At 41.6% G+C, this 58,292-nt stretch overlaps 2 protein-coding genes across 3 annotated transcripts; both read right to left on the bottom strand.

Annotated features, from left to right (window-relative positions):
- Nucleotides 1-6,499: 6,499 nt before the first annotated feature.
- Nucleotides 6,500-15,459, bottom strand: LOC109972390 (sodium- and chloride-dependent taurine transporter-like). Its single transcript, XM_020621203.1, has 7 exons — nt 15,430-15,459; nt 14,110-14,160; nt 13,495-13,632; nt 11,614-11,716; nt 10,277-10,377; nt 9,820-9,990; nt 6,500-9,408 (listed from the first exon to the last, which is right to left on the bottom strand). The coding sequence occupies exons 1-7, from the start codon at nt 15,457-15,459 to the stop codon at nt 9,250-9,252; spliced, it is 753 nt and encodes a 250-aa protein (XP_020476859.1). The 3' UTR covers nt 6,500-9,249.
- On the bottom strand, nt 14,168-31,849 carry LOC109972394 (sodium- and chloride-dependent taurine transporter-like). Of its 2 annotated transcripts, XM_020621215.1 has the most exons (9): nt 31,750-31,846; nt 25,439-25,668; nt 25,097-25,231; nt 20,561-20,649; nt 19,936-20,081; nt 19,602-19,734; nt 18,217-18,351; nt 17,302-17,405; nt 14,168-17,195 (listed from the first exon to the last, which is right to left on the bottom strand). In XM_020621215.1, the coding sequence occupies exons 2-9, from the start codon at nt 25,665-25,667 to the stop codon at nt 17,054-17,056; spliced, it is 1,113 nt and encodes a 370-aa protein (XP_020476871.1). In that variant the 5' UTR covers nt 25,668; nt 31,750-31,846; the 3' UTR covers nt 14,168-17,053. The 2 variants fall into 2 exon arrangements, with proteins under 2 accessions (XP_020476871.1, XP_020476872.1); XM_020621216.1 differs by lacking the exons at nt 14,168-17,195; nt 17,302-17,405; nt 18,217-18,351; nt 19,602-19,734 and having other exon boundaries at nt 19,932-20,081; nt 31,750-31,849.
- Between the last annotated feature and the right edge of the window lie 26,443 nt (nt 31,850-58,292).

Below are 58,292 nucleotides of genomic sequence, written 5' to 3'. Positions count from 1 at the left end.
ATTAAATGTAATATAATATTTTTCTATGCTAATATTATTCTTCCAAAACAAGGGAAGAAAATAAAATTATGAAAGGGAAAATAAAATGTACAACTTTGTTGTTGTTGTCTTTTTTGTTTTTCTCCATTTTCTATGAAACGAGAGTGTACTGTTATACTTCTCTTTTGGAGAAGAACACAAGAGCACAAGAAAAATAAAAGGTCTAATTTTATGGTGGGTGACTGGTCTTTCATTATTCTGATGCATCTTTGTGAACTTTGGCACACACCTCATTCGTTTCTCTGATTTCATACGTTGTAGACTGAAGACCTCAGTATAACACAACAGTATGGAATTATATATCACGCAAAAGTTCAATCAAAATGTTTCACATGCCTCAAAGCAGTTGCCATTTAAGTCACAGGTACTCGGTGAATCTCCACCTCCACCAGCAGCAGCTGGGAACAGACAAGACGACTACTGTAGATCAAACCTACAAAGACCTGACAAACCACAACAACGACTGACTTCCGCCATCACGGGGAAACAGCAACAGCACATGCTACACAATTGAGTAAACCCAGACGACATACACTGGGTGACAGGCGAAGTATGACTACTACTAAGTGAGCCACTAAACACCAGGCTGAGACGAGCTGTGATGCATTTCTATATCAAATGAGAAAAAGATAGATGAAATACAGTATACCTTTCACTCCACGGCCTTTACCACTATAGTTACTGGATACCAGTACGGATAAAGACATACAAAACATCATTAGCTTATCAACAAGATGTGGGCACAGACCTACCAGAAAGGTTTCACTGAGTGCAGGAGCTGAAGCTGAAGCTGTAGTTTCCTCCTCAAGGTGAAGGGACGATGGTTCATAGAGAGAATCCAGATTCAAGGTCCAAGGTGTTCGGAGGATCTCAAACACCTGGCCAAGACGGGGCAAAAAGGGTCATTAAACACAGCACATCAGTCCCTGGAGCAGTCACAGTTCTTGTTTGTTGTCTGAAACAGCAATGACAACCGAGCGCACCGCTGTGCAAGATCAATAAAATGTTACAGTAAATAATTTGCAGTCTGACATTAACTGCATATTTATTATAGAGCCAGATTAGACAGTACAAACATAGACCCCAAAGTTCAACTGCAACGAAGTGTGCAGTGCTGCATTGTGGGATTGTTAGCAGAAGCTAATGTCCATGCCATGGAATGAATTGTGGGATTTCTGAGGGCACATATAGGAGACAGAGTCATACACCACTACAAAACAGCAAACACACACCACAATGCAGTGGGCAATGAGGCTTCCTCAGTTTTGACTTGTCTAATGCAACATGGCCCCACATGGAGAGGAAATGCCTGAAGAAGATAAAGGTCACTAAGGTTAGTGGGCAAAAAAAAAAGCCAAAAACATTTCCCACAAGGCGTGTGTGTGTGTGTGTGTGTGTGTAGAGAGGCCGATCCACAGTGCGGAGGAACATGGATATGAAGTATAAAAAGTAAACAGGAGACAATCTGCTAACTCAAAAATAAAAAGTGCATCAGTGGTGTCTCACAGCCTCCAACACAGTAACCACAATGTCCTGTGATCAACAGTGTCCACTTTTTTCACATCAGCTATTTCTGCCTTTCTATTTCTTGACTCTTTCTATTTTGGTCTCTAGAAAAAAAAAAATCCAGTCAAACCACAAAACCTAAATCTTAAAGCCACACGTTTGTTTTGCGTCTGCTTTGTGTCAGGGCCAAAAAACTGTCATGAGAACGAAATGGAACAAAAACCTCTGGGCACTGAAGTCTATTCTTGGAGCTGGCAGGCAGGGAATGGAAATGTCAGCGGTGTGTCGCTCTCTGGAGTGTCGGTTATTTAAAGCCCAGACTGCAGCAGCACAACAGCATCATTTACATTCATTTTATTCATCAGCAAGTTCAAACCACCAGCATCCTCTGTGCTCTTCCTGAACCAATTAGTGGCTTTTAATGGTCACATGGGAGCAGTCATCATAGTAAACAGGGCTGTATTTGTGTATTACTTAACGGGGCTAAATAATAAATCAAGCCAAATAAGGACCAAAAGTTTGTGCGTGGGCCTCAAAGAGCTGTGGAGGATAAACGGGACATTTTATGCTGCACTCCTGTAAATATTTTCATGGGAATTGTCAGTGGGTGTATGGGTGATGTAACCAGCATTAACTAAGGGAAAATTAAAGTCTGGGAACATTAGCTGAGCTCACTGCCCAGCTCCTATTAATCACCAGCATGTCTGAGCCTTGACTTCCCTGTTGTGAAACGGATGTTTGGGTCAAAATGTTCCATGACTGAAGCGTTTCCAGCTGCTTCACAGGACCTGCTTACTGCCATTAGAGCATGTAGTCTAATGTGAGAGGGTTTGTTTGTTCTGTTTGGCTCTTGTTATCAGTAGGAGGTAAGCATGGCCTGGGCTGCCAACACAAGCCCTTTACCGTGGAAAAATATATTCTTTACATGGTGAAAGTAGTTACTCACCTCATTAGCTCCCAATACGGCGAAGTCTGTTGGATATCACGGAAAAGACAGTGACTTCCTGAACACGGAGACGCCAGGAAAGAAGCGTTTACCAGACACCTGGGTAATCATTCAAACCAACCAATCACAGAAGCTCCTCGCCTGCGGGGCTGCAGCTCATCAGGGACACGCCCACCGCAGGTCGACTCAGAGAGCGAGCGAGCGCGCGCGCGAGGGTAGAGAAAGAGAGAGCGCTTCACAGTGCACAACACTACTACTACTACTACTACTTCTTCTATATTTATTATTCCTGTTCTTTTATTGTTTTTACTTATGTTCTCCTAGTATTGTTAACATATCTTGTTCTCTCACATTACTGCTTGTTACTGTTTCCTCTGAAAGCCTGTTACATCCGCCATATTGGCAAGGACAAGTGAGAGCCAACACAGACTCAGTCTGCTGTGAAGCAGAAAGCCTTACACAGGTGCCTCAGCTTTCACTGACAAGAGCATCTCATTCACAGTTCACACCTACTGAGAATGACTATAAATAGAGACGTTAGCAGAAAAGAAACTGTCACACAAGTTATATCAGATCAGTGCAATAACCTTTCATGAATCTTGTTAATACTGTCCACCACTGTGGAGACACAGTGGTGGTGTTGTACTGCAAATAAATATATTGAAAAGTGTTTCTCATATTTTATCCACTGCAGTGAGTTTGTGTAAAAAGATCCTTATACAACCACAACACGAGTTGATGTGTTACACATTGAGTATAAAATATCTTTTCATGGTCCAAAGGCTCCATAACTGCTCCTTCAGCAGAATCCAAATACTGTATGTGAACATAGAGCCAAAACTAGTTAGTGTTTAATTCTACTGAAACAAAAAATTTTATGTAACCTCTTCACCTCATCTCTAATCAGCGCAGCAGTACACTCAGTTGTAGTATAGACCAGAACAACCAACATGTGTATGTTCTAGGACATTTGTGTTGAGATAATACTCATATAAACAGGTGCCAGATGACAGTGATCTTACTTGGCCCTGTTGTAATTGTTGTTATGGAGCTGTTTTCAGCCTATTCAGTCACTGCCACAAATTTAAAACAACTGGCAGCAGCAAATGTTCTGGAATGCAGCCTCCTGCTTTGGCTCCAGCACCTTAAATCTTGTATGGGAGGCTTTGTAGGATTAGAGTTCATTAAGTTGTCCAGGGGACTTAGGTACACAAGTCTGGAAACTGAACTTGAATGAAATAATCAGTGTGTGTACGTGTGTAAACTACTGAACAATCAATCTGACAAAAAAAAACTCAGACTTAATTTTATTTCTAAGAAATAAAAACGTTTTGCACCTTTTAAAAATCTGTTCAGACACATTTTTACTAACTTCCAGGTCTGCCATAGAAATAAAAAATAAAACCTCTCAAATTCTTTTTAAAAATGTTTTAAAAAACATTTCCTCATGTACATTCTCAGGCAGGGCTGGTACAAGGTACAGTGCAGGACAGACAGTCACTGGAGACCATGGTCAGAATGGGACAGAGAAGATGGGGGGGATGAGTGGGACTCCATTTCCCAGAGGCCTTAACGCTGTGATCATCATTATTTATTTAACTGCAAGATGATTTTACAGCCACTTGCTTCTCTGTTAGAAACTTGTCTTTGCAAGTCAAAACTTGAATCAAATGTGGTAAACTGAATTAGGTTACTCCAGAAACAGAGCTCTCTAAGTGAGTCAACAGCTTTATCAAATTTCAAACTAACGAACAAAGATTATCTTTGCATTAAGGACATTGTTGGGAAATGAAGACCCAGTTTTCTACTTTCTCAGCCAGTGATGAAACAGATGTGTCAGCACTATGTAGCCCGAAGGTCACATCTGATGTTGCATCTGTGCCGCTGACAATCAGATTCTGAATCCTGCTCATGTTTTCACGTGATTGCAGCTGTTCTTGTGTAGATGCAGTTTGCTTTTTCAGTTTCCTTGACAAAGCTGAGAGGTTTGGTGGAGTGGACATGAACTTACATAGCAATGTTTGAATAAGCAGAATTTAGAAAACGCATGTGAGGTTTAAAAAAAAGCCCACATCTGAGATGGTGTGATCTAGTTTTTATTGGAGTTACTGCTTCTGTTGCTGAAGGCCAGGCTTCCCACAAGCACCCAAACTACTCCAAGAAAGTTACGTTCATAAACCTTTCTGACTGTGCAGAAATGCTTTGCTTGTGCAGAGCTGCTTGATTTTTAGCAACAGGGCTGTACCGAGATAAGAAAGTACAAACACGGTGGGCTTAGTGGCAGTGTTAGTGTTTCACACCCCTCACAAACACATAACTTATTACTCTGTCACAAAAAATGTTAAAAAAAAAAAGCATTTTGCTAAGAAATTCGGTTTGGACTGACAGAGTTTAGTCATCATTTCATTTTCAGTGCATTTCAAACCACTCGCTCTGATGGAATAGTGGTTCAGTTTGGTTTAGTGCAGAGCAGTTTGTGATGGGTTTTACTTCAAATGGACCCTGACTCATCAAATTTTCTTCTTCAAGATTTCACAGGCATCATCATCTCATTTCAGAGGTCAGTACCACCTTCTGGAAAAACAACATGAAACATAAAAGTCCTCTACAAAGTATTGCACGTAATAAATCATAGCTTTTTGGTTTGTTGTTTTTTTTTTGATTGATAGTTGTACATGTTGCTTGAATGACAGAGGTTCAGATACACTACAGTATATTTGGAATACAAAAGGCAAATGTGACAAATACACAATCAAAAATAAAATAAAATGAAGAACTACTGAATTCAAGAAATAAAACAAAATGGAGGAAACTAAAATATATCTTCAGAAACATTACATTCACCCGCACGTGAGCTTCGTGTTTCAACGGCTGGCGGCAAAAATCTGTGCGCTGCTAATTCCTCGATTCTTCTGTAAATTGATTATCTCTACAAAAATCTGGTTAACTTAGGTTACGACTACCGGACAGGGAGCGTCAGAAGGCAGAGGACTTACTGGGAATACTGGTCGTTATTATCTCAGTTATTATCTCTGGTCCACGTTTTCCCACCAAAAGAAGAATCTTAGTTAGAATAAGTTTTTATTATGTTGTGACAGTATGGAACAGGTTTAGCTTTATTTACATGGCTTAAGCTGATTTAAAGCTGACAGGTATTTAACATTTTAATTTTGAATTCGAATTCCTGCAATTTCAGAGATTTGTTTTCTTTTTACAAATGATCAGTAACATGAAATGCAGCAGCTGAATGCCTGTGAAAACAAAATTAATGCTAAGGTTTTCTGTGTAATTAAATATTTGTGTATAAATGAGCGATAAGTTCCTGGTGCTATTGTTCTTACTGGATTGAGCTGACAGATTTTTCCTGTTGGCATTCAACCATGTTTTTTTTAAACTTTAGTGCAAAGGTTCTTTGGGGAAATGAAGAACTAGATCTGTACAAAAAGGGTAAAATTAAAATGCTGTGTATCTTTTGAAATGGGAGGTGTGCAATGAGAGCGTAGCTACACAAAGATGACTTACATAGGAAAAGTTCGTTACTGTATGAAAATAGATGTCTGCTGTGGACTTGGTTTTACAAATCCTTATATGATATGAACAACTTTATTCTAAATAAAGATATGAAATGAACTGATGAAAATAATCAAGACTTAGATGACACACGAAACGAGGCTGTGGTCTCACAATCACTTTTGGTGGGATGCTGGTCAAATTCCTGCAGTGTGTGTGCGTGTGTGCGCGCTGTGTAACTGTATATTTGACGTGCACTGATTGTTGTTATATTTTTGGGCGGAGCTCAAAAGTTCAGGTGAAATCCAAATTATTATACAAATAAGGTGCAATGAAAACTATTTTTGTCTTTGGCTGTGGGTAAAATAAGCAGTTAAGGTGTGATTCAATCCGGAACTGATCCGGATAAAACCCCTGTTTCGATTGCTACCATCACATTTCAGTTCCTTATCACCCACAGGCACAAGTCAGATGTTTTTTTGGATGCTGGGTTAATAATGGATGCTGGGTTAATAATGTAGCTATACAGTAGATAAAAGCACTAGAGACGAGTTCCTGAGTGGATGACCGCTGGTGACGCATGGGAAACCCTTGTTACACAGACATTAAAATGAATCTAACAGTCATACTGCTCACATAGCCTGCTGCGAGTTGCTAACGATTCACATCGTAACATTATGGCCCCTTGTTATCATGAAGAATGTAATGTAGTCCGTCTGCCAAATCTGCCACAGACACAGTTAATGCATCGCAGAGTCACTGTACGCTAAGACAACCAGACACAAGGACAGTTTCTTTCTCTGTACCATCACTCTGATGAACACTTAACCCACGACTGTATGACTGGACAACAGCCCCCAGTGCAATACTGCAAATCGCACAATAAATATAACTATTGTACAAAACAATCTGAAAGCTCCTCTGCCACAGTGTGTGTATATATTTAGACATCCACTGTTTCTTCTTTTTGCCTCCTATTCTCTTTCTTATTTTAAATACATAGATTTTCCTATTTTCTTGCCGACTTACAGGCACATTAAGAGCCTCTGTACCAGGGTCAAAAGTCCTTGTGTGTTTAAACATACTTGGCCAATAAACGCAATTCTGATTCTGAAGTCATGTCACCCTCTCAGCATGATGGCATGGGCTTTTAGTAGCCTGCACCAACACATGAGAGCTTGGTCTAAAGGCTGCAAATGAAGTTTGACTTACTGCCGCTGTAAAACCAAACTCATCTGATCATTTAGTGAAGCGATGTGACATGGTGGCCGTTAAAACAACCTGGCTACCTCTGTCACTGGCTGGAATTTGTCTGCAGGCGCCTGCCACATGTCACGGTGTCTGGAAAGGAACGTGACACACAGGCAAGTCGACAGTCTGAGAGTATCAGCCCACCAATGGCTGCTTGGATCACTGAGTTGCTGAAATGTTGCTTAACCACCAGGTCGGTTTCCATCCAAATGTAGCACAAATTGTACGAAAATTTTGAGAAAACTGGCAAAAGACAATGCAAATATATGGATATATGGATTGTAGGAGTTGTTGCATCAAGATAAACAGCTGGAGGTGTGTTACCATTAAACCACTGTAGAAGAAGTGGGTGCAACAAGGTCACCAAGACAAACATGGCCTTGTCGTTTGTATTAGGTAATCATTTGAGAATCACTGCATTCTTCATCACTCCGCACAGATCTTCATCTCTTCTGTGGACATTTAACTATGTTTCAAGTAGGCTACGTCCTAATTAGTTTGCATTGCACTTTGTCACATCTTGATTTGATGGATACAGAAACTTTTCTACCCAAGCCTAATTTGTTTTTGTTTTTGTTTTGTTTTTTTGCAATATTTCAAATTTTGTTTGAATTTCAGGCGTCTCTACTCCACTACTCTACATTTTCTTTTTTAAGTAGAAATGGAAAATATCCAGAAACTCATATGGATGGAAACCCACCTACTGGCTATGTGCCCTGTCTGACCAAATGAAATACTGTCACCTGATATTTACAGAAAATGAAAAGCTAAAACCACCAAAACATAGCGACTTACTGATGGAACCATTGTAGACTTCCCAGTTTAGCTCACTGAATGTTTAACCCACAGCCCTACAAGAAAAAGTATCTGGGAAACTGCATGTAAGGATGGAATCATTGTTGGGACCAACACTGAAGAAATACAAGTTGAAGACTATATTACAATGGCTGCCACTGTAAATGTGTCATTTGTTAGCTTTGTATTTTCACCAGATGAAACAAGTGTTCCTTCCTCTATGTTAAACTACAGCAATCATCATCCATTGTGAATACCAATAACATTAGTCATAATAAAAAAAAAACTAAACATCAACAGAGGAAAAACTAATATTAATGTCCATTAAGTTACTCTGTAGAAAAGAAAATCAATCCAATCCATAAGTGTACATCTAGTGCACTCACTAATGCACTGTAAACTAGGACAGAGAGAGATGGAGATACAGACTGATTAACTACTACTGTACAGTACACCACTGACATCACACTTAACCAGGGTTCAACCTCCACACGTCATATCCTTTCAAATGCCTCTCCCTGTGACTGCCACATTAATCTTTATTAGTCTTGCCTTGTGCAGCTAAAACAACAAGATGCTTTTCAGAGTTTTTGATTACAGTTTTAATGATGAGTAAAAAGGTGTTTTTAGCTGCACCTGTAGTGCCTCAGTCCCCCACTTCACCTCAGCTGGGCCTCTACAGAACATTGTGGAGGAGCTGAACCCTATGGCACATACCTTCAGTAAAGTGCTCCCTCTTCATAGTATCACAGGCACAGAGCTGTTGTGTTTTACATAAACAGCCCAGGTACCTGCTTTTGGTGTTCTACAGTATGATTAATGTAGGAAACATTTTCATATTATGGTTACAAAAGGCTATTTGATTCCAAGACTCAATCACCACTTTCTATCTGGTGGAACAAACAGAAGCTGGTACTAATGTGCCACTCTGCCTTTAAATGAGACAACAGCGGGACATGTAGTTGGAAAACAACAGCTTGTGAGTAATTCAACAACAGATTTAAAATGTGACTACTAGTCTCTTCATCCACTAACAGTAAACTACATCCAAAGTATTTTTAAAAGATTTGAAACTGGACCATTTTGTTTCTTAAAACCCTTCTCAGTCCAACAGACAGACAGATAGAAAGTTAGCTAGCTTTAGAAGCAAAGACAAGAGAGGAGAGGAGAGCGGTCTCATAGAGAGCTTCCACCTCATTCCTTTACATCATGGTTTCTACAATGGTGTGGGTGGGGGCCTTCATCATTAGGTCCTTGTTCCCATTGGGGTTCAGCGGGTAGGAGAGCTCCTTCAGGCCTTGTGGGTCTGCAGGACGGGAGCTGGCCCCACCATGAACCGGGGCTGCCACTGCCTTAATCCTCTGCAGGAAGGAAGAAATGGTGGAGACAAGAAGGAAGGATTAGAGACATGTGAGAGAAGATAAAGGAGAGGTAGTAACAGCAGAGGGAAGGATGGAGGGGAGAGAGGTGGCAGAAGGAATGATCAATATAAGTTAAACAAAAGAAAGGAATGAATTGAACAACTAAACAGAAGGGAGACAACAAAAAAGAAAGGAGATGGGTTCAAGGAAATAGAAAACTGAGGGATGTGATCTTAAATACTGGACAAAAAATTATATAAGCAACGGCTACAAAATCAGCATCTGAAGAGGTGATTTAAAATTGTAAGTGATTCAGTGAGCATCCATTTCATCTCTGACTTGAACCAGCCTTAAAAACTACACTAAATAAGTTAACAGCTACACAGCCAGCCAAGACATTACACCACCTACCTCAATGAGCGGCCCATCAGATCGAATGATCTTGATGACAACCACCATGGGGATGCAGATCATGGAGGCCAGGGCCAGAGTCCAGCCGACGCCAATGGCCCAGTCAGGATACTCATAGGACTTGTTGTACGTCAGTGGCTTGTATTTGACCAGGGAGAAGATAAAGCAGCCCTGGAGACGAAGAGAAAGTTCCCATCAGCTTTTAAAGGGATAGTCTCACATTTTGATGTGGTCATTTGTCTCAGCAAATCTTTATTTGGTGTTTCATAAGTGCACGTAGGAAAGTGATCAGAATGATTTCATGGATGTCAGTATAGTACTGAATTTAACAGATTATCCAGTAGAGTGGGTTCAAGGCAAATACTGTCAATGATGTGTTTCATTAGTCCAGCTCTAGTAATCACTGACAGGGTGACAGATGATTACAATTAGCTGGGTAGTGAAAGAAAACCCTCACCATGCACAGTAAAGGAGTGACAACAGTCCAGCTCCATTTCATCCAAGCATTTGGTCTGTAGCCAATCATGTCCGCAACCGCGTCGTAGAAATTATCAACGCCTGCAAAAGCAGAACAAAATGTTTGGTTCATCTTCTGCTGGGGAAGACTCACTTAGTAACTCAGTGCATTTTATTTGCTACTAATACTACTGTGACTACTTATTTCAAAGCAATTATTAGGCAGGACAAGGCAGAACTAATTCAAAGTGCTTTACAAAGGACAAAGAAAACAACATTTAGACAGACAATGAAAAGAGAAATACAATAAAACAGTAAAAACAATTGACAGAAATATAAATATACAAGGATGCTTCAGTGTACTTTCATACCAAATTTAGCAAAATAAATCAAAACACAGTGCAGAAAATCAATTAGTCAGTGGTACATCAATAAACCATTCTTTCAGATTTAACAGTCTTGGATGCTCTGTGTACTTCCTGTAGCTACAACTTAATGTAATACTTCAAGTCTTACATGTAATTTGTCTTTAGCAGATTCTCTAAAATTCATAAATGGGTGCAGCCTCTGTTTACAGGATAATAAGGATAATCACCTTTATTGGCCAAGTATGTTACACACAAGGTACAGAACCGAGGCAGCCATCTGCGGCCATCTAACCATCGGGGGCAACAGGGGGGTTCAGTGTCTTGCCCAAGGACACTTCGACACGTTGACTACTGGCACCGAGATTTGAACCTTCAACCTTCTGGTTGGGAGACGACTGCTCTACCCACCACCATCATAAATGTCTGTCTCACTTTCACTGCGTATTTTTTGCAGGGCCACAGTGATAATAATCAATCACCATCAGCCATCAGCGGCACCAACTCACACCAATGGCTCCAACCATCAGGGGCAACTTGGGAGTTCAATGTCTTACCCAAGGACACTTCGACATGTGGACTGCAGGCACCGAGATTGAAGCCACCAACCCGCCGGTTGGGAGACGACTACTCTACCCACTGAACTACAGTCGCACCCAGCATCCCGTATTCTCTGAAAAGTGCTATAATGTACTAATGATTTCACAAGTACAACCAAAACCTTCATGTATCAAGGCTTTTCAGTCATGGACTGATAAGCTAACTCTGCTGTGTCTAAATGGCCTTTTCTGTGATGCAGTCATCTATCTCGGCCATTTATCACTAAGTACATGCTCTCTGAGAGAGTGCACATACAACTGGATGTTACGTTCAGTGTGCAGAGACTCATTCATCTCCTGCGCCCTAAATTCAGCCAGTAAATCACCAGCAAGTCCTTGATAATATTTTGTTATTTCTGAAGAATGCTACTCACCATATACCCAGGCAACAGCTACACATTCAAAGAATGCCACCCACAGAAGGCACATACCGCTGGCTGCATAGTAGTCAAACAGCTGGAAAACATACATGCCACCCTGCAGAGACAAACAGACAGAGAGGCTTAAAATGATCCAGTAGACTAAGGCGTGCTCCTTTCTTTGTTTTTCAAACTACACTTTACATATAAAACGTGCAGCTTTCAATGCAGTCAGATTTTCTACAGGAATGATCATTTAAACAACATAGCATGGAGACAGAGATATATTAAGACTGAACATTAGCAGCAGACTTGTCCACATGTGTGTCTGTGTGCGTACACGCCTCTGTGTGTTCATGTGTGCGTACGCCCAGTGTGAAAACTGTCTGGGAATTCTAAACTTGAACCAGGCCACTGCAGCCATAAAAAGACATAGTCATGGGAATGACAGAAGGAGAAAGAGAGAAGGAGCAAGGGAGGGATGCAGGGCAGAAAATAGAATGACAGAAAGTTGGACATTGTATGAGAACAGAAATTAAGGCTGTGAGGGTTTGAGAGGAAGAAGAGGATAAGGATGGATCAGATGAATGACAGTGTTAGGAAGGACATGTGAGAGAACACATGGACAGTGACAAATGTGTAACAGTCTCAGACACAGAGCTTGAGGCTTTTGTAACTTTTAAAGAGATGACTACAAAGGCTCAGAAAACAAAAAAGAATCATGTGGTACAAAGTGCCCAATAATGAAAGTAATAGCTGTGACAAACCACTGGTGGTCCCTGACTCTCTCACCAAAGACAGGATACAATAAAGAATGTGAAGCTGTCATCACGCTCTGTTGAATTTTGTATATTTTGGAGGGATCACGCTCATTATCAGTCAGAGATTTACACTACATATAAGTTAATTTAAAAAATAAATACTACCCCATACGGCTATATACAGCAGTGGATGCTTCAACTACATCCAATCATCCTCTTTAGTGTTCAGTTTGAGCACAGACAGGACAGAAATGAAGCCGTCTGCCATGTCTGTGTTATCTGCTAACAGCTGCTAGCTAGCGTTAGCTCCCGAATCGAGAGCTGAAATCAGGGTGCAGAGTCATTTATCAGTCTGCAATTGTCGACAGGATCTCTAGGTCCGCTACAAGTTAGCTACAGTCAGCTGAGGTTCCACCATTCAACACAGCATGACGAACCTTCTCTTTTCTATATATTGCGGCACACTCAAAGCACTTTCACACTATTTGGCCATTCACACACCGGTGATATCAACGGGAGCAACTGGGGGTTCAGTGTCTTGCTTAAGGACACTTCAACACGTGTCCCAAAGAAGCTGGGAATGAAACCACCAAGCTTCTGGTTAGGAGACGACCCGCTCTACCTCCTGAGCCACAACCGCCCACACAGGGAAAGAAAAAAACAGCAAAAGAAAGAAATGACAAGAGTCAGAAATAGAAGAGGAGGATAAGGAGAAGAAGTTTTGGAAAAGCTAAGTCATGTCTGTTGTATCTATTAATACCAGAGGAGGGAAGGGAAGTTCTCATGACTTGACAGTATAAATAGCCCCCCGCCGTTTCCCCAGAGACTTATACTAATAACTGTCTGAATGTTGTTGTTTCTGCTGTACTGAGCTGTTGGTTGGACCCTGAAACGAGGTCAGCACAGGACAGTAGTGTAGTGTAGCACAGTATACATACAATTACCAGTAGATACTGTGCACATGCTTACACTGGATAAAAATGGTTTGATAGACAGTCTTTGCAAATGCTGGCATTTCCTCAATAATGTAAAAGTAGCAGCTCTGCTTTTTCACTGGGCTTCATATGTCCATACTGTTCATGATGTCTGGTGCCGTCCTTTGTGTTTTTCTGTCCACTTTTCGTGGTGCTGTTACCTTGGTCACCATGGTGAGTCCGAGCAGGTAGCTGATGCAGCAGATGATAGCGATGAAGACCTCTCTGCGGTAACCCTTCCTTAGGAAGGATGGATACAGATCCACCAGTGATGTGATCTGCCCTTCCACCTCCACAAACTGTGGGGAAACACAGCGAGACAGTCGAGAACAACGTCACTTACATCAGCGTGTCATGGTTTGCTTCTCATACCTTCAAGTTTACTGAGGTTAAAAAAAGAAGAATGCCCAGGTGACTTTCAGGATTAAATTAGAGCTCATTCAGTCTATCCACCCCACAACAGTATTCCTCAGGTTACTTTTTAGTCAGGATGGTGTTTCCTCGGGCACAATTAGTTGAAAACCCCTGAGCTAATATTTAAATAAGGTCTTTGTTATCCTTGTTGAAAGAATCAGTAACAAAAAAAGTGTTTTAAATATGTTTCAAGTTTGTGGGCAGGCCTCTTCACACACACACACGCCTCTACTGTTGCCCGCTGGGCAGTTAAGTGTTTTGTTGATAGGCACGTCAGTAAGAGTTGTGGGTGTCTCAGGCGTGTTATCACCACTAACGTCTTGCCCCGTGCAGTTCTAACAGCGGTGACAGTGTCTGCTAACCTGACTGTCGAGGCCAAGCCTTGGGGTAGGCGATGAATGCCAGGCCTGGACCTGCAGAGGAGAGGGGAGTGGGGGTACAGAGCAAGCAGAGGGGTATGGGGGGGGATGGGGCAACATTAGTATCATGTGATGAGCTTATCTGATCTGAAAGGCCCCAGAACCAGATCTGAAAAAATATCAAAGCAAACCTGGGCTAGAATGTTGCAAATACAGTGGATGCTTGTGTGTGTTCTAGGTGTTGAAAGGGAATGTCAGCAGCACATCTGTACTTACCTGTTACTTCTGCTGTAACATCACTAACTGTATGCATACATGACACCATTTCATACCATTTACAACGACATATTCCAAGGAAAGCTTAGAACATCATAATAAGAGAAAACAAAACAATAACAATATAACATTGCTGTATTAAAGAACCTAATGCAATCTTTCCTAATTTCCTGTAACTGCAAATCTGTGGAAGTAAAATCATGAAGCATACTATAAATTATGTATTAACATATAGTGGATTGCAACTAGTACGTGTCATGGCATTGTTACCAAAAACAGCGTAGACCACTGTAAGCAATGCAGCAATTATATGAAATACTAACATGCTTGATTTGCTTTTCCAGGCAGTTGAAAGACTTTAACATGGAGACAATCAACTGCTAGAAAAGGTGAGAACATCTTGGTTTCTCAAATGATTCAAAGTATGTCAACACCTAATTCACTTGAGCCATTTTGCATCCCCGACTGAATAAATGTGATGCTTATGCAAAATGACTGTTGCAAAACAGCAGCATTTGCAAACTGAGTTGTCAAATAAAAAGCAAAGGCTTTTATCCCTTGTGCTCTAATTTGACACTGATGCTACTTTGTGAACTGCAAAACAGAAGTCAAGGAACAATGGAGCAGCCGTAACAGCGAAACAGCATTGCAGCTGATTGTATATACTGTATGTAAATATGTTCCGTTTTGTTGTGAATTATGACGAGGCATCCAACCAAACACCGCTTTGACTCCAAAACATAGTACCAGCTTCCACTCCCTAAGAGGGGAGATGCTAGCAGAACGTTAATCAAGCCTAGAGAATATTAACAGGATCCATGTCAAACAGCGTGATTAGTGACTGGAGTGAACAAAAACTATGATACTTGAAATTGTCTGTTTTCATATAGTATTGTTCTTCGTACATTGTTGAGCCAACAGAGGCCACAGCGTGGGAGCTTACACTGCACTGTGCATGATGCAGATAGCATTCATTCATCTGTCAGGTACATCTGAATCAAGCAGTCGCAGTTAAGGCAGACGTGTGCTGCTCCTGAGCTTCCTTACCTGGCAGGGCTTCAACCTTTCAAAGCTCATGTATTAGCTCTTGCTGTTTTCTGCTGTCTACTGGACCTGCTCTGCTCTTTGGTTGACAGTACACTGATACACTTTCTCAGGCTGGAATATTAACGTTTTATCAGTAACTGAGTTCCGTGTTGCTCACGTGCCACAGAGGCTCCAGCAACACCAGGCTAGATCCACCATTGACCTACGCTTCTATTCTTTGGTAACCCGTGAAGCAAAATCCCACTCGCCAAACACATCATTGGACAGCAAACCCCATCATTATTTTGGCCCTGGAGAACACAGAGCTGTTCAGTATTAGTATCAGCTGAGCTGGCAGCATGAGCAGTGGCTAAAGTTGGCACTAAGCTACATTTTCATCTGACTGGTTGATCTTGGAGCATTAGATGCTGCCTGGGTTCCACAAAAACACTTAGTGCTGATAGTCTCTTTATTCTGTCACAAGAAAAGATTAACTGTTTCAAATTTATGTCTTGTTTGATGTCAAAGGAAATGCCTTAAAGGAAATAAAGGAAGCAGTTAAGTTATAATATATCACAGAAAAAGAGAAGAATTGTACTGTACTTTCCAAACAAGCTTCAAGGGTAGTTCTAGAAAAATCCAGTTTTCTCTGTTGATGGATAACACTTTGTTTGAGTGTAACATGTATTTTTAAAGAATGAATCATCTTTTATCTGCCTCTGGGATTTCAAAAACAAGCATACGTCATTCTTTGTCTAATCATTCCTACAGGCAAACCAGGCATGACTACCACAGTAACCCGGCCAAACTTTGTTTCATCACAAATTCTATTCCCACCAAACAAGATGCACTGTCACATTGTGAGAGGTGTACTACACTCTACGGAGAAGATGCTGGTGCTCGTGGCTGCATTAAAGCTTTTCCAAAACACTTCAGCCTCATGTGGCCATAACGGCAAACACTGTTGCACTGAGGGATAGTCTTTTCTTTCTTTGCTAAAATGGTCCATGATCTAGTTATTATTCATCTAGTTATTGATCTAGTTATTATACTGAGTGGCTGAAGACCTTGACAAACATTAGAAAAATATAAAATTGCCAGTTCTAAGTGTTAGAATTAAAACAAAACTTTTGCAAACAACTATTAACCCCATATGCCAATACATCATTCACCTAGACAGGAAGCACAACAACGGTGACATCAGTTTGTCACGTACAGAAAAGGAACACCTCGAAGCCAAAACTCTGGCAGCACTGGCACAAGATGCTCTGTATGTCGTCACATCTATGGTACCTTCGAGTATTCATTCTAGCTCATTTTTAAACATCTCTAATGCTTGTCAGCGTCTCTTGCTGAGCCCTGACCCATCCACCTTGCTTTACTCGAATGATGCACTTACAAACCGACCAAATATGCTAACGTTTTCTCACATTCTGCTTTTGTCAAGGAGTGTTTGATTGCGGAAACTTCCATATTCTGATGCCGTCATTCGTAATTAATCAGGGAATGCATTTAATTCCAAATTACAACTCAATTCAAAATTGAACTTATTGGCTAATTCTCTTTAGAGTCTCATTGCTGCTTTTCTTTATATTTACTGTTTAATTTGTTAACCAGGAAGCAGCGCCCACCATCACTGCCGCCTTTACAGAACCCTCATACCTGACTCTGCAACATCAGCAATGTCCACCCCTTGCTCTTGTGCCATGAAGCCCAGGACGGAAAATATTGCGAAGCCAGACACAAAACTGGTACCACTGTTGAGGGCTCCCAGCAGCAAACAGTCCCTATGTCACACATATGTCATGAGGAGGATTTGTTAATGAACAACAAGGATCCCGTCCCCCCTCTCTCCCCTACCGCTAACCCTCTCACTGAAAACTAACATCTCACCTGTAGCAGTTGTATTTGTACTTGTTGTAGCTTCCCAAGGACGTCATGGCGCCCAAACATATGGCATAGGAGAAGAAGATCTGTGTGCCGGCGTCAATCCACACCTGCCAAACAGGGGGAGAGAGTGGGGACAGAAAGGCTGAGGCCTGCTGATGAGGGGAAGCACAGGACCATTCGTGGGTCATGGGTAAGACAAATATAAATGAGGAAAGTCAGGATTTGTCTGCTAGAATCTAGCAAAGACACTTTAGTAAAGGTTTGGGCTGCAAACCAGCACATGGACTGTTTACATGGGTGTTGCATTCTTCATTCTGTAGTCTGTTTTTATTTGTCCCGAACAATCAATATACCAACTGCACAGGTAGTATAGGTGTAGATTAATCAGTAGCCTAAACAACTAAGAAAATGTACCTGTGGTGCGTTTGTGTGACAGCTCAGACTCTGACTGATTTTAAAGCTTACCAAAAACACTATTTCTGTTCTCTTTTTGTTGCTGCAAGTTTATGAATTGGAATCATAAGCCTTGGGGCATTCTGATCCATGCATATTTCTTTTTTCCTCAATTCATGCCACCAAGGGCAAACATGTCTGTCTGACCAAACCTGGTTAAGCTATATTCCAAATCTTATCTTTCAATAATACCTTGGTTGCAGAACATGGGTGAATATAAGACTTTAAGGGGGAAGTATCTAATTTTGTTATTCAGCTGCAAAATATGTCAAATCTAGTGCAGTGATTCTATTGTGACTACACTAGAAGAAGTTACTGAGTACTGTATATTGTCTCTCAAAGTGGCATCGTTTGTTGTATTCCATCAACTTGTTACACATGGTGATGTCATTTTAGAGCTGTGGGACAACAGGGAGTAGCCTGCACAGATGATGGGCTAGGCTCAGGCAGCACGGGGGCACCTACCTCTGGGTCCTGCAGGCGAGCGAGGTCAGGGTACAGGTAGAACTTAATACCCTCAGTAGCACCCGGCAGTGTCACACCACGAATCAACAGCACAATGAGCATGGCAAATGGGAATGTGGCTGTGATGTAGACCACCTGAGAGAGGCAACAAAGGAAGCAGGATCACACGCTGAGGACACCGCTTCTCTAGTCTGTAATATTCTACTAAGGAAAACTAATGGTTATTTTGTGAAGACTGAGTTTCAGACTCATCTCTTGGCAATAAGGATGTTAATTTAGCCAACTATCTAATATCTCTGGTGTCATTACAGAAAACCTTGTTTGATAAATGTGTGAACACTTAGTTATTTTATGGATTATGACAAGATGAGACCACAGGCTGTCCCTGAATCCAATATCACTATCTGGTATTTGGAAAGTGGTGACCACATTTGACCTTTTAGGACTGACTTTATTACCAGAGTTACAGCATGAAGCAACCAGAAGAAAAAAACCAGGTCAGACTAATCATTAAAAAGTCTCAAGACTATTAAAAAAAGGCCCAAAATGAAGATGCTAATGGGTTGTTTTCATTTATTTATATCCGCATCAAAACACTGGCCAGGCTGAAATCTAATATTAACTTATTATCACACATAAAACACTACTTGTTTAATCTTTATGTATGTAATTATAAACTGAAAATAAGAGTTTTAGACCTGCAAGGATACTTTATTGTCATCACATCATAGTTACCAGGATACTAAAAAAAATACCTAGATCCATTTACGTTGCCAGAGATGCAGAGCAACAACTCGCAGAAAGATAATAAATAAATAAAACAAACATACTATAACCTCTATAAAATACCAATAAATACTGATGCAGTCCTTAAAAACCAGACCAAGTAGTGTGCAAGTGGACTCTGCACAGAGAGTGTAAAGGTGTCTTTATGTGTGTGTGCCTGCTCAGCAGCTGACTGCTGGAGTCCTGCCTGAGGCGGTTGTTAACAGGGATTATTAAGACCACGGGGGAGTTATTAAGGCAAGAAGTCTCTCTGTGAGTGACTGATGACTGTTGGGAGGTAGCAGGTGTTTAAGAACCTCACCACCCCTAAGAAACATTTGCATTTGTAGCTTCCTCCGTCTCCCAAGGCTTTAGAAAAATCACACTTTCCTGTTCAACCACAGTGCTTTACTGTTCTCTTGGTCAGAGCACAGAGATACAACTCATATGAGGATCACTGTCACAGTTTTTGGCATCACTGTGATACAGTAATGACATAAATGGGCAAATCTTTGCACTTTTTCTAAGTTCACCGAGTTCAAGAGGAACAAAATCCTGCTCTCGATTAACAGTGCAACACACAAAACACAGTATATAATAGTAAACATGAAATCATCTACCTTGCCCGTGGATTTGACTCCCTTCCAGATGCAGAAGAAGCAGATGACCCAGACGAGCAGCAAACACAGAGCCAGGTCCCATTTAATGGGACCCACCTCTTCTATACCACCGGTGATACCCAGCACATTGCGTCTGTAACACAGAGGGAAAGCATGTGTGTTTAGCTGTGCAGCCTAGTCAGAGCTGGAGACAAGTTGGAGACAATTTTCTTAATTTTAAATTGATTGCTATTCTGTGTGTGTGTGTGTGCTGGGGGGGACTGGAGAATGTTTATCAAAGTCTCAGCTTAACCCATCTTTTGACATGGCAACATAAAAATGACATGGAACTCACTCCCAGAACTCGGTGACGGGGGAGGTGAAGTTGGAGGCGTTGGCAGCCAGCCACAGGGTTTTGTTCTTGCGGTAGGTGTCCTCGATGCAGCGGTCGGTGTTCCAGGGCTGATTGCACTTGGCCCAGGGCAGCTCTGGCTGAAAACACTGAAAAGCAAAAAAGAAGGCAGAGGTTACATTAGACTACATTAGAGCACAGCAACAGTCAACAGCTTAATCAGTGTTGGAATTTGAACACAGAGTCTCATTTGGTCGGGTGGTCGTGGCATAAACCAACCAAGACACTTCAGTCTCTGGACCAGCAAAACACACATTTTATTCTTTTACCAGGCTTAGCAACCAAGGCTTCCATGGGGCTTTAACAACTTCTGCCCTTTTGTAACATGAATTTTAGCTTCCTTCATTGTTGTAGTGAAGGCACAACAGGAACATTCTACAGGGTAACCCTGAGTTTCTACTGTCAGTCCAACTAGTCAGTAATCATAAGAGCCAGAAGTCACGCCGCCCTGATAACTATCCTTCAGTGTTTCCACTATATAAGCTGTAAATGACAGAAGCGAGAGAAAAGGAAATGAAAAAGACAGGACATCTTCAGGACCATTAGAGGTTCTTTTTGCCAAACCTACCTGAAACAGGTAGTAAAGGCCCCAGGCCAGGATGATGATGTAGTAGATATTCAGCAGGGACACGATCACAATGGAGGCGTAGCCAATACCTGGACAGAGGACAGAGGTCATGTGATGATACACCAAGATGTCAGCAGCCCAGGTCAAAGTGTGATCCAGCTTTATGGTTCAGTTTAGAGATAGAAGACTGAGATGGGACAAAAGTAAACAACCTGTTTACAGTCATATCACCTAAACTGAATCCTTAAAAAAAAAGAAATACTTTTTTTTTTTATTAACATCAACTGGTGGCTTTAGGCCTAGTGCAAAATGCTGTCATTTCCCTTTACATGCATGTGACCAATGATTGACATTTCAGCTTCCTCAAAAGGCCCAGACAGCTAATAATAATACAAGTGTCACAGTCCGTGAACTGAGAACAAACACAGATGATGTTTGGGGGTGAAAATGATGTGTAGACTGTGTACTTTCACCAAACGTCAATTTTTTTTATGTACCAGTGCAGACAAAAAGTGGTTTAAGAAGCTGAATGAGAACATTTTAACAAAAGTCAAATAAAGTGCCTCATGGTAAATGGACTGTATTTTATACAGTCTTGCTCAGGGACACTTCGGCGGGGGAGACCGGGAGTTGAACCACCAACTTGCTGGTCAGGAGACAACTACCCTACCTCATGAGCCACAGCCACTCATGACAATGTGTGAATTGAACTTGGGTCATCAGAGGTAAAGATAAATGTTTTCTACTGCCTGACCTTCTCTGACTCTGCACAGACATAGTTTATAAGGTTTTACTTCCTGTCTTGAGTGAGTTCTCACAATCTGAGAACCCTAACCCTAACCCTAAGAAGAAGGTTGGGATTTGGGTTAAAACTGAACGATAGTGATAGTGAAGCAGTTCACACGTTCATATAGATGCCAACTCATCATGTCCTTTAATTAAAAAGACAATATAATTAGCAGCTGTTAAGCACCTACATCTGTAAACACACAAACATAAATTGACTTGTGTAGTTCACATGGAACAGTGCTGAACTAACAAACAGATGAATCCTCCTCCATGATCTCTGACCTCGCCTGACCTCGATCAGACTGTTTACATTTACTGTGGATATTTTTTGGCCACACATAACAACTGCAATAATTTTATTCTTTCACTTCACATGTGTATCTAAACTAGGAGGTATGGTCTGAAGAGTGCGAGCCTGCTGATAGGTCCGACACTTCTTTAATAATTGCTGTAACACAACACACAGGCACAAAAATAAGTCTACTGTTGTCAGAGCTTAGGAAAATATTAATGACTGATGAACAGTAACTTTAACTATGGTTAAAGTTACTATTCAGACAGGCCCCAGGTTGGCCGGGGCTCGAACCCAGAACATTCTTGCTGTGAGGTGACAGCACCAACCGCTGTGTCACTGTGATGCCTCTTATTGTTATATTTTGATCAAAGTTGTGGAGAGAGAACACATTTCAGTTATTTAGCCAGTGATAAATATGGTCTGGGCGCCATAAGAGATCACTGGGCTGATTTTGTTCCAGTTTGGGGCAGTGTGTGTTTGTTAGTGGTAAATCATATGGCCATACAGTGTGTGTGTTATTAAAGAATTCTGATTGCTTGTCCTCCCTCATTACAGTCACTGTGCTTGAAAATAAAACTATTTATCTCTAGAAATTATACCTGAAACAGTCACTGCTGTGTAATGTTCAGTGTCTTGGCTTTTTCACAACAGCAGATGATCTGAACGAGTACCGATCCCAATAATAAAAGCAAAAGCCACAATCATATGGTAAACTGTGACGTGCTTTGCATGAAAGATCAGCGGTTATTTTATAATTCACTTCATTGGGTTTTTCAATCCAGAGGCAAAGCTCTCAAGTCACTAGCAGAACAAACTGTTTTTTGATTATTTGCTCTTACTATAAAAAGACCTATAAGCGTGTGTTTGTTTGGATCTAGCAGTCTCGCTATCGCCCAGTGTGTTTTTTCTGCTTTGATTCTTTTGTGGATGCCAAAGCAAAACCAACAAATCTATGACTGTTCTTAGAAAATGTCGTCATGTGTGGGGCATGTAGGTTTACTCGTTCTTACAGTCTGTTCCCAGCTTCAGGAGATAAGGCTAATTACTTCAAGTCGCTTTTTCATCACAAACAGTAATGTTGATTTCTGAGTTATTTCTTTGCTGCACCTCCTTCTCCTTGTTTCTTCTCTTTCCTGTCACATTCTCTCCTCTTTTCCACTCCCTGTCTCTGTGCTTTCATTTCTCCTCTTTTCTCATCTTTATCAATCCATCTCTCCGCTCCTCAGATCTCCCTGCTCTGCTCTCCGTTTCCTCTCTTTCTCTCTCGCACGTTGCTGTGCTGTTTCTGTGGCAACGTGTGATTCAGGAAACTCTGTACATCGTGTGTGTGTGTGTGTGTGTGTGTGTGTGTGTGTGGTTAATGTGTCTGAAGGGAAGGAAGAGTGTATGTGTGTAAATGTCAGTGAGAATAGCAAAACTAAATAATTAAATCTTAACCACTGATGATAAAATTACTGAACTTAATTTACAAACTTAAGAGAAACGTTTATGTGTTTTTGCAAAAAATGACTTAGCAGTATTAACATTACAAAGAAAAGTACCTACTCAGAGGCAAATAGACAGTGATGAATACGTTAAACCTTATTCAGCTGGTAGCGAACAGAAGTAGAGGGGGAGGTGAGAAGAACTGGTGAGGGAAATGAAGAGAAGTGGAGAAGCTCAAGGGGGAAGAGAGGGAAGGAAAGAAATACAGTGGAAGAATGGCAAGAGAGGGGAGGTCAGACTGAAGACAAAGGAGCAGGAACAAAAGTCTGATAACATGACTAATATCAGTGAGAGAGGAGACGAGGTGAGAGCAGAACAGAGGCTACGGAGTGTTGGCGTACCAGTGCAGGTCTGGTTGCCAGGTAGCGGTTGCAGGGTAAAGTCTCAGCAGTCTAACTGGGGGAGGGTCAGGTGTGACTCAGTCTTATGCTGAACAGCCATTTCTCAGTGAAAAACAAGACCGGTATGGAAAATGTAAACCCTGTAGCTGCACAGGGAAAAGCTGGTGACACTGTTCAGATCAGTGACATATCGTGACAAAGAAGACGAACGTTTGTTTCACTGTACATATCATCATTTTTGAAAAATAAACTAAACCAAGTGTAAAATTAAACCTACCACAACTAATTATTTGGCCACTTGGAGGAAGCAGAAACAAGCTGTGAACACAGCGCTAACAGACAAACAGGTGACAGACGAAAGGAAAGGCCTGAATAACTGAGCGGTCCCCTCCACGATGCCAGAGGCCACGGGGTCACTGACTGGTTTGGTGAGTATGAAAATGATGTGAATCAGATGCTGTGGCCTTCACAGCCACCAGCTCTCCAACCAGTTGAACACCTATGGGAGACGCTCAAGCGACGTGTTAGGGCAGAAACACACCAAGCTGATTTGAAAGAACTAGCAGCGATGTAGGATGACTGTTGTGTTGAACACACCACACAGACTACAGCCAACGGCCGACTAGCACGTACGTTCTGCGCCTGTGTGACAGAAATAATTCCCCCTACCAGCAGGTGGCGGTATCTGTATTCGCCATTCAAAAGGACAAGAAGAACAACTAAACTGCGAACGTGTAAGATATAAACAAAGCACCTCTCATTCAAATCAGCTGCTTCTAATTGAGAATACAGTTGAAAATGACACTGCCGTTCTCTTCCCTTGGTCTTTTGGCTGTAGAAGAAAGGAGGTCGTAGAGGTGAGAACGAGAAACAGCACTAAATGAGTGAAATCTCAGATGCCACAGCTACAGGCTGTAGGGGCTTTCTGGAACTAATCTCTTCCCGTGCACTGATTCTCTAAGCTCAACAGCCAATCTGAGTGGTCTCTCTCTAAGTGACAAGGCCTGACCTGTGGACACCAATTCAACGTGTCGAATTTGCCGAAAAGCCGGAGACGGAGGCCGGCTAGTGCCAACAGTGCTCACCAAAGGCCCAAAAATCTTTAGCAAGCTAACGTGTCACTGTGGAGGCATCCTGATAAGATGCCCGAACCACCTCAACTGGCTCCTTTCTATGTGAAAGAGCAGCAGTTCTCAACTTGATGAACCCTGATGAAAATGGCCATTTCGAGTTGCACTACCTTGTTTGGATTAGGGAAACTGGGGTACCCTGCAGGAATCAGACCTGGGAGATTGCCAGCGTGTGCCCGGTAAAGGGCCACCACCTGCAGGGAAAGGAATCAGGATCGGGTGCAGTGCAAGTCAGGCGGCGGGCTAGGTCTGGTACCTGGGCGTGTGGATCTCTGGCTGCGTAAGCTAGCTCTAGGAGCGTGGAGTTTTTTTTTTAATTAAAAATTCAAGGGAGAAGTTAGTTAATGCAGCTTTACATAGACTTATACCCATACCATCTAAACCCTAAAGTGTGTGTTGTGTTGTGGTTGTGAATGTAAACCATAATTTAAAAAAAAAGGCCCAAATGGGATTGTAATCAATACGATCATCTATAGGTTTTGTGAGGGTTACATACCAGTGAAGATGGGACAGAGCTTCTCCCAGCATGTGATGCCGCCTTCAGAGGTGAACTGACCAAGGGCGACCTCCAGGAAGAAAACTGGCAGACCTCCGCCAAACAGGAAAATGAAGTAGGGGATGAGAAATGCGCCTGGGTGGAGGGACAAAAGGATGGAGTAACAGTGGGAAAGACAAACAGAAAGATTGAAGACATTCAGGAAAGATTGAAAACAACATGGAGTGAGGGAATGAAAGATAAAAGATGGGAATAAAAACATGATCAGGATGAAGTCAAAGCAGAACAATGTGATAAACAGATTGTCCATATGTAGATAAATGTTGTATTTTCAAGCCTTACCTCCACCATTCTTATAGCAGAGGTATGGGAAACGCCAGACGTTCCCTAAACCAACAAAGCCACCAGCCACAGACAGAACAAAGTCCAACTTGCTAGCCCACTTCTCCCGCTGTGGGGGTTTGCCCTCTGCCTCGTCTTCAGGCCGGGTGCCAGGGCTCTTACCCGGAGATGGCTTCAGAGTGTCCTTATGGAAATCCTTCAGGCACTGAAGTTTCTCTTTTTGAGCCATTCTGTTGGAACAGGGGATGAAATCATTTAAGAGCCGGTGTGATATTAATCCACCTACAGCACCTTTAAGGTGCCGACTGCTGCGGTATGTTAAAACGTCATTTCACATAAACCCAGAGGAAAGGCTCTGTTCAACACACTGAAAACTAAATACAGTATATTTTCACATTTTAACAGAATGTCTCGATGCCGTCTGGCCACCTGCCAGCGTGGCTGCTTGATCGACAGTAGCCACAAGCCAAGATTTTCAGCATTCAGTTGGTGGTGGTAGTTTCTCAGCCTGGGTTAAGAAACTGAACCCAGCTGGGATTGATATCTTGGGAAATGTGCTGAAATGTGTTTACAAAAATAAGTAAAATTTAAAAAAACTCAACTTTGGGAATGAAGCGCTGTGTGTATATGACTTCCAAGAACCTGAAGAGTTTGCGTTTTTTCTAAATTTGAAGTAATTGTGATGCTTACATTGATTATTAAAATGTCTGTTTCTCCTGAGCCTTCATCAGAAGCCTCTTTCAACAGTTAGAGGATAACTTTAGTCCTCAGAAAACCACTTACCTACCCATAAAAGCATGGATTCTCAGGGGATTAAAGACATTCTTGTTTCTTGTTCAACTACTATGCCGTCACATTTTATAAACTGTCTTTCACTGGAAACCTTTCATCACAATGTAGCATGGATGACTCTGGGTTCAAGCTTGGCTTGCTGGAGATGAATGAGGCTGTAAACCGTGACAATATTACCTACTCACAAAGCCACACTATTGGCTTCACTGGTGTATTAATTGTGCATTAAAATAGCCTGTAATTGTATCTATTAACAGATCATTATATCACTATCCTGACTGTAGCAACATCTTCGGGGATGGACAGTGAAACACTCCCTACAAAACCAGAGGTGGGCAACTATGCCTACTTTGGTTTTGGTTCATATTTAGACTCAATTATGTTTGCACTGCTCTGAAACGTCCATTCAGGGCTCTTCAGCTCTAAGTCTAACGAAGAGATGAAATAAAAACAGCCCCTCTTCTTCCTCCCTCCTTTGCTTTGTAAAACTATTAAATGTGACTGTGACTAGTTGAATGACTAAATGGTGCGATTAGGTCCATAATGACACAGTGAGAACTATAAACCTCCATCTGACAATGGCCATGAGAGAGAGTGTGTTAGAGAAAGAGACGCACACAGCAGTCAGCAGATATCTGTCACAGTGGAAGAGGCCATGTTTGCATCCCTTCCCATCTGCCAGATGGCTGTGGCTTCAACATCTCTCTGTCATTCATTCATTGTCTGACTTCCTGCAAGATATTTACACAGAGCAGGATCAAGGAGGTGAATTATTTATGGCCTTTTCTGTTGCTGCACAGAGATCGACACGTTTAGTTTTACACACAGGCCACCTTTTACTGGACTGTTATAACCAAAACCCTAAAACCACGTCTTAACCCTTAAAAAGCGGTTTGAAGTTGTGACATCCAGCTGGAATGTCCTCAGAACGGTGGCACAGAAAACAGTGAACAGTGCAATAAAGACATGTACACACATATTTGTCTTCATGACTGACTTCCTACACAGTCAATTAATAACACTAAGAGGAAACTCAAGCACTTGCTCTGTGTGAATGTTAGGTGTGTCAGTATTTCCTGCTTGGTGAGACAATGGACTCCTTTATGTCTGTGACTGCTAACATCAGTGGACAGTAATGGCTGATGTTGCCCCCACTGTCAAAATGGTTTGACATATTAACAGGAATAACAAAACTGGATAAAATATGTGAGGAATATTGATATGATGTGATGGTAAATGATAAGGTGGGAATCTGCTCTGACTTCAACTGATACTGCATCATGTTTTGTACTGCTGCTATATTCTGGTTCATTATGGTTCAACAAAATCCCACATTACCTCATGTGATAATGACAGTGATGCACAACCCTACTGAGGTGGGTGTCAACAGCAAATTAATGAGAGGCAGAGCAAACAAAAAATTTGTCAGTGCAGACGATGACCACCAGCAGTAACATGGAAATATTGTAAAGTGGAACACTCAGACCCAGAAGGGAACCTTGTAGTACAACTTAAGTTACAAACACAGTGAAGGTTAGAAAAGTTCTCAGACGACTGTAGTGATATACAGTATTAGAAGGAAAAGCTGCTGTTGCCTGGATGCCAACAAAACAAGGTCCAAAGAGCGAGACCGGCCATGGGAACCGCACTGAACTGTGGGACAATTTAAGGCTCAGGCCAAAAGCTTGGTGTAAAACACTGAGACTCATTGTCTGGTGCTGTGTGTGTGTGTGTGTGTGTGTGTGTGTGTGTGTGTGTGATCCCTGGGCCCAGATTAAGGCCTTGCATGCAGTGACTTCAGAACCCAGCGAGCACCACACACACAAACCTCACTCCCTAATCACTTATATAACACGCTGTCCTATTTTAAGACTATGTACATTTCCACTGGGCTGGCCGCCTATTAAATCCCCTCCTCTACCCCCTCTTCCTGTCCTCCTCTCCCTCACAATTTTTGTCTCAGTCCCATGTCAATAATGCATGTTTCATTGTTACAAGTGGGACATTTAGAACTTCTATCTTATTGTTTTGCAAACACCGACTGGAATCATTGGATTCTGGTCGCATCTCTCCATCTTGTCTTACCTGAGTCAACAGCCACTGGTGATTCTTTCTAAGTTTTTGCATTCTAAGTTCTCCAGGTTACAGCAGCTCCGGCTTCAGTCCTGATTGTAAACAGCATCCATCTCATAATTACACCCTCTGGGATATAATCTAAAATTTCTATCTAGATGGAGTCAGAATATGAATTGACCTGTCATGAGAGACTTAAAAACCAACTACTCTTATTTTACCAGCAGGTGGTGCTCAAACCGCAGTGCATACATTATGCACCTCACTAAAATATCGACAAAAAATCTTGTTAAAAGTTTATTTTGGCCACTTCCAGGCAGAAACAGGCTGTAAACAACGACATGTTTTAAGTTGCTATACTAAACTTATTATAAACAGCATGTGGCAAGTGTTGCAATGAGTGGTAGGAAACAGTCATGAGGAGATTCTCGTTGAACGCAGCTCTTCTAAAACTAGGCTGCATTCAGTGCTTTTATATCAGCTGCAATGCGTGTGTGTGTGTGTGTGTTTTAGTATATTTCATTTGTCAGTCTTGTGTACTTCTACTGGGCAATAGTACAGGCTGCAGGGCGACAGGTTGTACTGAAGTGGCAGTTGCCATGGGGTAATACTGCGTTATGTGAGACGCCGTACATATTTGTTTCAGTCCCTTCCCCCAGAACAAAGCAACAGAGTTTCCTTACCGCCTTACTGACTGACTGGCCAAAGACAGGCAGTGTCCTGGCAAAATTAACCAAACACTCATCACTTGTTCAGCAAAAACTACTATAAAAGAGAGTTAAATAAATAAAGGAAAAATGCCAAAGGTCCACCCACTCGCTTGATTCTTGATGAAGGGAAATTCCAGTGTATCCATTAGCCTTTGGTGTCATTCCCCCTGCATCCATGACTGGCTTCCATCATCCTGACAATGAAAGCCAATGTGCCCTTGGCATCAGAGCACAAGAATAAGTGACGATCCTTCTAATAAAGTAAAGTCTGACCCTCCCGTGGGTGCCAGCTGTAAATCAACATCTTTACTGCTTTCACCTCCAGATGCCGAGCTAAATGACATCTTTCCAAGCTGCCGACCACAATTAGCAGTTGTTCAAATTGCAGCTACGACACAGTTATACAAAATCATACAAGATTAATGAGGCGGCTCTAATGACATTGAACTGAGTTGTGCTGTAAGTGTATGTGTGTCAATGGTTCACGCCGGTTAATATGTATAGTAGGAGGTGAAGTTCCTGCCACAGCTGAAGTCAAAGACAAGCGATTGTAAAAGTTTGGCAGCAGCTCCTGCAGCTGGGTGATGTTTGCATTCACTGTGTCACTATAGACTTCTGCTCCAGTCGTTCAGTGAGGACGCTCCTATGGGACGGCTGAGATTTCACCAACGCACACACACGCACATCCCACCGACCTCAGGTTACTGACTTATTAAATTATTTAAGAGCAAACAGGCCTGCAGTTAATACAGCACAGCAGCCTTCGCTGCTGGTTTGACAGGAAAACAAACAACCGTTGCTCAAAAACTACAAACTCCTGGACATAACACATCCATACATTCACATCATAACCTTTATAAAATCTATCCAGTCCTCAGAAGCCGTTACATTTGCTACTCTAAACATGGAGCTGGAAAGTCTTCCTGTGAACCACCCTCTGGCAAACAGACGGTGTGTTCAAGTGGTGCTTTTATCCATCATGATGTGAAGACACGGGCACAAAACGTAAACAATGACTGGCTGAACGGCTGGACAGAGTGAGCCCCCACACAAGTTACTACACACTACTTAATATCCTGGATCATTTACTGTAAGCAGTGATGGAAGAAGCACTCAGCTTGTTTACTTAAGTAAAAGTACAAGGTTTTAGCATCAAAACATACTTGAAGTACTAAAAGTTTTCATTATACAGAATGGCACATTTCACATTCCTGGATATCATCACATCACACTTAATATTGCAGCTGGTAAAGGGGGAGCTGGTTTTAAGTAGCATATCCAGGATGTGTATAATTTGAAGTACTTTACATACCACTGGGAAGCTTGTGAATTTTCCACCAGTGATCAATAAATGTTATGATTATACAATACAATTTATGTATTAATCTGGTTCTGAAAAGTAAATGTAGTGGAGTAAAAAGCAAAGTGTTTGTCTGTAAAATGTAGTGAAGTCAAAGAATGAAGTAGCACAAAAGCACTGATACTTGGTTACTTTCCACCACTGACTATGAGTGCATCACTGTGGTTCCAGGTGTTTACACAACACAGGAGCTGATCAGTGATCAGTTCCCATCCACCTGCTCGGGCGTGTCAGAGCATAAACACACATGCAAGTTCACTTACTGAGGAACTTAACCAGGTCAGATGCTGACTCCACAAAAGACACACACACACACACACAGGACACAAAGAGAGTGTTAACACTGAGGTACGTCTCTGGATGTGCAGGCTCTGTCGCAGTGGTCACAGCGATTCAAAAGGTTCCCACACATCAGCTGAGAATCTACAGCCTCCAAGTTCAGATTCATCCCAGGACCAGGACCGCTGCCTCTCTCACGCGCACACACACAGCTTCAGGTACCAACTTATCAGCCAGTGTCATTCAAAAACAACAGAGCTTCAAGACTGAAGATTTGGGATTGCTTTTATTGTCACTCAGCACAAACATCAAGGATGCAGAGAAGAAGAAGCCATATATATATATATTTTCTCCTGGCATTGTACAGGTAAGGGGGGGGTAGTTATTGCACATTTATGTTGTACTGCCCAGTACATAAGCTTCCAACCAGCAAAGTGAAACAGCCCCCGGAATTCAATGTCACGGCTTGTTTCAGAACATTTACTGCCACCCGTTACATTTTTCTGACCTGAGCGTGGTTGGCATTTATTTATTAAGATCTGCTAACCAACCACAACAGAGTTTTGTTGTTTCACACTGTTCTCCATCCTGACAAAAAGTACAATTCTGAGCAAAAGACTGAAGCTAGAAATTCAATGCACCTGTAAAAAAAAGAAGAAAAAAAGCCAGAATAATAAATAAATAACCCACATCCCATACACATAGAGTGTATGGGTTTGATTCCAAATCCAGTTTAAAAAACATCTTGCCTTTCTGTAATCTAACATCTGAATGTTAGAAATGACTGCATGCCACAATGGGTGTCAACAACACACCTGGGTGATTTTCCAGTGTTGAACCTGATCCCAAGTGGAACCAGCTACCTGTGATCACCACCCAGCTCTACTCCAAGACCTCTCATTAAACCTGCTTTCAGTACGTACAGGCGTAAAAACTCAATCAGCCCTGACAACGGAAACCAAATCCAGCACCAAGTCGGACGGAAACTGTATTTAGAGATGTTTTAAAAACTGCTGCACTTCTGTTTGCACTTGTCACATGCAGTGTGCCAACAACACCGACCCTGTTGTATAGAAAACATTCCAAAATCAACTTACTTTGTCGAAAAGACCACTTTAAATCGAGGGAGAAGGAAGGAGGAAGCAAGACAGAGAAACACCGAGTGAGAGGAAGAGTGAGAGGCAGAGAGACATAGGGGAAGAACCAGACTGCCAGAGAGAGCGAGAGAGAGCGAGAGGAGGCTCGTGGTTGGAGAAGCAGCGCACGATGCACAACGCGCGACTGACGAGCATCTCCGCCTTCTTCTCATCGCTCTCTGCGTTTCTTCACTTCCCTTTCTGACACAGTTCAGTGTCGGGATTCTAGTAAATAAAGTCAGCGAATTAAAGCACAAATAAACTGCACGACTATTTAACGGAATAACATTTTTATTGGACAACATACTAATCTATGAGAGTCTCCGAGGACCTGGACGTGCGAAGCCAGGACCGCTCCGCATCCTAAACAAGCCTGTAAAACTAAGCATTAATACCAATGAACTAAAACGCAACATTGAGACACGCATGTGGAAAATCCTCTGCACCTACATTGAAAACAAACACAATGGAAAACGAATAAACGTGTTAATCAGGACAACCTTGAACAATGAAGGCTATTAATAAAGTGCAAATCCACCGCTTATCCTTCCTGAGCGCACAGACCTGATCCAAACCCACATCTCCCTCCAGCAGGTAACACGTCTCTGCACTGCCACCAGCAAACCCACCAGTTAAACCAGCAAACCCACCAGTTAATCCAACTAAACACTGCCGATTTTTTCCACCCACAAATGCACAAACTCTCCTTGATTGTTGTTACTGGTCTGGAACAAATGGTCTCATTCATCCACAATAAAGATACAAATAAACACATTCAAATGATCATTCTAATAAAAACCATTAAAGAGAAGCACTGTCATCCCTCTCACTGCTGCTCCATAGGTGTGAAACAGGGATGTCATTACCTGTTCTGGGGATGTGATTTTTGAAAATAGATTATTTTGTCCTTTTAACGTCCTTTGACCGTGATCCCTTGTCTGTGTCTTCTTGTCCGTGTCGTCCCGTGTCTGTGAGAGCGACTGAGAGCTCGACGCGTCAGTGGCCGATATTTTACCTGATTTAAAAGCCTCTCTTTCTGACCTTTGTCTCTTAAAACAGCATCAGCGGCAGTGGAAAATCACCGGCTTCCCTCCTCTCAGAGCAACAGGAGAGCAGTATCAGACGCCTTCAGGGCCCGAAGACAACATGGGGATTATAACAAGTGCACTTGGAGCTGCTTTTGAGTTCAGCGGTAGCTTTTGCTCCTGGGTGTTGATGGAAACTATGATGATTTCAGAATCCACTGGATAAACTCCGAAATGGTGGTAAAATATGTTTTTCTAGATCCTGAGAACTGTACCTACATTCTGAAGGCATGAGGTTTTCTTGTAGGACAACAGCAATGGTACAGTGTCATCTACATGGAATATCATTGTTGTTATTAGCCTATTATTAGAAAAGCTTTAAGAAATGTTAAAGACAATACAACTCAGCGTACAGGTAACGATATGAGCATTTCTCATCACCATTCTGCAAAAGAACGAGCTCTTTCTGTTCACGGTTTCCAGTTCTCAAACTGTAAAAGGGAAGTTTACGAGCAGCATTAAAGTATGAGCCCCCGCCCCCCGATCCACTTCACGAGCACGGTGGTTGGTTGATATCTCAACCGGCTCTGTTGTGCATGTGATGGGGCAGAGTCCGTGCTGTAAGGAAAGGGCTAACATGCACGTTGTAATCCAGCAAATAGCAAGCTCATGTTTTATTTTACAATAAACTATTTATATTTTGTCCTTTATATCAGTGTTTTACCCCGTGCAACAGGCCTTCAGCTTAAAGTCTGCATTAACTTCATTTCTCCCTATAATTTTCCTCCAGCAGTATCTCCTCCTCTTCTTCCCTCCTTCCCTGTCTGTGAAACTGCATCAGGACAGCTGTGGCCAGCTGTGGCAGACAGGTAGAGCAGCAGTAATAATCAGCTCCAGAGCTAATGTGTGTGGAGCATAGAGCCCAAAGAGCCCATGGTTTTCAGTGGCATTGCAGCAACACAGTGTCAAATAAGGAGGTTTACATTTTAGTGACATGCATACATATGTCTAATGTTGTTTGTCTGCAGTAACACTGAAATTATACAGAGGAATGTTTTTCCCCAGTAACAGTGCTAATGTTTCAGCATCTATTGCATCACCGTGACATAATCGACACACATAACCGTGAGTTATATGTGAAATTTCATGTTAATAGTTGAACAATCTCCCCACTAGTTGTGTTGATGGCGTACATTTTAACAGCTTATCACTAAAATTCTACATAGACTGCAGAGTTATCTCCGACATAAACTGGATCAAAACTGAGCAAAATTATTTCATTTGCTAATCCAGGAAAACAGGCTGGTTTCAGCCAACTGGACAACAAAACACTGGCGCTGCAGTCAGTTGGAATGACTCATTACAACCAGAATAATTAGTTAATTGTCACTGTCTGTATCTAAGTTTCACATGTTCAAGGTAATTCAACTTAAAATGCTTAGTTTTCCTTTTCAGACGACTTCAAAGCATCTAAACATGAGCTGTTCTGACTTAGAATGGATGACAGAACCTCAGCGTTCACCCCACTCATTAAATGAAGTTTAACCTTTGAATGTGGCAGACTGGTGAGATACAATCCAACTGAACACACAACAGTTTAAAAACCTTTATCATACTGTAAGTTTCTTATACATTATGAGATATTTTACATTTGAAGAAGCAAAACCAGACGCCGTCCTTATCGTCACCCTGCTGCTGTGTCGGTAACACGTGGACACTGCACATTGTTGTGAATAGATAAAGATTTGAGGGGAATCTGAACCTTACAAAACAAAGAAAAAAAGTCCTCTCCCACTGACAAAACAGAGGAAAACATTAAGAGCAATAGGAAACAGTTTCATTACGTTTTTCATTTTGAAATTGTACAATGAAATTTGTCGTTTCTTAATCAGCAACTGCTTTTACTGTTTAATGAACAGTAGTGTTTCTCAGGAGTGTTTTCAATTCTTTGCACACAAAATGAATTTCTTTTTGATGACAACAAAACTGCAATGAACCGACAGGACTTTTTCTTTCTTTCTTTCTTTCTTTGAGGAGGCTTTTATAGCCATTGTAAAAGTGGTAATAAGACGGTGTTTGAAAAAAGACATGACCTTCCTGTCAAGGTCGGAAGATAAGATGTGGATTTAAAGGCTGTGTAGGGTGGGGGTCAATGCTAACTGTTAACACGCTGCCCCTAGACAAACTGAATCAACTGGTCAAGTGAGTGAAACACAGCTGAAATAGACCTGAAACCAAACATCTGGAACACAGAACAGAAAAAAAAATCAAACAGAACCAAACAGTTTAAAATATTTGTATTAGATTTGGTGAACAAAGCTAACATGGCCATACAAAAGACAAACGGAGTTTAGTCTATAAAACAAACCACGTGGGAAATAACTTGTTGCCCCTTCCATGTTATTTGAATATAGGTAAACAAGACTCAGTTATTGTGCTGGTTCCTTTTCCTATCATACATTTCTCCTGTCTCAGCATTAACATGTCTGTTTCAATATTCAAATCATTACCTTACTCTTCTCAACAGGTGCTTTCCTTTGCAACACAGAAAAGGTTCTGCCGCTGCTGGAGAAGAGATGAAGCTGGTCGGTGCGAGTGCACTAGTGCTGTGTTTCTTTAAAAGGAAATATGAAAGTCAAGTAGCTTTTGTGTCTCATACACAAAATGACAAGGTGGGTCAAGGTGTGTGGTACAGTAGGTGTACCCAGACCAGGCTTCTGACAGCGAAGACCAGGCTTCATATATTGTCTCGTTCATGTTTAGGAAACAAAGACACAATGATTATGTTTACGGAAAGATCACGTGCCAGTTAAATGTTAATTACAGTAAACACTTTGAAAGTTGTGTTTCAACCTGCCGTTGACCTTTTTAGTATTCAATCAAGGCCACAATTTGTAGTTTTAATGCATTTTGTTTGTTTTCTTTATTGACTTGGATCCTTCAGCCTCGTGTGTGTGCAGAGAAGAGGAAGACTGGATTCACATTTAATTTTTGAAGGGAGAAAGTTCCTCTGTGCTCATTTGTTTTGTGGCTTCACTTTACCACAGGTGGGCACATTTAATGGACCTAAGGCTGAATGACATAACCCAATGTTTACCATGGTGCATTGTGGGTCAAAAGTGGGGACGACATGCTGCATGCTATCGCTACAAGCAGTGACAAGTGACGTTAACACTCATTTGCATAGACAAATTGTCAAAAAGAGCTTAAAATGGGTTGTATTAATTGTTACAGCAGTGACAAGTGACGTTAACACTCATTCGCATAGAAAAATCGTCAAAAAGAGCTTAAAATGAGTTGTATTACTTGTTACGTACCATCATGTGTATCAAGCACACGACGAACAACAGAGTCGATGGAAATGGATCATGGATTCAATCAGAAATAAGGCCATCAAAACATCAAACCAGTTTAAGATCAGATGATGGACTAGTGTAGTATCATTGCTTCCATACTATGAAGTCATGTAGGTCATGCAGGTACTTTTCGAACACATGTGGGGCGAGTTCCAAAATAAAAATCACCCTAACACACATATAGTTCCAGTCTAAGAATTCAGACACACTACTTGTCTGACATAAACATTTCAGCCTACTATGTAGCAGGCAAGCAGACAATTTTGGACACACACATTGTCTAATGTGCAAATCTAGCTCCAGCCTCTCAGCCACATACTCTGAGAACTTTTTGACTTTCCAGTGAAGCAGGAGACATTCTGTCTCCCAGTAGGTGAACTTTATATCTATGGCATATTGACACAAATTGTGGATTTTTTTTAATGTGGGAGAGGATGCCATTAAAGGTCAAATAAAAGAAAGAACAGCTGTGATTGGTTGTTCAAATAACTGCGTATGTACACATTGTATGAATGACAGGATAATATTTATGTAAGGAATGCGATTCAACAGTTCAGAATCCAATGAAAATAAACCTCTCTTTTTCTTACCATCTCTTCTTCTGTCTGATAAACGGCAGCCTGCACCCAGCACGAGACATGCTGTGCACAGTTAGTGTCATGTGGTCATGTGACAGGAAAAATGACAAACATCTCGATGGCAGACTTCCTGAAAGAGGAAGAGAGAGAAAGAATAAATGCAAGGCATTGTTTAAAGTCAACAATCATTATTACTGTTGAAACAATACAAATGTGTTACTGTTTCTGCCTTTAGACAGATTTACAAAGCTGGATCTTGTCACATTTTAGTTGCGATATGTGTGTATGCTGTAGTTATGAACAGCGTTGGGGGTAACTAGTTACATGTAACAGGCTACTGTAATCAAATTACAAAATAAATGCAAATGTAATCAGTTACTTATTTAGAAAAAATATGTAATTAAATTAATTACTAATCAAAATGTCAGATTAGAAAATCTGAATATCTTCTTTTCAATATAAATCTGATATGTATTTACGTTATAACACTTATTTAGGCTGCTTTGCATCTTTTTGCTTTGCAGAGTGCTTACGATGGCGTAACGCCATCATGGATAGGCAGGGTAGGCTGAGGAGGAGCTGTCTCTACATCTAGACAGGCTGCGTTTATGCGGCAGCGTGTGTTAAATTTTCAAAATTGCTTTTGATTGGTTGTCTTGTTTAACTATGCACCACCTCTCAGCTGTCAATCAAATTGCTGTAAGCAGTCTGGTTGCGACTAGCCGACAGTGCCAAGGCGGGCGGTCATGATGTCAAACAAACACTTTTATGTGCTGGAAATTCAACAGTATTTTCCTTATGGAACCAGAAAGTAAATAAAAGAGTTACATTACTTATTACATTTTTATCAGGGGAACTAATAATCTGTAACCTTCCCAACACTGGTTACAAACATGTTATTTATCCTCACTTTTCTAACAGTCACATAATAAACTGAGCTAAATGAGAAAGACACAGACAGTGAGGAAGAGTGAGAGGAAAAAGAAGAAGCAACATATCATCCCCAGAAGAAAGAGACAGAAAGCAACGCCGTGAGAAAGATGAAGACAGGCTAAGATTTTCAACTGCCAGCGAAGCCGTGTTTCAAGCACATCTTGCTTCCTTAATGTCAAGTATTTCCTGTCAAAGCAGAAGGTTAGAGCGAGACTGGATGAAGAGAAGGTTGGTGTAAAAAATGTAAACCAACACAGGAGTAGAGTCTGAGTGATATGCAGACGGATTCTGAGTAAGCGAAAATGCGCCACCAAGTTTCTACTAGGTTGCTTTTAATGTTGTACTCTCATACAATTAGGATTCAAACCAAAGAAAATCTGACGGCTGAGTCCACCGAACTCTCAGGTGAACTTACTGTAAGTGTAAGTGGTGGTAAGTGGTCACGTACTGTAAGATCCTTTGTTTTGTAAATGAAGTTTGTCATTATAGTGTGTAAATGGGGGGTAGGGTAGGACTATGAATCTGCATACTCACAATTAAAATGTTAATATGCTGATCTCATAGGAGATATAATGATTACCATGTTTAGTGTAGCATGACTGTATTTGACAAAGCACGGCTGTGACTGATGGTAAAGTTGTTTGTTAGCATGTTTTTAGTCATTAACCAAAACACACTTTTCATAATGACCATTACTCGGTTGGTTGCACTGTCTGCTTGCTGATTCGCTGAAAATGTTTCCTTCATCAGAACCTCATACCTAAATGCAGGCATGAGTTTTAATCCCATATTAGTAAGAAGGCAGTCAGTCACACAGGCGGTCCAGAGATTAGTGCCCACCATCTGGCTGCCCGGGCCAGCGAGAGGGGGATTAAACCAAAATAAATGCACCACTTCCCAGTACAGCATGACAAGGGAGTTCACGTATATTGAGCTGAAAAAAGCATTGAGTGAAGATACCATCGTTCTTTCTATTTCCGCTGCTGCACATTCACACCCATGGCAGATGACAACAGAGAGAGATAAGAATATGCCCAAGGACATTAAAGTGACTGTGTTTATATTAAAGTCTTAGATGGTTTAACCTGAGCAAAGGCACAAAGACTTGGTTATTAGTTCAGAAAAATTCCAGATTTCAAATTTTACAAATGATACGATGTCTCAGCAAAACCCTCAGTGTGTAATAGTGTTAACACAAATAGATGGATGGATGTAACAAACTAAAGCGTGAGCAGTAACGGGTTTATTCTCTTACAAAAACCTTTTGATATTCTTTAAAGGTCGGAGCCTTCATCCCAAGTGACACTAAAACATTTCTCTCCCTAAAGAACCTCAGCAGCACACGATCTCATTCAGCCTGTTTCTCCATCGGTGTTCACTCGTAGTTTCATGTAGCTCTGAACCGTCAGATAGCCACAGCAGCTGTGGTCATGACACCAGGATTATCTAAACAACCACACTACTGGTTTTTGCATAGAGCTTGCCATCAATACTGGCTGTTAAAGCATTTCAGATTGTAACACAATCCGTACACAAGTGGCAAATTGTTCAGTGAACGAAACAGACACCAAATACCCTATAGCTGGTTTGTTTATTTTTTTGACATCAGTATATTATACTATCATGAACAAAGCCTTAGAACCAAATCTAGACCAGTTATACAAAGGAGGACTGGGTTTACATTCTGACCACTCTCAGCAAATGCCTATTTATGTTAAGACCTAAGGCCTCCAGGCTCCGAGTTGGACTCAGACTACAGGCAAAAACGTAAACTCTTTATTAAATACAAGGTACCAGAAACAAAGCTACAGGTTCAGGCAGAAGAGGATGGACCCCTGATGTTCCCTGAGGAGGAGGCAGGTATTGGAGGGGCATCAGGGCTGAGAGGACTGGTGGCAGGGCACTGGTACTGGACAGGCAGCTGGACAAGAGGTCCCAGAATGAAAGCTGAGGAGCAGAACCCGCTGCAAGCTGGATGGTCTGGACGGAGTAGTGCAGGTGGAGAGGAAGCAGGATGGAGCACTGGGGCAACGAGGAGAAGGGAACCAGGAAACTGAGTCGTGGAGTACCAGGCAGGGCAGGAGGGTGGCGGTGTATGTCTGGACCACCATGGAGCTGGGTAGAGTGGTGTCAAGTTGGAGTGAACTGATCCGGTGTAGGGAGCACGTAGGCATCAGACAGGCGGAGTCGAGGGGACAGGGAAGCTTGGCTGAGTAGTGTTGAGCTGGAGAGTGTCGCTCAGGTGTGGCAGGCATAGCACCAGCTAAGCCACTGCAAGTGGGACTAAGGTAGCAGAGTGGAGTTTTTTTTTTTTTCTTTCAGGAAAGCAGGTTTGAGGGAGGCACAGAAAGCTGTCTGTTGGTTACATTCGGTGTGGATGATAACTTTGAGTTATTTAGGTCAAGCATAGTCACATGAACTGGCAAAGACAACACTGAATTTAAAGTGTGGAAAGAAACACTGTAGGTGGCAGCGACTCCAGAGACGGTTTTATAGCTAATCAAACACAAGAGGAGCAAGATGTTGTGATATTGCTGCTGTGCTGTGTTTAATGGTCTTAATCTCAACACCGCAGTAAATGTGTCCATTTTGTTTAACGTTGCCACATTATCCTTATGCTTTACAGGAGACATCATTTGAGTACAAAAATATGGCTTCATTAAAGCCTCAGTTCTGAATATTGTTCTGTTCCTTCTGCTGCTGTTCACTTTCACGTGCAAATAAATGAATAAATCAAGCTTTTATACTACATCTTCAGCCTTCAGTGAAATAGGCCTTTCATAGCAAAATGAGAAATAAAGATTTGTAACATATGATGATAAACCTGAGGCATTTTCATTCTCTCTGCACAGATTGAAACTGATAAAAGCAGGATAGGAAAGAATAAGAAAGACATTGCTGTTCAGATCAAGCTGGCACACTTATGATCGTTGCCATGCAACTTTTAATCATGTTGCCATGGAAATAATCACTGGTGCAGAGTGTTATACAGACAGTCGATCTGTTGCCATGGCAGAGGATGTGTTTTGCAGAGCATTGTGGGAGACAGCTGCATCCCAGAATGCTCTGCAACCAGGTTGGAGGTGTGGTTTGGAGCTACACTCAAACATTTTCAGTTTCTGAACTGTGCCTCGCCAAAACAGAGGTCCCAGACCTGCAGTCATGAAATGATTTGAATAAATTGGTTACACAATAATCTCAAAGAGCTCAGACATTCATCAGTCTGCAGTTAGACTGTCTAGAAATAGATATGATGTATGCCTGTGGCGTTAAAAGTGGGTGGCCAGCTACAGTAAGTTGATTCCAACACCACGACCCCGATAAAGCACTGAAGTAAAAAAAAAGAGGCCCAGAGAAACACCTGAATGCTTGAAAGAGTCACTGGAGCTGGTTAATATCTCTGTTCACGAGTGTCTGCATAGAACATAAGGTCCACGGCAGAACACCACAGAGGAAGCTGCTGCTCTCCAAAAACAAAATGACATCACATCTAAGCTACACAAATCGCCTCCTGACTCGATCTTCACAGGTTTCTTCCTACAGTGTCTAACCCAACTAAAGGACAGCAAATAAGAGCATTTCCTAAAAAGTCAGACTAGTCCTTTAACATAACATCATGAATATTTCATATTGTGCATATTTGTGCAAAGTTTCCAGGTTCAGCTTTATCACTTTAAATTATTTCAAGTCAAACCCTCCAAGATTTGACAGGAAGTATTTCAGTAAAAACATTCTCTCATTTCTGCGATCTGTGTCAGACGTGTCCACACTGTGTCTTGTGCCCGTGATCCCTCACTTCTTATTTAACAAAAGATCTCATTATTGTTGTGCGGCTGGCGGGGATTTAGCCTGGAGGCCAATCAGCGTCTCCTTAACGAACCATTGTCCGCCTGGCTGAGCTCCTGTTCTGCTATTTGCTCATTAAATTCTCCAAGTCACTTTTTGTTTTGCTCCTTAGAAAAGAACCTCAAATCTCTTTTTTCTGAGTATGATGAATAAACACATTCTCTAACACGTGTCCTTCTCTCTCTTACTTTAAGACAAACTATGCAGTATTTCTGTCCTTCACTTTTCCTCTCTCACCCAAAATGTCCTTTTACTTTCTCCTATTCCCTGTGTTTCTTTTCCCTTTCACTACCTCTCCATGGCTCTTTAAAAACTATCTCGGCTTTCTGTCGTTACTCATGTTGTTTTCTCTCTGCCTCAGAATTCTTTAACTCTCCTTTGTCCTCTCAGGGATAAACGCATGTTGGAATGTATTTATCTTTAATCAGGTTCATGTTCACCTCCTGCTTCACTTGACTGCACCCCTTCTCCCTCTCCTACTACTGACTTCTCCTCTTTCTTGACCAGAAGGCCATGTTCCCACTTAGTGTTTCTACCTCCACCCAAAAAAGTAGCCCTTATAACATCCATGTACGTTTGCCTGAGATCTGAATTGTATTTTAATTTCAACTAACTGACGTAAACGTTCAAGTAAGATCAAATTAACATGCATTTTCCAGTATTACATGCAATTCAGGTGGCAGAGAATATTCATCAGGAAGTCAAGACAACAGTGGGACTAGGTGATAAATGAATCACATTATATGTAGCAGACTAGGAGAGAGCAAACCCTCACACAGTCAGAATGTATTCTGATGATGGACACACCACAAGTAAAGAGACAGTGAGGACTAACACAGGGACAGCATTATGTGGACACACACACTTGAGCACATCTTTAGACAGACTAAGATTACCACCACTCTGAAGCCAGTCGGTGGACGGCTTAATCCACAGCACATCGTGGGTCGGTTTGATAAGAGCAGACCATGTGGGATAAAAAAAAAAACCTTTACCATGGTCTATTCATGGACATAAATTAAAATGATATAGTAAATAAAGCTGGATATATCCAACCCAGCATGACATTCCCAGCTGCAACATTCCCATTTTGGCATCAACATGCCCAGTTACTGATCATGCAAACATGCACATAACAGCATTCAAACATTCAGTGTACTGGCATAATGGCAAAGCAGTGTAATGCATGATGATCAGATTTGTTAAATCAATGTCAAAATGATACGATGATGTGATTAGATACTGCTTTTAGTCGCCGTCTTCATAAATTGCAACAACACGATTTTATTTACCAGCCAAATAAAAAATTTAAATAAACATTTGCACAAGCCTAATAGTAAAGTTGGTGCGCACAGTAGAAACTTTGTATTAGACAATGCACCTGAATGTTATCAGAACTGGTATCAGATATTTGATGCTTTAATCCAAATAGAGCTCATGTATGACAAACTGTCTCTCTGACTCGTTTTGACTAGGACAGTGTAAACATTTGTCTTTTAGTCACTCACCTTAGGCGTCTGCTAACAATGCCTGTGGTAAAAGCTTTTGGTTAGCCTTCAATTTCAGCTCTGTATTACTGTTTGGCCTTTATGGGTGGACGCTGAACCTGCCAGCTGCTTCCTGAATCTCGTGGCAGCTTTGGTTTGCTTTGGTGCTCTTTGTATTTGTACTGGCAGGTGCTCATTGTTCTTAAAAAATAAGAATCTAGTTTATGTTTAATAACTTTCTAATGACTGAGGTCATCAGGGTAAGTAGGATACGGCCTGGCGCTAAAGCTCTGTGCGTTCTCTTACCACTAAAGAAGGAAACACACAAACTGTAATGTTTGAAGACAACAGAGATCAAACTAAACATCTGTATCTCATTGTAAGGATATAAATGTATTGCACAAGCAGTGGCGTTTGTTTTTGTGTACACTATACATTTCTTTTTCATGATTTGGAGGCTTGTTTTTTGCCCTGAACTAAAAAAGATGAATCTTTCATTAAGCTCAGAAGCAGCTCTCAACTGGAACAAATAAGTAAGCAACCTATCATACGACACTGTGAACTGAATTCGGCTTCACAACAGCGACATCATGCATACGGGACATGTTAGGGCAGCGCAAGGAGGCGGCGTCTCCAAATCAGATTTCCCAGAGTGTGAGGGCAAGCTGAAGGATATGAGCTAACAGATGGTTGGCATGGAAACAAGAGCCCAGAGAGACTCTGCATCCTACTGCTGACAGACAAGATACTCTGAACTGAAGGCCTGGATAATGCTGACACACAGATGGGATGAGAGGTCCTGTGGATTTGACTGGTTGGCAGAGGCATACGACAATGAAGCAGTATTTCTAATTACTGATGTTTTTATCTGGAGTTTATTTTGTTACTCAACTTTATTTTTCAATGTCTAATTTGACTGCACAATTCTAGTTCTTCTTGTTGCAATGCTGTTTGAAAACATGTAAAGCACTTTGTAACCGTTTTAAAAGGTGCTATTTTTATCTGTCGTCCATTCCTGCATCGTGTGCCGGGCTCCAGAGAGGCAACAACATCCCAGCCTTTTATACTGAACATTGTTCCACATAAATGGAAAACAAATGAAGGAGAGAGCAGGAGAAGGGATGAGGGAAGGAAAGAGAATGATTAGGGAGTTAGGGAGGAGGATATAAATTTTAGGAAAGGAAAAGGGGGGGAGCAGTTAGGGGGGGCAAGATTAGTCAGGAGGAGACAGGAAAGAAGGGAGGAAGGAGGGACATACTTCATGCTGTTATCTTGATCATTTGGGCATGGTTAGAAGTGCTGAAAGCAGGGAGTGAAAGTTACCTTAAGGACGCTGGTGTAGTGGGGTAGAGTTCAAGGAAAAGGGAGCAGCTTTGCAGTTCCAATGATTTCATACTTCTGTTTAGGTTGTGGAACAGTTCAGTTTTAAAGGAAACAGTGATGAAGCAGAATGAACAAGGCGTACCAAAACAAAAAATAACCTTATCATCTGTCACTTCTATGACTAAGCCTTAAAACTCTTATTTTATCAAAGGGAGTAAAAACACCTGACATTGTACTTACAAGAATTAATCACTACATCAGAAAGTTGAGCTTCAACCTCCCTCAGACTAAAGTCAAGTGAAGCACCTTTCATACAAAGTAGCAGTTCAAGGTGCTTAACATCTACATAAATGTATTTCATAAGAGGGTTGAAGGTTGAAAAAATAAGGAAACAAGAATTAGAAGTGAGTGTCTCTAACTTCAGTTAGGATTTAGTTGTTTAAATAAAGCCAAACAATTAGAACTTGAAAGAGAACATCTGTGGAGAAGTGAAGAAAGAGACAATGCACGGATGTATACACTGTTAGGTTTTCTGTAGTGGTCTCAGTTGGATCCAAACCTCGAGTCCTGGCAGCAACACTGCCTTGCTCTGACACATACTGGCTTGTATGTGCTGCATTTTCCCTGTGGCCTGAGCCTATTTTAGGAAACAGCAAATCAGAGCCTGTCTGGCAGCTTATCCGATTGCTCACTGTAATGTAAATATTACTGCGTGACTATAAGATAAGCCTCTGACTACCTCACACTGTCCTCTGTCACAGGCAAGGAGATGAGACAGGACTCAGGTGACATCATGCAAAACATTTTACCAACATAAACATATGTAAACAAAGCTCGCTCTGCTGGAGAACAGGTTACTTTGTTTTTCTTACAAAGAAGCATAAAGGCCAACAACACAAAATGAAGCCTTTGAATTTCTGAGTGAAACCTTATTCAAATTTTTTTTAAAATTTTTAGTGTGTTTTTGCCTTTATTTAGGTAAATAACGTAGATGAGGAGACCTGTGACAAAGGTTTGCGGTCGGACTTCAACCACGGATTGAACTTGAACCATTTGGCATCAGGATGCCTCTGACTGAGATGTTATTCTGCCCCTGAACATAAACTTCAGCTGTCAGGTCATCATGCCCTAACACTTCCAATCAGAACACAACATGAGATGCACTTCTACAATCATTCGGATACAGGATAAACAAAACAGGAGACAAGACCCAACCCTGTGGAGTCACATTGTTAACTCTGACACACTGTGACCTATCCATCAGGAAATTCAAAATCCAGCCAATAAGAGAGCTCTTCAGATTAAAAGTTTCTCAGTATGTTTAAGGCCTATAAGGGAATTAGAACTATGAAAAAAATACAACTAAGTTATTAGATGGGTATTGAGATATACCACATTATTTCAGTAAAACAAGCATCTTGCGCTGCATGTTCTATGCTGGTCAGTGTAGAAACTCTGGAAGAAAATCCTGGGGGGCGCTGAACAAAATGCCGCTTTCTTAGCTACAATGCTAATGTTGCTAGCAGTTAATCACTAAGTTTAACAGGCATAATCTTGGCAGCGGCACTCGAGTGCTGATATTTTGCTGGCTAAATAGGCTGGCTGTCTTCATCTCATCCCAGTATGATGATCAAATGATATTGTACAGTTCAGAAAATTCAGAAACACAAGGAGACTAACTAGTTTCACAACTGTGACATCAGTTCAAGCAGTGGTGAACAGCGATTGGCTGCATGCACAAATGGTCAGCGCAACTGGAGGCAAAATTTAACTAGTCTAAACATCCCTGTGGAGCCTGCGCAGCGCACCACATGCACAACAACCGCAAGATGTACACAAAGGTTGTTTTGCTGCATTAATGTGATGACACCAATGGAGTTGGAATTAATTTTACTTTACTTTTCAGTAAAAATGTGTTTTTTAATTAACTAAATTGTTTTGGTTTGTATGTATTGGTGGTTTTATTTGTATCTATGTGGCAACAATGTGTACCGTCAGTGGTGACTTTTCTTAATAACACAAAGCAAAACAAAGCAAAGAAGAATGCACCGTATATGGAAAGTGTCGATGTTGCTGAGTGATCATTTTTTTCTGGCACAAGGACCGGTTTCCAGCACTGTGAATCCCATTCACTTCCAAATGTGAGGTGAACACAGATGTGAAGGTTAAATTGTGAAAGTGTTTTATATATAAACACACTAACACCACTTACATAAACTCACAACACACACAGCTAACACTAGGTTTAAGCCAAAGGGATGTGGCCGTGCAGGTGACAGCATATTTCCACAGCAGAAAACTCTTTCTACCCTCATGACCTGGAGGACCTAAATGTACATTAGCAACTTTCAGTGTATCGGGAATAAAACACGTTGCAAATGAAAACAGTTTGATGATATATCAAGGTCAACTAGCTTTTGTGTGTGTGTGTGTGTGTGTGTGTGTGCGCCTTTGTATTACTTACTTCATGGGGACTGAAACCTGTTAACACTAACATTGAGGGGACTCGGCCATAATCTCTGAATTTTAGGGTGGCAGCATGGTTTAAGGTTTGGGTGGGGTTAGGGTCACATTTATCCAAGTTTGTGTTTATCAAACAGCATGAGCTGTTTGATAAACTGCTCATACTGTCTCCGTTAGTGGCTGATTTTGTTGCACTAAGAAGCACCGTGATGTTTGACTCATGTCCTCTTCTCAGCTCTGTGTGTGTGTGTGTGTGTGTGTGTGTGTGTGTATATGTGTGTGTGGAGTGCGGCCCCTCCCTCCTCTAACCAGAGACCATCACAGGGACAAATAGTGGTAAGGCAAAGCAGAACGGTCAGCATCAGCCCGTGAGGTTATGCAAGGCGACGGTTATGGGAAGCACAAGATGTATGGCTCATTAGATGCTAACGTCTCAGCTAATGTCTGAGGACCAATAGTATGATCCCACTTTTGTTAATTATTTATTTTAGGATTAAGTCTTGGTTTTAATTAAAAGTATGACAACATGATGGTAAAGCAATGCTGGAATACGAGTTGGGGTAGGTTTAAGGATGACTAGTTTAGTGATTGTGGCTGCTATTAAGAGTAAGGCTCCACAGTATGAATAAAAATGTTTTCAAAGGTACCATTACTTTGTACATTTTACTATCTGTAAGTCTCAGCACACTCTTCTGATTTTGCTGTAATTTTTGTGCTTCTGACTGGATCCAAGGCCTTTTTCTTCACACGCTGCAAACTTTATAATCCTGCTAACTGCTATGCTAACAGCACAGAACACATCTTCCACAATGATCATACAGTTGAATCAATACCTTCTAAAACTGTTTGAGCAAAAACTGGACATTATAACCTTCCAGAGTGAAGAATTTATAGCAGGACCGTTCAATTAGACTGTTTTAACTGGGTCTACTGTACCTTATAAACTACAAGCCTGAATGTATAATCGTGACTTTGATGAAGAACAGATCACATTTTCTGAGCAACTAATGCAGAACACTTGGTCTTTTTCTTGCAGCTTTTTGCATAATGTTTTCTTACAAAGGGAGTTTTACTGGTTAGCATTAGTGGTTAGAAGCTCAAACACAATTTTGTACAAAATAACCCCTGATCATACCACAGCTTCCTCTTTATTCAGCATGCACTGTTGAGCAGCACTATGTCTGTACTGTGCATGTGCCACGGAGCCAAAAACAAACATCGGCATTTTCACACAGGAGACAATATGGCAGCAGTAAACAGCATTAGAAAAAAAAGCTAGAACCTAGAGTGAAAAATAAGAAGTTAAATAAGGAACTAAAACTGAGCTGCTGATCAGAGGTGAGAGAGTTGTGTAAATCATCTGAGGAGAGTTACAAAACTGGGAACAAAAGCAGTGCACCATGTGCTGTCCACTGTGTTCTGAGTAAAAAGCGCACACACATATTCAAACTCATTGCATAATATGACCTTTCATGCCAAATTCTAACTCGAATAAACACACATGAAGAGTTCATTTAAAAGAAACTGGCTGCTTACTGAATCCTAGGTATTGTACAGAACAAACTTTTAAAACGACTAATTCATATTTCTGGCATTGCTAAAGCTATGATGCACCATCAGTATTTTGCAACAGTGTCTTTCGATGTGTGTTTGTTGTGTTACAGTTCTTCAGAGTCTACAAGAGAAAAGACAACATCATCAGAATGAAATTGATCTGACATTAGCTGTTCAAAGGTGCCCTTGTGAGTTTTGACCACTGTGGTGAATGCCCACGATTCCCACGGACAAGCACAGGCAGATGGTGGGCGTGATACAAACCTTGGCTCTGCAAATGGTTTATGAAGAAAGAAATGTACTCAACATGTTCAGTAGGTCTCATGGATGAAGATGAGAATCAGCAGATGTAAATTGAACTGTTTGCAACAACAACAACAAAAAACAACCCACAGCCTGCTAGCTGTTATAGTGTCTTTCAGGAAAACCTGCAACAGAAACATTTCTAGAACATTTTCCATTATAGGAATCGACCAAAACATGTAGCATCAAGTAATGCTTGTCACAGGTTCTATGTTTGTTTCCACCTCACTCGACCTGCTTTGGAAGTAAGGACTGGGAGCTAGCACCCCTCAGGAGGTAGTACTAAAATATCAAGTACCAGAAACATGAGGGGGGAGAGGGTGCATGTGAGCAGAGCAGTCATCGGTGATTGGTTAAATGTCTGCGTCTTCACACCTCAAGAATTATCATTACCAGCACCATGTGTAAACACACAGCTGTCTCACATGTGTGAGAGAGGAGCAGCCCCTCCCTCCTCTAAACAGAGACCGACAGAGAAAATACAGTGGAGAAACAAAGCAGGATGGTCTGTGTCAATCCCGGAGGCTACACTTGGTGATGGTTAAGGGAAGTACAGGGTTTACTGCTCGTTAGGTTCCAATGGTGAAAACACAGCATAGGTGATCCTAGAGGTGTTATAAAATCTCCCGATCCTCCTACATAGGCAGATGGTGGGTGTGATACAAACCACCTAGAGTAAAAAGGTGAAGCCACCTGAACATAATGATTACTTAGTCTCTCATACATCAGTCAACCATTTTTTTTTGTTGCTGACTGTCATTATAACCTACACATGAAGGACTTTGTTCTGACTGCACACAATGTCTGATTAAAGTTTAAACTGATCAACTTAATGAACCCACTTATGAATTCTGACAATTCTCTCAGGGTGGGGGCACCATGAGCTCCTCAACTGACTTCTCTGCTTGTAAAATTGACAAATCCTGCTGGCATAGGGTCACCCATCTCCTGTTTACAGTCCTGACTCTGGTTTGGCCCACAGGGGGCTGCTTTCTTCAGGCTGGCCTGTAATTGGTAGTTATGTAATACTTGACAGATGTACTGTGTAACCACAGCACAAATCTCCTGGAACAAGACGTCTAATGAAATACAGAACACTGAGCCTGTCTTGAATACAAGGAGTTTGTTATTATTTCAATAGCACAGGACCTGTTATTTGGTTCACAATGGACCTAGTTCTGATGCTGCCTAACTAGACTATAGGTAAAATCAAAATGTACACACCCTCTTTTATTGACTCCACCGTGGAGGACTAACAGCCAGACACCCCATATGGAAACTCTCAAGATTTCTCTATATTATAAAAAGCTGCCAGCTCCACTGGGCGGGGAAAACTGAGGTAAGTGCACGACTTGAAAAATAACTAGACCATAAAGATGGGCTAGTGAGTGAATAAGTCTCTGTGTTTGGCGTGATGACGTGTAAAATCCCAGACAGTGTCTGTCGTCTCATTTAGCTGAAGACACATAAAATCATTGAGTGAGGTATTTACTGGTGTAATTTAATTCAGAGAACAAAAAGTGAAAAGGTATTTACCTTGTGTTAACCACAGACCTTATTTCAGGCATCTAACCAAAAACCCATTCAATAAACCTATTGACTTCAGGGCGAGGGAACCAGAAGTGCAAACATTCTAGCTCAGTTCTGAGTTTAGGATTCACTACTGCTGCTCTATGTATGCCAAAGGTGTTGTTGGAAAAATGTTTATCAAGGGACAGTAACATCAAGTGGCACACAATTATTATACATCCTGTACTTGTAAAGAGCAAACAAACAAGATCAAGAATCAACAAACTATCTAGAATAGATACCGTCTGTACTAAGATACTGTATGTATTTCACTGATTGTGTGTTCCAGGAGCCAACGATGACTCAGAACTTGCAGAAGTTGTCACGACTGCGACTGTATAAATGACCCCCAGGGGCTCTGCCCCCCTGAGCATTTTACTCATGCAAGCATATTGTGTGAACTGAATGCTCCCTTGCTGCAAGAAAAATTAAACTTTTATATTATCCCCATAAGTGGCGTCGATGTGCTTTGTCTATTGTTTAATAACCCTAACAGGTGTTGTGAACAGAAGAGCGATCTGTGTTCCTACTGGTCAGCGCTTCCCCGACGTGCCATAGAAATTAAAATAAAAACCATGACATGATAATTACTCTTATTGGCCGAGTATGTTACACACACACAAGGAATTTGTCTCCAGTAGAGAACCAAGGCAGCCATATGCAGCGTCACCTCACTCACACACACACACACACACACACACACACACACACACCGATGGTGGTGAGAACGGGAATCCAACCGCAGACCTTCCGGTTGGAAGCCTCCTGTGTCAGGACGCAGTGAGGTGTCCCAGACATGACATTGGCCGTTGTTTACTACGACACACTACACAAGGTAAAACGATCAACTGTCGTGTCTGACACCTATTTTCAGTTCTGACGTCCTACGAGGAAAATCCTCTTTCTCTACCATCAAAGGAGAATTTGATATTTATCATCCACAGTGTCATTATGTTTTACATCTCTATGCCTTTACTCAGAACAGTCATGTCATGTGGGATCAGACTCAGCATGGAATTCATCCACGTGTTAACGTAAAGGCTTCTAGTAGATAAAGGGAATACAGTAGGAGAGCTGATGTGCTAAAGAGCGAGGGTAAAAAAGGAGGAGGTGATATGGTACTAAGTGAAAACAGAGGTGTCTGTGTTTGAGAAATTGTTCTTGTGCATACCTTTCACCTTCAGCAACAAATCTGTGTGAGTGAAAGGGAGTGAAACCTTGTGAGGGCAGTGTGAGGGATCCATAACAGCAGCATTACCGGAGAGCATTTGGCAGAGAAGATAAACATGTACACAATACAGGGTGTGTATGCTGCTTATATTTGTATATTTCTTTATCTTTGTGAGGAACCATTTCAGGACACACAGGCCGGTAAAACCTGAATAACTGCAGATGCTGGCGTGGCGACCCTTCTCTTCACCAGGAGAACTGACTCAAACCATGCCAGCATCTACATTCATTACATTTCTCCACTTGTTTATTCAGGTTTTACTGGTCTGTGTATCCTCAGGGCTAAAACTCAAATCAGGCCTTACACTTGCAAACTATTCTAACTGGCACAGTCATGACCACTAACTAGATCAGGTCATGCTAAGAGAAAAAGATTTTGTAGAAAGGTGCACGTGCTAAATCAAATTACAAGTTGGAAGCCGCTGGCCGCGACGCTGAAGTCATGGGACTGTGGTGTAGTTGGTTTGAGGCCTAACGATAGCTTTTTACTTCTGGCGATTGTATTTGGGCTTCAAAAACCATAAAGTGCTGTTCACTTGTGAAGATTATCTTGCTAAACAAAATGTCTAAGTGTCATAAACTGTTGTTTGTCACAGATCTTATTTTCCACAATAATCCAAAAGCCTATGGAAAAATCCCGTTGGCTTTTTGTCGAGGGAACCAGGGTGATGCTCACTTCTGGGCTGGCCTCCAAAAATACATCATCCCTATAGCATCTACCCCATCAGGCTGGTTTTCAGCTCTGCTACTGGTTTAAAACACTACCTCAAGTTCTCTGTGAAGACAACCCATACTGCCCTCTTGGTGCGACCCACAGACGGGTTGTTGTTTTCCGAACACATGCAGCCAGTATCACACCCTCCACTTCAGACACTATTCTGTGTTTATAGTCTCGGTCCCTGGTACATCCTTTACACAAGTCATGAACGATGGCTGGCAGTGATTTGTTGGGTACCACCGTGTAATCTATCATATCCATCATCCAAGTCAGGGCATGAATTTATGACTATGATCATGCAATCTGACAGTCTGGTTAGAACTGTGGTGGGCTGATGAGGAAGCTGTCAGGTTTGCCCAGCTACACCTTCCTCTCTTCTTTTTCCTCACACTAGCCTAGCCCTTGCACTGATTACACTATTCAACACACCTGCCCCGCTTCCCTGATTACTCACCAGCTGCACCTCATTAGTCTCCTCCATACTTATACACTGTTCACCAGTCACTCCCCTGCCAGTTCTTTCTCCATCTTCAGGCCAGTGGTTGTTATGTTGTTTTATCAAGTTTATGCTAAGATTGTCTTTGTTCTCTCTAGTCCTTGTTAGCACCCTAGTCGTTATCCTGCCCTGCCGTCTCTAGTGTCTTCTTGCTCTTCGGACCCCCCTGGATTTAATCTACACCACCAGCCACCGCCTCCCAGGTTGATGCACAGTCTCCCTTACCCAGTTTATCCCTGCTCTTCTGTCTACAGCCATCATCACCTCCACCTCGACCAGCCCAGGAGTGACCTCTGCGTCCGCAGCCCGGTACATCATCATCCACCATATCACTGACTGTTTTTCTGCTGCTGCTGATCGACACCCGGTCATCTACCTCACTACTCCTCCTGTATATATGTCACTACCTTCACTGTAAATAAACCTCACTGCTTGCACCGAAGCCAGTCACCTGGGTCCGCTTTTTATCTGCTCGCTCACTCTGTGTTCGAGCGCACCCTAACAGAAGCCACCAAGGGTCAGTGCAATAGGCTGCAACACATGTCAATCAAGCAAACGTGATCATTGTTTTATGCCTGTTAAGCCCTAATGGAACAATGATTCTCAAAAGCCACATTCAAGGAAGTGAAATCAGTCAGCAAGACTCTGACCGACATGGAAAACTATCAGAGCATTTACGAGATACGGTGCACGTCCTTCTCTCCCACACATACACATCAGGTGTTGCTGACGGCACAGGGTGCATGTGTTGTGCATTCAAGCTGTCAGCGCTGTGCTGGCAGCCACATTCCAGTCACCATGATGACAGACTGCAGACCCCAATGACCCTAGAAGGACAAGAGCCTTCCTGCCAAACTGCATAGCAACAGTCAGTCCAGGACAATGCACATGTTCAATGTTAAGGTTAGTTCCAGGTTAGACTACTGCACCGCTTTAATCACTTTTCACTCTCTCACCTCCAGCTAGTACAACGTGTTTGTCTTTTAACTAACACAGCCAAATGTGAGCGTATAACCCCCATTCTGTTTTCTCTCCATTGGCTTCGGGTACATTTTAGAATCAATTTTAAACTTTGGATGTTTGTTTCTAAAGCCCTTAATGGTCTTGTCCCTCCTTATTAAACAGTAACAGAACTTTTACTCCCGCTAAGTGTGAAAGGGTGCTCAGTCATCTAGCCAGCTCCTCCTAGAAGTTCCGAGGGCTCAAAATAAGTGTTAGGCTGACTATGCTTTTACTGTGGCTGCTCCTAAACTGTGGAACACTTTACCGCCTGATATTCATGCAATTACAAACCTGACACTTGTTAAATCCAAATTTTTGTTCATAGTAGAGTCCTGATACCTTTCAGTCCGTGTGTTTTACTTGTTATCTTCTGTATTATGTGTTTTATGTTTTTGAATTTTGTTATTTAGTGTAAACACTTTGGTAGACATTTAGTTTGTGTTTAAGTTCTATATAAACAAATGGTGACTGGTTGAAATGTGTAAATTGAGAGTCACTGGTTGATTGTTGGTTGCTGTACTTGTCACGTGTTTTGTCCACACTGGCTGTGAAGTTTTTCTTTCCTAACCTGAATCCAAAATATAAGGTGGGAGACAAAATTCAGTCCTGCTCCTAAAATGCATTCTAAATTGGCAAATGGGTAGTGGGCCTGTTTGAGAGTCTTTGTAGGCACTGTGGCTTAGTTTAAGAAATTGAATAAGGCCTGGTTAGGCAGTCAAGTATTCCCTCTTTGTTTTGGCAAGAACGGGACTCATTGGTGTGTTAGGTCGAAGTTAGAGATTGGTGTCACCTGTTTGAGGACTCAGTAGATTTATGACAGCATCTATCTGAATAGATGGGTTGTAATCACTGTGTCTGCTAAACTTTATGTGACAGTGGATTTGTCAAACCATGCAATTGAAGGAGTTTGCTAAAAAGTTTAGAATGCTCACTCCTCTGTAGGATTCAAAGATGTCTGTACAGAGAATTGCCCTTAGGAACAATGGTTGTGGTCATGTCTGTTACAATGAACTGCAATGGAGACGAGTTTTCATTGTGGAAAAAAAAAATCAAAATGCCTATTAAAGCTTTTCAAAGTCAATATGTTTGACATGATTTCATGGCATAAAAACAAAAAAATCAAAAAAAAATTACATACAATATGTTACAGAGAGGATCTAAAATCAAAGCAACACCTTATTAAAAATACTTCACGTGAACATATGAATACTGACTATAAACTGTTGCCACTGAATTATTTAATGAATCCACCTTCCCTCTTTCAGTTTTATGTCTCATCTGTCTTGTAAATAGCACGAACCTGCTCCTCTCAGCTGTGGGTTATGCTTTAAGTAGATGGACAAAAAGTGATGTATCTAAGAAATGAACCTACTGAGCAGCTCCACTGGATTCATTTCAGTTTTTTGCTACTGTGCATGCATAGGTTGTGTCTTTGTCTCTTTTAAGATTTCCTCCTATCACTGAATGTCAGTGATAAGAAACCAGCAACAAAAAAGACTTTTGGTCTAAGACTGAGACCAAAGCTTGACCTTAACTGTTCAATGGTTCCCAACCTGCAATGCCAAGATTCCTCAAGAGGGTTGCAAGATGATTCTGTATTGATTAATGAGATAGGAAAGAAGAAAAAGAACATTGTTCCCTGAAATAGATTTTTGATCTTTGAACTAATCTTTGCCTTTCTTGTGAAGTGCAGTTACCAGACATCACTGCTGCACTTACACCATGTGAATGTAAACAGTGTTAGTTGGAGAAATATAACCTTAAACCCTGGCAGAGTTCCAACAAACATCAATGTTGGCACCGCTGTTTGGTTTACCCTCAGACATAAATAGGCCGGTCTGTCCTTGAAGTCATCATGAGCAGCACATAACTTATTAAGTATATTAGATGAGAGAATAAGCCCTGTTCTGCTTGAACTTGTTACTGATCATGATGAGCTAACTGAAGAATGACTGGCACCATTACATCTGCAGCTGAGAAAACATAGTTTACCACCTGACCTCATGTCCAGCAGTATTAAAGCTTCACACCTCCAGTGTCTCCTTCAGATGGTGCTGGTCAGCAAAAACAGCACTAAAGCTACATGATATTTAATACAAGTGGTTGTCCAGTGCTGTTTATAGTCATTGCAATCAAATATAGTGACATTCAAAGTTTCATACAAAACTGGTTGAGGGTCTTTCACTGTCAAGTAATGCAAAAATGGCAGCAAAGAATTGCTCTGTTACAATTATTTCAATAGCATAAAATCTTGCTTTAGCCTTCTGCTTTCAGTGAGTGCAGCTTGGAAATTTCTCTCCTCTGTCAAACACATGCTGCCATCTGTCATCACAGCGTTCCACAGAAGATTTGCAGCAGCAGCAGGAGGGTCAGCAGAGCTTACGCCCACCACCCAACATGCTTCAGATCTTCAGAAGTCCAACTACATACATCACTAATTATGAATGGTGGAGTCCAGTTTCTATGACCTGTGGAAATCTGGATAATCTAATAATATCTACACTAATCGACCCCCAACAACCAACTGTGCGTTTTTACTAGGACAGACTTATTGGAAGCCTTACCCTCCTTCCTGCCAAGGCAGTCACATCTTTTGATATTGTTCAAAGTGACAGACTGATTTTTACAAAACCAGCGAGCTACTACCATTTGCCTGAGCCAGGCTAGCTACTGTAAATGACTTAGTCTTTGTGCTAAGTTATGACAGCGGCCTCTTCCTTACTGTACAGATTTAAGAGTGGTACCAATCTTCTCATTTAACTCTGGCAAATTACGCTTTTCACATATATTTCCTAAAATGTCAGACTATTTATTTAAGGTGCAACCTGAGCTCAGGTTCCAAGTCCTCCAACCTACTGTATATGACCATTTATCTGTACACTATACGACCCATAGGATCATCTCCTGAAACAGCGCTCAAATGTTGGTGTAACCGGGGTATAATAATTACACAAAATGTAACCAGAATGTAATATGTACATAGAATGTAACCAGGAAGTAATATGTACACAAAATGTAACCAGGATGTAATATGTACACAGAATATAACCAGGATGTAATCATTACACAAAACGTTTTGGTTCATTTGTAAGTAAATTCACATGCCTGGTCAGGGATACCTCCACTCCACTAGGCCTCGCAACTGAGCCATGCTTTTCTTCGTTGGTAGCCAGGTATAAAGAGGGGTCGCGCACCTCTTCCGCTCTCTTTCCTGCATGGTGTCGAGTAGAAAGAGGTGAGCGCTCCATCCATTTGTGACTATTTTACTTTTATCGCCCACACTGGGTCGCATGGGTAAAATTGTTGTGTGTTTTTGTTTAGGAGCAAGCTGCGCACTCACTGGAGGCTATCTGTTTTATGTGTTTTTCCTCTGTGAAAAGGTATGTCCAAGTTATGTATGATAGTTTGTATGTTATTACCCTGCGCATTTCTTCCGCTCTCTTTCCTGCATGGTGTCGAGTGGAAAGAGGAGCGAGCTGAGCACTCACTGGAGGCTATCTGTTGTATGTTTTTTTCCTCTGTGACCAGCAATAAAGGGCCTCGTGAATAGCAAGTGTGTCGGTCCATGTGTCCCAAGCTAACACAACGCAGCACGGCCAGTCACCAGAGGGACAGGAGGGGGTCTAAGAGGACAGTATAGAGACCCAAAGGCAACCGGTTACATTGGCAGGTGGAAGTGCAACAAACCGCCAACATTAACAACAATATATGTTGCACCGACCAGCTTTACAGACTTTCACTGTCATGTAAACAGTCATAAACACAAAGCCAAGCATAGTGGAACTTCACTGTCACTGAAACTCACAAACGTTGTAATGGAAACATGCCGATATGATTATGAGGCCGTTACAGTTTTATTACGTCTTGCCATACAAAATATGTGGTTAGGCTTAGGAATAAAAACTATTTAAAAAACACATATCACACACTGGAACTGAGCTCTGCTCACCTGGAGGAGGGTCCTGTGTTTTATGTACCAGCCACCCACCACCCGCCTCCTGCAAATGCAGCCTTTCTGGCTCCATATACGACATCACCTACCTTACTCCTTTTCTCATGATATAATTACTACAGCTGGTCACAAACTATAACGCCTAACTGTCAGGTTTGCCCAGCTGCACCTACTTTCTCACTCCCCTCACTCTGTTTTCTCTCCCTTACCCTGATTATGCTATCCTTTACACCTGCTTGTCACCAGCTGCACCTGATTAGTTTCTCCCTATTTAGTCCCTGCTCTTCGTTCACTCCCTTGCCAGTTCTTTCTAGCTTTTTTCAGGCCCGTTTGTTCCCCGTCGTTCTTTTGATTCAGTATTTAGTGTTTTGTGTCTCTTCTCTCCAGCTGCTTGGATTACATCCCCTTTTTTCTTGCATCAGCCGCTCCTTCGGACCACGGACCTCCTCCACTCTGCTCTTCACCACCCCGCAGGTCGATGCACAGTCTACCACTCACTGTATGTACTATTTATGTTTATCTGCAGTTGCACCTAACCCGACCAGTCCAGGAGTGAGTCCCAATGTCCGCAGCCAGGTCTTCTTCTCATCATCTCCATTATTGACTGTGTACACTCCTATGCTCGACACCCGGTTCCATTGTTCCTCTGTTCATTTCTTGTCACTTGTA

This window comes from Monopterus albus, unplaced genomic scaffold (assembly GCF_001952655.1).
Source record: "Monopterus albus unplaced genomic scaffold, M_albus_1.0 scaffold255.1, whole genome shotgun sequence".
Taxonomy (NCBI): Eukaryota; Metazoa; Chordata; class Actinopteri; order Synbranchiformes; family Synbranchidae; genus Monopterus; species Monopterus albus.
Note: the sequence above shows the minus strand (reverse complement) of the source record. Positions and strands in the feature narration are given on the sequence as shown.

What these genes read in the sequence shown, in the direction of transcription:
- LOC109972390 (XM_020621203.1), bottom strand. Translation starts at nt 15,459, where the DNA reads ATGAGCTTTGAAAGGTTGAAGCCCTGCCAG. An exon ending in AAAGGTTGAAGCCCTGCCAG is followed by an intron (nt 14,161 to 15,429) that starts GTAAGGAAGCTC and finishes TCTCCTCTGCAG; the next exon opens with GTCCAGGCCTGGCATTCATC. An exon ending in GGCTTGGCCTCGACAGTCAG is followed by an intron (nt 13,633 to 14,109) that starts GTTAGCAGACAC and finishes GTTTCCCCACAG; the next exon opens with TTTGTGGAGGTGGAAGGGCA.
- LOC109972394 (XM_020621215.1), bottom strand. Translation starts at nt 25,667, where the DNA reads ATGGCTCAAAAAGAGAAACTTCAGTGCCTGAAGGATTTCCATAAGGAC. An exon ending in CTGCTATAAGAATGGTGGAG is followed by an intron (nt 25,232 to 25,438) that starts GTAAGGCTTGAA and finishes CCCTCCACCCAG; the next exon opens with GCGCATTTCTCATCCCCTAC. An exon ending in GAGTCAAATCCACGGGCAAG is followed by an intron (nt 18,352 to 19,601) that starts GTAGATGATTTC and finishes TGCCTCTCTCAG; the next exon opens with GTGGTCTACATCACAGCCAC.